Source organism: Strongylocentrotus purpuratus, unplaced genomic scaffold (assembly GCF_000002235.5).
Source record: "Strongylocentrotus purpuratus isolate Spur 01 unplaced genomic scaffold, Spur_5.0 spur5_scaffold_9, whole genome shotgun sequence".
Classification (NCBI taxonomy): domain Eukaryota; kingdom Metazoa; phylum Echinodermata; class Echinoidea; order Camarodonta; family Strongylocentrotidae; genus Strongylocentrotus; species Strongylocentrotus purpuratus.
In genome coordinates, this window is record NW_022145615.1 from 25,444,861 (window position 1) to 25,505,808 (window position 60,948).

Consider the following 60,948-nt stretch of genomic DNA (forward strand, 5'->3'; position numbering starts at 1 on the left):
AGATGCAATTACAGCACTGACAGTGACAATGCATCTCGCTTCGTAGCTGGAAACAGGTGTGGGGGATATCTACTGGGTCATTTTCTGGATATTTTTGACACAGCTACTGTTAACCTGCACAAGTTTCAATCTCCTGTCGGAATTTGCTTCAATTCGATATTTAAACATTGCATACCCTCTTACGTAAATTAATCATGTTTCAGATGTCATGATTGGAAACAGTTTTACTCTTTAGCTAAGAAAATGATGTATGCGTTCATTAAATTGTATCTGAAAATTTGGAGCAAAACACATAAATTAGTATATATGGACTTGATAGAAGCAAAGTTTGAATCTATCTTATATTAAGATGATCTCCTATAAGCTATTTTTCCGATGATATTCACGTCTATAACGCATGAAGAAAATCATTGAAACTGCTCAAAATTCTATGTGCATTATTCAATGTCAATGCCAGACCTTGTAATATTATGATAAGCTCTTACAAGCTATTCTTCCTAGGATATATAAATTTATAATATATGAAGAAAAGTCAGTTGAACAGGTCATGAGAATATCTGCAATTTGAAATTCAGACAATGTAATATATTGATGAGCTTCTCCTAGCTATTCTTCCAATAGAGATACAAATGTTTAACATATATATATATATATATATATATGTCTATATAATTCTTTTTCAGGACCCGCCCCCCCCCCCCATATCCTCCCCTCCCTCACAGGGTGCAACCATAAGCCTACTGTACATCTACATCACCATGCAAGCCAATACTTATAAGCAGCATATATATAATTGTTTGATTTTTCTCTGCATGTATACATAAATATATGAAGAAAAATTAGTCAAAGCGTGATCTATTCAAAAGTCTACGTGCAATATAAATGCCAAGCTGTGCAATATCATGACGAGTTCCTTGAGCTATACATGACCCATGTACAAACCCTGCACGTATGATCGAGCCTGAGTATATGGAGCAGATCACTCTTTATCCTTCATCTATCAGAGGGTAATATAGCATGGCGGAGACCACACTCCACTGCTTCCTAAAGACTAGGCCTGTCTTCACTATATCGAGATTGGCAAATATCCAGCTATTTGAACTATCCCGATCGCAAACTATCCAGCTAATTTGCATCTTCATCAGACCGAAGTAGCAATTAGACGGATATTTGGTCAGGGTTGTCATCCCAAGATATCTTGGGATAGTTTGCAAAATATCCCACTATTTGGCAAAATATCCAGCTATTTGTCCCGTGCGTCTTCACTAGACCGAAGATTCGCAATCTAACGCTGAGCAAAATATCTCGAGCTAATTTCTCAAGGTCGAGTTTCAAGTTTCGAGGTCGAATCTCGAGATCGTGAAGACGCGATTTGTTACTTCTGGATTATTTCCCAAATCAGGAATAGCGGGCTATTTGGCAATCTCGAGATGATGAAGACGTGCCTCCTATCACCTACATCAATCACATTCATTTCCACATACTTCCCTCCGCTTGCCCCCAAGTCTAATGTCTTCTTTATCTTCAAGGTTTTAGCATAATGTTCATCGATTATCACTGATCTTCAAACCTGCTGTCTGCCTGCCTTCCCTGAACGAATGCTTATGTTTTCCCCCAGCATAAGCTTTCTGCATGTTAAAGATAGTATTATCACCATCACTGAATCACATCCATTTCCACATTTTTCCCACTGCTTTCCCTAGACACTGAGGTCTCTTTATATTCAAGACAAGGGTAGTTCATTGATTTACAATGATCTTCACTAACCCCCCCTCCCTGCTCCCTCCCCTGCCCCCCTCCCCCTATCACCTTTCGACCTAACATAGGCTCTCTGCATGTCAGAGATAAAAAAAAATATAATAGCACAGTCACTGAATCCCATTCATCTCCAACCACACATCCCCTTCTCTCCCCCAACCTATCCATTTCCAATCACAGTACTACTTTAACTGATTCCATTCCTGCCCCCTTGCCCCCTGCATTTCCACGTATTCTGTGTCACTTCCTCCTAGCCCTTATTCATCTTCGTATGTCCAAGTCGCTTCACATATTTCTTTCAATATAGGCTGTTCTGGATGTTATAGTAACAAAAAGGATGGACTATAATTGTCTTACAATTATACACCTTTAAGATGTGTTCTACAAGTAACAATTTCTCAAAATTGAAAGGGCTGACAATAGACGACTATATTTCAAGTTTGTTTTTTAATTGTTTTCAATTCCAACACTCAGTTCAGTTAAAGCATTGTTTAACAATGTTAAATCTAAGATGCATGGCCCTAGTTTTTATCAGTGATTATGATATGGTGCAATATTGAAGCCCTAAAAAAATTGTGCTTCAAAATGATCAAGAAGTGCCTCAAAAAAGTAAAAATCTTTGAGTGACCGATTTTATCATGCTCATTTTCCCCAATAGACTGTAGTGTTATGAAAAAGAAAAAAAAATTGATTTCGATTTCTAATCATAAATTTCTTGATAATCAGACAGGCGATCAACTTGTAAAAGTCATGGGGTTCCTGACTGACCTAAGGTTTATAATTATAATTGTAGCATGAGCTAAATCCAGGATTTTGTTTCAGAATCTGAGACAAAGTTACCAAGTCACTTTAAGTGTGCTGTTTTCACATCTTTATTAGATAGCATTTCAAAGTTGTATTTGCTACAACCTCATGCTACATACGTTCTGGCATTCATGTCTGTTCAGAGCCAGAAGGACGATAAAATCTGTGTTAGAGTTTATGAGTTAACACCCTTCTGGCTCCAAACACACATATATCCTGTTGAATGCAAGAAGGTTGTTATCTGTGTCAAGTGATGAATGTCAATATCTTAACGAACACCAAACAATTGAAACGGGACAATTTTCAATTTGTGCGTTCCAAAGTATAGAGAGAGAGAGAGACAGAGACAGAGAGAGATATAGAGAAAGAGAGATAGATAGAGACAGAGACAGATATAAACAGATAGAGAGAGACAGAGAAAGAGACATAGACAGAGACAGAGAGACAGAGACAGACAGAGAGACAGAGAGATAGAGACACAGAGAGAAAAAGAGAGAGAGAGAAAGAGAGAGAGAGAGAGAGAGGGAGAGAGGGAGAGTGAGACAGAAAGGGAGAGAGAATGAGCACTTAGACTGTCAAGGTATCACCAATCTGGGTTAAATCCTTACATACATCTCAAACTTAAACCCAGCAAGGATACTTATACAAATGCTATCCCTCAAGGGAGCAATCTATAAAGCTTTTCATGCAATTGAAATTCTCCCACATCTCCATATGATATTAAACATTATTTTCATACAAATAACATGTCAAGAATAAGTCCCAATCGGTTTCTAAGTCTTGCATTATTTTAGAATATCTATACATCTTGAGTTCATAAACCTCAGTTTATATATCTCTTTCAATGTAGTTTTTGGCTAATCCTCTTATACAAGATTCTAAACCGATAAAAAAAATGGGTCAAATTTACTTCCAGAATTATACAATCCTGCTCATGTTGTCAATTTTCAATCCCATATACATATTGTAACAAGATGAACAAAATACACAATATAGCCGGAATTTAAAAAAATCTATTTCCTGGACACCCCTATACAAAATTATTTACAGATTGCTTGTTTAAATTGGTCAAGAATTAAGGACTTAATATGTTATTTTCTATTCCATACATATATTTGTCACAAGAATAACAAACTAAGTAATATATCATGGATTTACAGGAGAATACAGATAGGCCCCAAATCATAAAAGTTAATTTACCAATTACTCTTTAGCTAGGGAAATAAGAGCTAACAAATAATTTGGTTATCACAATTCATACACACAAATAAAAGGCTGACAAGCGAAAAAATTGCAAAAGCAAGCAAGAAAGACGAAATAAAGCCCATGAGCTTCCAGAGACTTGTCTTTTATATACAATAGCTGAAAGGATGGCGATAGCTAGTGCTACTTAATAACGGGAGGCCCACTTTCACAAGTCATTTCACTTGTCTGACAGCGTTTCCTCTTTTCCCAAAACATCAAACTCTCCATTATCTCTTATAACCACGAATTTGCATAATGCCTGCTGAGAGCCAGAAGGGCGTTAACTTATGAATTTCAACAGGGTGTTCAACGTCCTTCTCGCTATCAGCGGAAGATACTGACTGAAAGGATGAGTCAACGGTAAATGTGATGAAACAACCAAGGATGTGTGAAAAACAGGAGAGAGATGAGGACAAGAAGAAAGAGAGGGGGGGAAGGGAGAGAGAGCAAATGAGAGACTGAGCGTGAAATTGCTACAAAGAAAGCTAGAGAAAATAAGAGTCAAAGAAAGAGAGAGATAGACAGAGACTAGGACAGAGATAGAGACAAACAGAGACAAAGACAGAGAGGGAGGGAGAGACATAAAGAGACAGAGAGGGGAAAGCAAGGGAGAAAGACTGAGAAAGAGTGGGAGGGAGTAAGACAAAAGCCATATTAAGATTAAGAGAGAGAAACAGAAAATAAAGAGATAGGTAGTAGAGGATAGAGGAGAGAGTGGTAGAAGAGATGATAGGAGAGAAATGGAGAGGTAAAACAGAATGGAAGAGAAATGAGAAGAAACAAATAAAGAGAAAAGGAGATAGAGGGGAAGGGAGGGGGAAAGAGAGAAAGAGAAAGAGGGAGAGGAGAGAGAGAGAGAGAGGGAGAGAGAAAGAGAGGGAGAGAGAAAGAGAGAGAGGGAGAGAGAAAGAGAGGGGAAAAAAAGATAAAGAGTGACAAAATGCATACAGGAAACAAAGGATACCAAGAGATATAGAATACAGAACAGGTAGAAAGGATGAAATCCTTTTCTCTTCCCTTTTGTTTTCATCTCAAAAAGTACACTCGGTAACAAGAACGCGCTCAGTCATACATGTATGCATTTCTACTCTCTTTTTGCGTTTCCTGTCGTGAAACAAAACACCCCTGAATACATTGATGTGAGTTTCAAAGGACATCGTTTGCCTCTCCACTCCAAGTACCTATGATTGTCATACATAGCTAATGGGGGCTGCAATACATGCAAGGGCCAGTTCACATTGAAAATGTAAAGCATGTCTATATTGTCAAATGAAGTCAATTGAGCAGTTTGGGATATTAAGATACAAGGAATGGTTCACATTTGAATTATAAGACAGAAAGGAATGCTGTTTGTCTTTTAATTCCAAGTAGATATAACTGTCATACACACAGCTAATGGGTACTGGGTTACATACAAGGGGCAGTTCACATTTGAATTCTAAGATATAGAAAACGTGATTGCTATACTAAGCTAATGGAGGTGTGTTACATACATGTACAAGGGAGGGTTTTACATAGAAAAATTGAGACTATATATAGCTGTGATTGTAAAACATTCTGAATGCGGCTGTGATATACACGGGAGTGTTTCATATATGAAAAAATTTAAGACACAGAACTAATCGTCCTTCCATACAGAAAGCTAAGAGAACAGTGTTTGAATGTCAAATCTCTATTCTAATAGCTGATGATCATCACATAAAGATAATGGAGGCTATGTCATATACAAGAGAGAGTTTCACATTCAAAATTTAAGGCCTGTGAAGAAATAAAATCCACATGTGTATCATTTTATGCATGCAGCCTAAACATGATATACGCCTGCAAATATGTGGCTCATGAATTTCCGTTTCTAGATCTTTCTATTTTTGTTTGAATGTCTTTAAGCAAGTCTGAATGATGATGCATGTTCCTTCTCTACTGCAACAGCCAGTCTTGTACTATGTTAGTGCTTTACAGACTTGCTGTATTCATGTGGATGTTCCTATTACATAGGCTTCATTTTATCATGTGAAACGGTATCCTGCACGCGATGCACTATCAAGATATTCTTGTCTCTGCACTTTTATATCATGCAAAATGTAATAGAAGATAATGTTGACATTCATGTAACTTCACCTTGTTTGCGATCAAATATTGGGATCAAATTTGGGGATTGTTTTACTTTCTGCGAAAACCGAACACCCTATGCAAATAGAATTTTAGCTTGTGCAATCACACATTTAACAACAATCTGCTCAAAAACATGAAATACGCACTACTTCTGAAGTGTTCCTTTCTATATCTAATGTCTTTTTCATGCCGATAAATGCATTTCGAGCATGTTATGATCTAGTTCTGCGTGACATCCTAATTCTTATTCATGAAAACCATCACGGCACTCGATAAAATCAGTAGGTATTAAAGACCAGTATTGAAAATTGGTGCCGTATCCAAAGGCACTGGTGAACCGACTTTTTCCTCCACGATAATTATTGCTTAATTTAATGAGCCATACCACCCGTAACATAGCTACGGTAGGTATAGGTCCCCTCCAAATAGATGGCCGCAGAAAAAAAACAGAGAAAGATAGAAAGGGGAGGGAACAGTTTGTTTAAAGATGATACAGCGCCCCGACAAATTCTTTTCTCACGCCGTCGCTATCTTTTCTTGCATTTCATCTGCTTACTATTTCTCATGCAACCCTCATGACCTAGGTGCCCCCGAAGGCTTTATATACACGCACTATAACACTGCATACTGCCTCCTTACAGTTCACAGGAGGTTACGATCCACGCAAAGTCCTCTTGCGCAAACCTTTTCAAATCAAGCGTCATCAGGAACACAAATTACAGTCATTCTGCCGAGGCCCAATCACAACTGAGACCAAACCGAGTTAACATCGATTCAGAAACCCCCGGCCGGCTCCTGCGAAGTATTAACCATCCACAGGACCCAGATCCTCCACAACCCAGCCCTCGTGTATGTCCAGAGGGTCGGCTCAGACTGACCCGAAAGTTGATACACCGGATGAATATTCTACTGAGTTAACGGTCACTACTTATCCCAATTTTCCAGCAGTCAGTAGGCAATACCATGGGTATAGGCTGAGTTATGCTGTCCTGAATACATCTCCATAAAGGTTACATGTAAACTAGACGATTGATGACGGGTTTGGATCTGGGAGTCAACAGCATCAGTGTCGAGTGTATAGTATTCTGGGGGTGCGACCGTGCGATCCAAGTTTTCAAGATGGCCTATTGACCTAGATGGCTCGCGAGGGGGCATGGATGTATTTATATATGAGAAAGAGAGAGAGAGAGAGAGAGAGAGGGAGGGAGAGAGAGAGAGAGACAGAGAGAGAGAGAGACAGACAGACACGACAAGAGACAGAAACAGAGATAGAGACCAAGAGAGACAGAGAGAGAAAGAGAGAAAAAGAGAGAGAAAGAGAGAGAAAGAGAGAGGAAAGACAGAGACAGAGAGAGACAGAAAGACAGGAGTACAATGCATTGTCATTTTGTCGGTCCTCTTTCATTTTCTAGCTTTGTAACTTTGTACCAAAAAAGTATTATGATAATGGATGGCAAATCAAATGATCGTAAAGTTTACACTTAAATACTTTCACGCCACTTTGAATAGTTTGCGGGATACATTAAAATTCAGAATCTGACTTGAGGAAAGGAGTAGCTTAACATGCGATGAAGTGCCAATAATCTGATATTACTCCAAAAGGGTTTTATGCTCAGGAAATGGCAAGAAATGAGTAGGAAACCTTATCTGTTCAGAACCAGAAAAGCGTTAAATCTGTGGTAACGTTTATGAATTAATGCCCTTCTGAATAACTATCATAACATGTCATAACTACAGAGAATTGAATATAACTAGAAACCATCTTCATTGTATTTTTAAACAATGTTCAAAGTTTATCAGGGAGCGGGGAAGACCGCCCACCATCAAATTGCAGGATCAAGATAATAAGATGAGATCTCAAATTCTTATAAACCAGGTATCCCATATCATTGAAGAACATCAACCATTCGGAGCATTCAATTTCATTTCAAGGCTTGCTGGATTTATCTTCTCAAGCAATTTTCCCTCCCCATATCATCTCTGTCCTTTTTCAATTCCTGGCAGATAAAAGGGGATTTTTAGCCCTTATCATTTTTGCCATCTCCCAAAGATCAATTAATCTGCAGCGATCCCTCAACAAAACATCCTTCATCAACTCTCATCCCTCTAACTGCATTTCTTGAGTTCCAGAACAGTAAGAAGAATTCACAATAACTGTCATAACCAAAGAATCTCATTTTTTTTATCTTAGATATATTTCACGACAAAAGAATCTTTACTGGTTGTCTCCTTTAGGTCCAATACAGGCAATGGGATAACATTTCAAATCAGCCAAGATCGATCAATCATCTTTCAACTCTAATTATCATTTCTTAAAAGTCAATCCATTATGGTCAACAAAAATGCATTTTTTTAATGCGAACTTGAAGAAAACGGCAACCGCATCAATTCTTTGGTAAGAGACAGGATTAATTGCTCGTCCGCAAGACACCCTTGTCAGATCTGGTTGCCTTGCAGGAGAATCGATATCTTTAGTCCTTTTTTGCTTAAATTTTGTCACTAACTGCCAGTTCAGACCACAGGAAATTTATACGAAACTTGTATAAAGAATGTTGTATAAAGAACGTTGTATAAAGAACGTTGTATAAAGAACGTTGTATAAAGAAAAGTCATTTAAAGAAAAGTCATACAAAGAAACGTTGTATAAAGAAATGTCGTATAAAGAATCATCTTATAACAAAAAAGGCTGTACAGACTAGAAAACAATTTTTAAAGAAACGTCAAATAAAGAAGTCATTTTGATTAGGCGAGTTGACAACACAGCTGGCCAATCCTATATGCGTGCTTCTGACAAGCCCCGCCCAGTTACATGATTTTCGTAGGATACAAGCTGAAACAGGCACTTCGCTATACAACATTTTGATATACGAAGTCATTCAGACTAGGGAATATTACGTATAACATAGCTATACGATGGAATTTGGTAGTCTGAATGAAGGGTTAGTGAAGCATTTGATTTCAGTAGAATTTGGGACAGGGGTTTGATTTGTTTGATATCGTCATTCGATAATGTCTATTTTTTATGGGTTGGCCAGTCTCACGTTTCATAGGAGGTGTTTTTACGTTTGTCCTGTATTCCAAAGTGCTTCATGTTCACCTGTATCTCGTGTTTCAACCCGTCTCCTCCTTCGTCACGATCGGGTATTAATGTTTCATCCCTACTCATGTTTGCTAGAATTCAAATCGACAGTTACTACTTCATTCAGTTTTTAATTCTACTCAATATTTGATTTTCTCTTGAAATTCTTGTTTCTTGAGCCAATTACAACCCCATCTTGTCAACAGTACTGATATGATTTCCCCTCTTTAAACCACTACCCTGCTACATTTCAATATCATTTTATTTAAATTACTTAATAATATGTAACATTGGCTTATAAAATGGTGGTAAGAATAGAAGAAGACAAGATTTTATCTCATCTAATGAGATCAAAATAAATTCATACTAAAGTTGATTATGTTTTTAAGCACTTGGATAAGTATGACATCCACTGACAACTGCAGAATAACAAGGATTTGGTAGAAATAAGATCAATCATTCAGAGCATTATCACCTGCTCTCCTTAAAGATAAACTTGAGTACTGGTAAAAAAAAAAAAAAAAATGAATTCTCACTGAATCAAACGAAACTTACACTGAATGTTCACGATTACAAATAAATTTCATTTGCCAAACAATTTTGGTAGAAAATGTTTACTAGCTGAGTAATGAGCATAGAAAGATAAGGAAATTAAAGGAAACCTAAACCCAAAGAATAAGTGTAGGTATTCTGAAAAATGAGATGTATTCCTGCCCTTTGATGTACAATATTCCTTACGAAAATATACAAGATATATATAAATAAAGATATTCTTCGCATTATGTGATGCCTTTCAGCATAACATGGGCGCAGCCATTTTCTTGAAAATGTGACGTACCTGTTGAAGTTGTACATGTATCATGCACCAAGCTTTAGTTGGAAAGAATTTTTAAATCAATAACGAAACCTTTACTTTTCAATGAAAAAAAATAATAATTGAGATGATATAAATTATATAAGGTGAATAATAAATAACAGGGGCACAATTGTAACAAAATTAATTTATAAATACTACACTATAGCAGTTGACAAATCCATTTCATTTATGAGAAACCTTCACCCCAGGAGAGCACTGACTTACTTATGCAATTTGCCTTCTGGCAATTATAGTACAAAGGATAATAGCAGCTGAATGAAATGCTTCATCACCACACACGTCTGGGAAAGAAGCATCCATAAATTTGAATACATTTACTTGATAACCGACTTCGCATAGTACGTCACATTATCAAGAAAATGGCGATGCCCATGTCGTGCTGAGTAACTGTAATTCATTTTTGCTTTATACCTCTCTCATACACTTTGGTGGGGAATCTTGTAGATTTATGGGCAATAATATAATATATCTCTCAGAATAGGTAAATTTATTACTTGGGGTTCGGTTTCCTTTAAGGGAGGTAGCCCTGACACTATTTGTGTAGTCTAAAATATACATCTTTCTGTGTACAGTGCTTGTTACTTTACCAAGACTGGGCTAAATTTATTACGATTTTGATGACTCCAGAACCTTGCAGTATATACACACCAAAAGATGTTTTTGAAATTTACCAATTCTTTACATCTTGTCAAACTGAAAATATAAACATGGTACATGTATACAAAAATGCAATCAAACAAATTTAAGACACAATTTGGTGAAGTCAAAACTTTGGGGAGGACGTCCACCTCGGGCTATGTTTATACATAATCTCATCTCACACACACACACATGGTTAACATTCCATAAAACATCTGTCAAATCCTACCCCTTCTCAATCAATCACGTCCCTATCTCATCCCAAAGTATTATTCCTTCTCGACCACTGCATGTGACAAATGACAAACACCAGAATAAATTATCACAGAAAACAGGGTGTAATCTCATAGAGAGTGATATTACAGATGACAGCAGTGATGTTGCCTCTCCTTTAGATATGATTCTTAAAGGTGTGTTTCAACAACTTTCTGAAGTATTATATTTAAAGGTATTGTTTTAACATCTCCCTTAGATATATTTCTTTAAAACAAATGTTTTCATATCTTCCTTGGATATATCATTTTTACAGCAAAAATGTTGATTTCTTCCTTAGAAATAAAATTTTCAAGGATTTTAATATCTTCAAAAGATGTATTATTTTAACAGGTAATGTTTCAACATCTTCCTAGAATAGTTCTATAATTTTAAAAGTTTGTTTCAAAATCGTCCCTATATACATTTCTTAAGGTATCTTTTGACATAGTCCCTAGGTATTTAAGGCAAGTTTAAAGATCTTCTTTAGATATACGATCTTAAAAGGTATAATTGAAGATCTTCATCAGATAAGATTTCAAGAGGTATATCTAAAGATCTTAATCCGATACAATTTTAAAGGTATATCTTAAGATCTTAATCAGATACGATTCAAAAGGTATGTTCATTACATGAATCTCAAAAGTATGATTCAATATCTTCTTTCGATATATTTTAATTAAAAACTAATTTTAGCATCTTCCTTAGATATTTTACATTCAACATATCATTTAATACCTCTGTTAATTATGATTCATTTAAACCCCAAGATTTGACGCGTCACTTACATGTGATCTTAAAAAGGGAAAACTTTTGGCAGCTTTCTAGACAGTGAAGTTGTGTTGGGTTTTTTTCTTCAAAATAGGATTTGACAACTCCCTTTACATATGCCTTTTTTTGTCCTAGAAATCATTTAACATCTTTCACAGGTATGCTTTCGAGAGATGGAACATTTCCCTTAAATACAACTAAAAAAGGTATAATTCAACATCTTCAATGTAAAGGGCGTATAGAGGTATAATTTTTAAAAGGGTAAGTTATTTTGATATCTAATACACACAAAGGAAGTCAAATGAATAGTAAACAATACTGCAAATATATATCTTTCTAAAATTCTTTTAAATCTAATTGGCCATCATCGAATATGGATGCATTTTTAATGCAAATAAAAATTATGTGAGGACATACTGATATTTACTTTACATTTTGCCCTTAGATAAATAGCTGCTGGACAATGATACTAAATATATCATCTTTTCACAATTTCTTGAAATTTGATCAAATTTCAGAGGCTGTCATTCGTTTATTTCTAAGTCATACGAGTTCAAGACCACTTGTATCGATTCTCTCTCCTTTCAATGTGGCCATTGATTTTTCTCCAATCTTCTCCCGCGACCAGTCTGATACAAAATGGAAATTCAGTTTAGAGGTTAAGACTTCACATTTCAAGGGATGTTGAAGCACAAATAAAGGGGATAGAACGCACTCTCGCTTCTGCTCAAATCAATGATTCTCGAAGAGAGAAAGGGAGGGATGGAAAGAGAGAGAGGGAGAGAGGGAGTACACAAAGGGAGTGAAATACACAGTGAGACAGAAAAGAACAGGAAGCAGGATAGACAAAGAGACAGAGAGTGAGGGGGACAGGGAAAGAGGGGGTAAAGAGAGAAAGCAGTCATCAAAAAGGAGAGAAAGGGGGGGGGAATTATATGAGAATGAAGGAAACTAGAGTGACATCGAGGTTGAGAGACAGTTCGAGTGAAGACAGAAGATTGAAAATTAACCCATTGCTTACGGGTACCGGGTGAATCCTAGGCATTAAGCCTATGGGAAAGAGAAAATAGAGTATTCACTAGGTTAAGATGAAAAGGGGCTCTTAATGGGGATCTTCAAGTGCGCGAGTAACAAAAGGGCTTTGAAACATCGAGTGGCTTCCCTTGTAAAAAATGTTATACTTTTTGAGACTGAAAAAACAAATCAGTTTTCTCCTTTTTAGTATTGATTCATCAAGGTTTTACAATAATACGAATCACTTAAATACAGGAGCATTTACACTTGGTGATCCCACAATCTTGCTCCAGGCTTTATTAGTATGTCAAAAGTATAGGGTTAGGGTTGCAGTCAGGTTTAAGGTAAGGTTTAGGGTTGTGGTTAGGTTTAGGGATTCGGTTTAGAGCATGAAGGTTCTGCAGGGAAATTGTCGCAGGAGCATAAGTCGTACGACATGTGCACTCATCTCAACCTACATTACCTGACATTCTTTGAGTAAATTTTCCACAGGCTGCATATATTTTATCACAAGAATTCAAAGATATGTAGATATCTGGGTCAGATGCCCTAGTTGAGAGTTATCATATTGGGTGACTTAGATCTGACTTAGTTTGTTGGCTGCCCATAGTAAGTCTCCTACAGCCACTGACAATACATCGGTGTTATGGCCTTCTTACTGGCAGCATCACATCTAAGAACGTCAAGTATTAACTTTTCTATTGCAAAATATAATCAAACTACTCTGTTTTCCACATTTACCATTCTCATCATTCAAATTATAAATTATGGGGCAAACACTTTTTCTTGATTTACCAGGTTTTTTTTTTTTATCCTTTATCTTATCATTTATTTTATCTTTAAAATGTTTGGTATACCTTTAATCCCTCCCCCCCCCCCCCCAAAAAAAAAAAAAAAATCTATATATATAAATAAATAAATAAATAAAAAAATGAATGAATCTGAAGAATAGTATATATATGTCTGCAGATCAATGTTTAAATTATCAACAAAATATTGTGAAATTGTGATAGCCAGGAAAGAACAAATACCCTAGAGATAGCGATGAACATGAGTGCAAAGTTTGTGTCGGTCAATCATAGTATGTGGAATAATTTAATTTCCTTTACATGCCTCTTGGCAGTAGAAAAGCAGGTGTAGATAATTACAGGCTTCGGTATGAGGCGAATGAGGCGGATGGCGTCCAACTCACCGAGGTGCCATTCAACACACATCCGCCAGCCGATCCCAAACATTGACACAACCCTATAGCCAGGGAATAGCAGCAGAGACTGGGTTTTATCATCCCCCCTCATAGAGGTTGGAGAAAGAGAGGAAGAGAGGAAGAGAAGAGGAGAGAGAAAAGAGAAGAAGACAGAGAGAAAGAGGGAGGTGAAAGAAAAACAGAGAGAAAGTGATCGGGACGAGAGAGAGAGAGAGAGAGAGAGAGGGGGAAAAGAAGAGAGAAAAAGAAGAAAGAGAGGGAGAAAAAGAGAGGTGAGAGAAAGACAGAGAGAAAGCGATCTGGAAGAGAGAGAGGGGAACAGAGAAATAGACGGACAAATTGACAGGTTTGTAGACAGAGCTAGCTAGCCAGACATAAACATGGGCGACAAAGTGAAAGAAGAGAGAGAAGGAGTCAGAGGTAGAGTTTGTAAAATAGATAAAGGGAGGTGAAATGCGAGGGGGAGAAAGTGACGGACAGACACACACACATACAGATTGGTAAAAAGATATCAACAAAAACACAGACTGGCACACAGGGACAGATGGACAGACAGAAAATCAGACATAACAAAAGAGACAGACATAAAGACAGATTAGATAAATAGAAATAAAGATAAACTACCAGCTAAGCAGATAGAGATGTATGCAGAAAGACAGAGCCACATGCAGACTGATGAAAATAATTATTGGCATACCAGCAGACAAACAGAGGTGGCGCGATAATGGGGGATGGAAATGAATACCCTTCCTGTATTTGATGAATATTCTTTCTGCCCCCGTGGAAACTGTTAAGAACCGTGCACTTTCTCTCCTCCGTGTCTCTGTTTGGCGGTTTTCCCCGGTGACAGGGGAGAGTGAGCAATCACGAGCGCAGTCCCAAGTAAAAAGGGCATGAAATAAGACGGCAATTTCAGCTCACATTTATGTTGTGGCTACATCCCCGAGGGAACTGAAGCGAGCGACCATTAGTATTGAGACAGCTGCTCACTCTAGCTCGCAGTGGCTGTCAAAACACACATTACCTAATATTGCAGGTCCCTAAAACAACAGTCGGGGTGTAGAGAATTCCCAGCACTTCAGCCATTTTCCTTTCCAATCTACACAATTCTCAACAACTTTTTCATCGTAGCAAGCTAGACAACTGATTTCAGAGCGACCAATTCTCTTGTCATCACGGTGTTAAATATACTTAGGTTAAGCAAGGCCATATATTTCAGCTTTGGGCAAGCACTTACTAAAGAAACGGCACATAAATTTTCTGCTGCTAATTAGTTGTCTATGAAAGTAACTACTCTGCATCAATTTCCCACACTCGCCGAATACAAAACTTGAATCCCAAACTATACCAACCCTACTCTATGACCCCTGACCCGACTTAAAACCCCTTGTAACCCTAACCCTGACCTTAAATGTTTGACAAAATAAAGTGCAGACCAACTGTTGCAGGAGCAAATGTTAGATCCCCAAGTATCAAATCAACATTGACTGTTGATCTGCACACAATTAAAGTGGCATGATTTCTACAAGCACACATGCACTTGCACTGTAGCATGTCAATTCATGAAAGGTCCCTTAGATGCCTTATCATGACTTTTATCTCTCACATCATCAGCAGAGAGCCAGAAGGCCATTAACTCTATGTTCAGAGATGGGTTAACGCCCTTCTGGCTATCAGCAGACAGCTCACCATCTTCTCCCACTCAGACTAATAAAATTCATTGTATAGCTATCAAAACCACATACAATGTAGCTACAGTATATAACTAACTTTTTTTCTAGTGTGAATGTTTTATAAAACCATGTTTAACAAGGCATTGTATATACGTTTTAGCGTTGATTCAAATGAAAACTCGATAAAGAATCAATGCCCACTGCTTCCTAACGTCATATCATACCAACAATGTATAAATGGGTGGGGCTTATCGTAAGTGCTCACTGATGATTGGTCAGCTATCATCTAAGCCTACCCTGAACATGTCAACTGACCTCATACTTCAAAACTAGTTTCTTTATACAGGCAAACCTGTATTAGTGTCCACCTGTATATAAAGACCACCTGCGCATTAGAACAATTTTTCTTGTCTCCCATGAGCGGTATTTATAAAAAGATTTCACTGTACCATGTTTCTTCATCTGACAACCTTTTCACATGTGTGTATGCCCCTTCTGCTATAGGACTCTTTATGAAAGGGTTCTGTGGATGAGTTTTGTATAAATTTCCTCTCATCTCAACAGACTATCTGTCGTGAGGAAGTGAATGTTTAATGTAGCTAACATGATGGAAAGGTGTTACCTGTTGTTCACGGTCCATTGGCGGAAGCATAACATGCATCCATGTTTTATAGCTTATACACAACAATGCTCACGAAAGGGCAAGAGGCAACGTTGCCCCCCCCCCCCCACCTCTCCCCCTGGACGAATCAAATGTTTGACAGAGTATATCGATCCTTATAAACAAATGAAATTCAAATGTATACACCACAGCGCTCAAAGGTCTCACAAACTATATCAAAGCTCATGGGGTGAGGATTACAGAAATTTGCCCCCCCCCCATGGAAAAATTCAAATGTTTTAAAGAATATGTCAATGTTCATGTTCAAGAAGGCTGTGGGAATTCGTACATTGAAACAAATAAATGTTTTGCAAATTACATCAATGCTTGCGAGAGCTTAGGGAAATGTTTACCTCTTTTAAAAATTAAATGGCCATTTCAGAACTCCAAGGAGCTCTCAATTTTCCTCCTCAAGCATAACTTTATTTTAAACATGAAAAGACTTGGTCAATCTCAACTCTGACAAGAAAGAAATTTGTTATTTTTACAATTCGAAATGACTTCAAATGTAATGCAGTTTTCAAGCCACAGTTGACAATAAAGAAGGTTGTTCAAGGCTTGTCAAGTATGGCAACAATTCGTCCTTGTTTTCACGAAGTGACGGTAGTGAGGAAAATCGTAACGCAAAGTGAATGCAATTTTTGTTCACTACCGTCACTTCGTGAAAACAGCGACGAATTATAGCATAATATGAAAAGGTATTTAATCTATAAAGATTCCAGCACACAGAATGCATTATCAGGTAAATTAAAGTAGACCAGGCCAGTTGATTTTAAAGCAGTGATAGTTTTAAATAGAAGAAGAATTCATAAACTGAACATATTAATTAAACTGATTTTTCTTTTCAAAATTCTTGTCATGAGTTGAGTTGATAACCTTGCCCTCTGTGGTACTTAATAAAGCCAAAATAATGTGAGCTCATATCATGTAATACGTGCTAAAAACACCCTTCTGGCTCTCAAAAGATGATTTCATCGTCATGCATCCTTTAACAGCTAGGAGTCTGGGAATCTCAAGTGACAGATGGAGGCGGATAAAACTCAATCTTATCTTTCACTGGAATCTTCATTAGTCTGGAGGAGATGATATCTCTCTATCTCTCTTTCTCTCTTTCTCAATCTCACCATTTTGTTGCTGTTTCCCTCAACTCCCTCATTCCACACATTTCTGACCATATTCTTACTTTCTCCTTCCCCTTTCTCTCTCTATCTCTCTCTCCCTCTCTCTTTCATGTTCTCATCTACTGCTTCTTTTCTTGCTTCTCCATCTCCCTCATCCTCCTTGTCTCTTTCTGACTCCCCCCCCCCCCCCTCTCTCCCTCTCTCTGTTCTTCTGTTTCTGTACCCCCTATTTCTCTGACTCCATCTCTTTCCTCCCTCCTCCCTCATTCCGAGTCCCCCCCCCCCCCTCCTCCCATCTCCACCTCTTTCTCTTCCACTCATTCTGTCTCCCTCTCTCTCTCTCGCAATGTTCCTTTATCAGACAGTCCCTGAAACAAACAAGGGCTTCCCACGCAAAAAAAAATCTAACACATCATGTTCAGCAAAGCTTTTAACACGACATGAATATCATCAAAATACCACTTCTTTTTCTTTGACTCTATATGTTGAAACTGTAGTCTTTTTCCAAGATTTCAGAACTAAAGAAATGTGTAAAAACTTGTTTGTATGCCCTTATGCTGGGCACATGACAATTTACGTCATGCTTATCTGTCACATAAAAAAGAGGGGGAAACAGCTTTTACAATAATTTTGCCAACATTCATGAGTTTATAGGTTCACCAGCTGTAACCCCCGTGCTGCTACTAATAAATAAATACTTAATATCCCTATATTAAGAAAAGACCCTGTTCATTAATTTGTTTTAATCAATGTCAATTGTACATCTTTCAATCGTGATGGTTTTAGATGATAATAGATTAATTTACAAGCCAAGGTTATACACTACGAGACGAAAGTACAGAGTTTCTGTTACTATGCCAACACATTGACTCTTAGCTTCGTGTATATATGACTCAATATTTGATTCTTTCTTTCTCTCTCTCTCTCTCTTTCTCTCTCTCTCTCTCTCTTCTTCTTCTTCTTCTTCTTCTTCTTCTTCTTCTTCTTCTTCTTCTTCTTCTTCTTCTTCTTCTTCTTTCTTCTTCTTCTTCTTCTTCTTCTTCTTCTTCTTCTTCTTCTTCTTCTTCTTCTTCTTCTTCTTCTTCTTCTTCTTCTTCTTCTTCTTCTTCTTCTTCTTCTTCTTCTTCTTCTTCTTCTTCTTCTTCTTCTTCTTCTTCTTCTTCTTCTTCTTCTTCTTCTTCTTCTTCTTCTTCTTCTTCTTCTTCTTCTTCTTCTTCTTCTTTCTTCTTCTTCTTCTTCTTCTTCTTCTTCTTCTTCTTCTTCTTCTTCTTCTTCTCTCTCTCCTTCTCTTTCTCTATCCCTATCTTCATCTCCTTTTATCTCTTTCCTTTTACCTATCTCTCTCTTTCTCTCTCTCTCTCTCTCTAGTTCTCTCTCAGCTTCAACTAGAGAAAAAACAAGATAAAAACAAGCACAATCAAAGCTAATCAGCTTTCTTTTCAATCTTAATTTTCATCTTAACAAATGAATTGCACAAACAAATATCTTTGTCAAGCAGTTTTCAAAAGGCCTGCTTATAAAATCAAGGATGTCTGTCTGTCTGGTGTATAGGAGGTCGATCATGCAGTTGTGCTTGAGAAGTCAAGTGCCTGACTGAGTAAGATTCCCTTTCCATTGCTATTTTTTACTCCATTTGACATCTTTGATAATTCGAGTAGCGATTTGAAATACCTCCATGTTACCTCTTCTTCTACAGTAAAAATCCTTTATCATTATTATTCCACATCATTTATTTTTTTTTGCCATTGAATCCATTGCAAAAATAAAGTGAGTGATTCCTGTGTATAAGCTTATGGGGAAAGGTGAATTTAGTTGTTGATGGGGTAAAAAATGAAAAGACTTATTATGTGGTCTGTGTTCTTTTAACAGCATTCTTTATCTCCTTGGCAGCAGATTCCCCCATAGTCCTCGAGCTCAAAGCATGAAAGCTTCATACTTAACCTGTTAAGTACTAGAGCCTGATAAAGCTAGAGTTGGAGTCTATGGAAAATGCATTTCATACCAAATTCCAATCGTGTCAAACTGGTTAAACAAAACTGATGCTCTTTTTTTGCTGTTCTATCACATGACAGCCAAAGAGCTTCTGCATATCACATAAATGCTCTCAACAATCAGGGAAAAACCTTGCTCTAGATAGATTTAACATGCAGTGCTTCTTCATAACAAGTTTTTTTTTTAGCCTGAGTAAAATTGAACTCTCTCAATTCGAAGTAAACACTGCAATTAAAGATGAAAAATCATGCCTAAAAGAGCTAACTTTATGCTCAAATAGTACTACAGAATATATGATCTGTTTGGAGCCAAAGAGATATTAACTCACATCACATTAAATACACAGAGGTTTAATACCCTTCTGCCTCAAACAGTCAATATACAAGCCATGTTCCTTGCACTTCTCTATGGTATTAATTATTAAATCATCTGGTCAGCGCCAGAAGGGTATTAACTCTGGCATCAACTCTGCATTGTGAAATGATATGAGTTAACACCCTTCTGGCTCTCTGCATACGTTTTGAAAGCGTACTTTACACGGACGGAACTTTTACACAAAAAGAAACGGTGACTAACAGTGGTTCAAGTACATCTCGGTGGAGACAAACAACTTGCATTTCAATTAAATGCTTGCCTTGAAAAGAGGCATCCATCAATGATGCTCCATGAATGCACATTAGAAAGCTATCCAAGGAATAGAAAGGGAGGACTAGAGATGCGTTCAAGCGATTTTTTAAAGCTAGAATCACAAACATGAATCACAAATCAAAACGGCGTTAAAAAACATGGTTACTGCGGGAGAGCGTTCAAGCGATTTTTCATCAACGCTGATTCTCACTCATTTCAAGCCAAGTCACTGCTCATCACACTGTGCAGTTTGACCCAGGAAGTATAGTTCGCTTGAACGCAACCGTGTTTGAAACTAAACATCTTTGAAAAAACGTGTTTCTAGGGTGAGAACCTGTCGCTTGAACACACCCTGAATTTACTGTAGATGAGTAAGAAGCGGTTGCCGGTGAAGTCACTGTGAGGCATTGATATGATTCCTGTTCATTATGTAGGAAGGACACAACCATCTCTTTACGGACACTGCTATATCTCAAAAGGTATGTCTACATCAGCTCCAGATTGCCAAATAACCCGCTATTTCTGATTTGGGAAATAAGCCCAAAGTTACAAATCTTCATCAGCTTGAGACTCGACCTCAAAACTCAAAACTCAAGCTTGTGGTATCTTGCTCAGCGTTCACGCATAGTGCATGTCTTCGGGTTGGTGACGACGCACCGGACAAATAGCAGGATATTTTGCAAACTAACCCAAGATATCTTGGGGTGAATGTCTCGGCCAAATATCCTGCTAATTGCAACTTTGGGCTGATGAAGATGCAAATTAACTGGATAATTTGCGATTGGGATAGTTCAAATAGCGGGATGTTTGGCAATCTCGATCTGATGAGGACAGGCCTTTACAGACACTGCTTTATCTCAAAGGTTAGATGCCCTATGAAACCAAAGAGAGAGCTAAGTCTAGATGGGTAAGCAATGATTGTAAATGAAGGTACTATGAGGCACTCTGATGGTTCCTGCTCATTATGTGAACAGGACACGGCTATCGCTTCAAGCCGAGATAAGCTATCCGATGAATAAAAAGGGAATACTAAATCTATACGTGTAAGGAATATTTGATAGTGAAATTACTATGAGGCACTGAAATTATTCCTGTTGATTATGTGAGAAAGAAATGTTTTTTTTATAAAGATATGCTTTCCTAGAGATAGAAAGGGAGAGCTGAATCTTGATCGGTAAGAAATGATTGAAAGTGAAGGCACTATATGAAGCATCCAGATGATTATTGCAGAACACACATATTGGAATCTTATCTCTACAAGGCAAGCTATCCTATGGATAGAGATGGATAGCTAAATCTAGATGGATCGATAGTGAAGGCATTGTACGAGGTATTGAGATGCTTCCTGAACATTATTCAGGAACAAATTCATGATCTCTTAAAGGATAGTACTCTCTCTCTCTCTCTCTCTCTCTCTTTCTCTCTCTCAATGCTCTTTACTATCTCTAACAGATAGGCTATACATGCATCCTTAGAAGATAGAGAAAGAGAGAGGAAGAGAGAGAGGAAGAGACAGAGGAAGAGAGAAAGGAAGAGAGAAAGGAAGAGAGAAAGAAAAAAAAAGAGCGAAAGGGAGAGAGAAAGAGAGAAAAAGGAAGGGAGAAAGGGACAGCTCATTTTCTCGTAGACACAACTATTTCAAAAAAATAAGCTATCCTTGGAAAAGAAAGAAAAAACTGGGTCTAGATCTAGATAAGAAATGATTGCTATTGAAGGCTCTATGGGGCACAGATGATTTTAGTACTTCTAACGGCAATGCATTTCAGGGGAAAACGTTCTGACGACCATTATGAATTGTTTGTCACACAGTGCACAGAACGTTTGGACTAACAAACTGTAAACAATCTTATAAAAACTCACTAAAAACGTGCACTTAAAGGCAGTAATTCCCTATTTCAGACTTGTGCAAACTCCATGAAACTTGTACAGCCATATGTTCTCAAACTTCTTTGTAAGAAATGAAAATCTAGCGCTGTTTTCACTCAGGATGGGCTGACCATTTCACGTTCATGTACAGAGCGATAAACTATAGACTTTACTGTTTTATTCACAAATATAATGCATCTTTTTCACTCCAAACCAATTCCTAGCCCAATCAAGCAATAACAACATAATCAGGCGAATCTTAACTGCAGATTGACACAGAAATGCGCTCTCCCCATCTTCTAGAAGTCCATTTTGATAGCTATAACGCGAACGTGGCTTTACAACGGAAGATCTATACCCCATCTAAATTGTGATCACGAAGAGATCTCATGAGGCCAATTTGAAGACAGTGGCGAGTGGATTTCAATGAGGGTTTAGATTTATGTGTTCATTGATGCCCTGATATGACTACCGTTTGAGCAGGGCATCAGGCCTAATAAGATTCTACAGCCCTCCCCTGGATTATTCTTGAGCCCGTATTCTGTAGACAATATCGTGCCGCCTATAAGATCTGGGGTAGCCCTGCGTTAAGCTTATGGTGTATTGAGAATACAGTAATCAGAGGGTGAACCCAAGCTGAGCGTGGATTCTACATTAACTGAGCATCAAATGGTTTTATGATTTAATGAAGACTACACACAAAAAAGACCCAAGTGGTTATGTTTAATACACATTACATTTAAAAATAGGTTAATAATAAGTGAAATATCACATTAATGGAAAAATAAAGTAAGATTTCATTCATATTTTCATTACAATGAAATTGTTTTTTTTTATCTTGAATGTACCTTGTGATAGTTTTGACAAACACTGTGAAACACCATGAAAACAAAGGGATACAAATAATGGCAGCCTGCAAGTTACCATACACTATTTACTTGCTTCCCTTAAATTCAAAGAAATCTCAAAGATTGATTGATTCTAAGAAATATGACTTGAAACCATGAAAAGTTCAAATCTAATATAATCCATTCAAGAGATATGAATACCCTTGACGTGAGGGTATTAAGACATCCCATTCCTGTTTAGTCCTGAGAATGCATTTAGGATGTGAACATTTTCTAATGTGTTACCTTTTCTGCTGAATAAATAGCAAAAGTGCAGGGGCACGTTTTCTAAGAAAACTGTCATACATCTCACGTTCACAGACAACCCATTAAAATTAGAGGTTAAAATCCCTCGAATGTTATGTACAATGTATGCAAACTTTGACTTAGGGCTGTTACTCGAAACCGGCCCCATTAAGTAACCTACAGATGCTCATGGGTTATTGCCCTAGAAGTCGAAATATATTCCATCAAGGTTCCCTGCCCTCTATATACACTTCACCGAGGCTTGTATTCAGGATTTACAGAAGCTAGAAAGGTTTAGAGTTGAACATAAAGCAAGAAATCCTCCCCAAAGTCAACACCAGATCACATAACAAGGGAAACCAAAGCCAGCAACAGAGAGGAACTTCAAAGAAAATGGCAAAAAATCGGAGACCGGCCCCGGCTAGTGTTGCATCCCTACGACGTGATGGGAATATTCGCGCCCCTTTTTATCTCTTTTGTACCACGTGACGCGGCCGCAGGCAAGTCCGCTCAGAGCTGGAGAGGCCGAGCCCGTATATATCATGTCAACCTCCCCTCTTCATCACTTTAAAGGGGTAGCGTGACGACTGCTGTTGTTGTTTTTGGTCAAGCTCTATTTTCGTATTCGATCGTTTTGATATGGTAACTTCACTCTGTACTGGGCGGCTAAGTAGTTTTGCCTGCAGCAGCTGTAGGTCAATTCACAGCATGCTCAATATTCATTAAAAGAGTGTATTATAATTAAGTCACCAATACTACAATTAAAAAAATGATAGTGTCTTTAAAGATGCTTGTAAAATCTATAAATGTCGTCTTTTCCTTTGAAATTGTAAAATAATATAATAATGTATATATTATTTTGCATACAATGTAAATGAAAATGTTAAGGCAATGTTGTTATTCAGAAAAATAGCTTAAAATCGAAAATTTGCACCATCTTAACGATGACTTCTTCTTACATTTACTATAATTGAAAGATTTTTTTTGTATGATTACTAATCATGAAAATGATTCTTTAAAAGAAAATCTTCTTTATTTACAAATCCATTACTGAGCATTAAGAGGGTAAAATAAATACCATGAGAACCCTTTTACCAACTTATAATAGCTCTGTCCTGTCAATGGACATAATTAGTTTCTCATTTTAAAAGTCATATTTAAGTAGACTCCTCTTCAATGTTGACTATCAATATTGGCTGAAGGCCTAACGTTTGAATAAATATCATCTGTTAAGAGCCAGAAAGTGTTATCCATGTTGAATGACAGGAGTGAATGCCCTTTTGGCTCTGCAACAGACAGTTGTTATCATGATGTCACCTGTTTGGAGCCAGAAGGGAGTTAACTCAAATACATTTTTTATACACAGAGTGAATGCCCTTTTTTCTCTCAACGGACAGTTAGTATCATGTGATCACATTTTTAGAGCCAAATGGATTTTAGCTCAAATGCGTTTACATATATTAAAAGCCCTTCTGGTTCTGAACAGTTACTATAATGTCATCACCAGCTTAAAGCAAGAAAGGTGTTAACTCAAATACGTTTACACACTGAAAGCCCCTCTTGCCCTCAACAGTCGACATGACTCGGTCTTTGGGCCACGCATGCAGCAGACACCATTTTTGTGCTGTTTAGTCTGGATAGAATGCAAACACATGCTGATATTGACATTTAACCAAACCTGTTCGGACTGATATTATGACAAACTGTTCGTTGAGGGCTCCACGCAGAGAAGCCTAATTAACTCATTATAGATGCCACCTGTTCGATTATTAGTACACTGTTGGTTGGATGAAAAGGCTATCTGAAATGGACATTTCTTGCATCTTAATAGACTTAAAAACAAGATCTCCACAAAGCAACATAATGATTGCTTTTTGTAGAAGTATACTATGTGTGCATTTATACTGTTGGTGAGATGTTATGGCTATCTGTAATGAACATTTCTTGGATCTTAAGACTTAAAAACAAGATCTCTACAAAACAACATATCTATTGCTTCTGTAGAAGCATACTACATTATTTTTGCATTTATAAGTTGTTGGTTGGATGAAAAGGGTATCTGAAACAGACATTACCGGAACTTGGATCTCAAGACTTGAAACAAGATTTCCTCATAACAACGTATCCATTGCTTCTGTAGAAGCATACTTCTTTATTTGTGCATTCATACTGCTGGCGGGACAAAAAGACTGTCCGAAACTGATACTTCTTGGATCTTACAGCTTATAAACAACATTTCCAGAAAACAACACATCCATATTTTCTGTAGATGTAAGCTACATTATTGGCGAGACAAAAAGGCTACCTCAAAGAAACATCTCCTGGAATTTACGGCTTATCAAAAATAAATCCACAAACCAACAACACATCCATTACTTCTGAAGATGTAAACTATATTTTGGCAGGTTAACGATTATCAATTTCAGTAGTTGATTGGTTAAGAGAGTACATAATTTGAAAAATAATCTAGCTGCTGCAGTAACAAAAACAATGAAGGGAAAAGTAGGACATCTGAGAAGCAATAACTTATCAATTACCAGTCTAACTCAAAGAATTCCAGGGGGAATTTCCCTTTTTGAAAATCAATATTGAAAAAAATATGAGCCATCCATCACAAATGATCACAAATAAATTACGGTCCCAGTATGATCTATGGTGTTGAGCCTAGGCATAGATACATTTATACTATCTCTAACATTATGGAATTCTCTTCTTTGCCAAAATTAATGACAATCTATTTGAAGAAAGATTTCCATCCTCTGCTCTGCTATGGTTACGTTGAGAATGAAATGTTAGTTCTGTGATTAGTGTTTATTTAATCATAAATAGATTACTCCAATACCGGTAAGCAATTTCATCTCAACTTGATTTGCTTTTTGTGATCAAATCATTGTATGCTATCTAATATAATTGATGAACATGAAATTCCATTCAACAATGAATTACAAATTATGTCTTGTAATCACATTTTCCTGTACCCTATGGACTGGAAGAGCATACTATTCTTGGCTTTTACAAGATGATATAGTGCTTTTAAATTTTAGATGCAGAACCCTAGTGAAGGAAAATCATCTTTCTCAAAAAGATGATGATGATGATGATGATGGTGATGATGGTGATGGTGGTTATAATGATGAGGATGAATGTGATGATGAATGTTGTAAACCATCTAGAGACTCCTAATTGCGATCCTGGTTAATTAATTACATTTTTACAATTTTTTATTTCCAGTTTTCTTTACGGATGACTGATTTTTCTTATACAACTGAAGATATGGCGTATATATATTCAGTACTGAATGAAACCCATAAAACTACTACCAACAACAACAACGACGATGATGAAAATGGTGATAATGGTGACATCAAAAGTGATTGATCCTTACCTCACTGGACTGTTTAATCCCTCGGAGGGGTACCAGAGCGGTACCCAAGAGGGTATCCCAGATCAGTCCTTTAGTCCATAGCTCAACAACCAATCCAACATTCAGCTGATTTGTCTCGCTGAAATGAAAAGAAAAAAAATCATCTGTGAATTGATCTGGCGTTAAATGGATTACTAGAAGGCTATATATCACATTTTCATTATGTAACATATGGCTAGTGAATCTGAAATATAGAAATATTGCAATAACACTGTGTGTACACAACAGGTGGCGGGTCATTATCTATACTAACGTGCTAGAAATCTTCAAAGTTCATAAATTCTGTTCTACTGTATAGCTAGTGTACATAGTATTTACATAGTGTAACATTCACAAAGTGAAGACAACGTTTTGGTAGCAAAATTTTTTTTTGAAAATTCCAAGAAATATGTACCATGATGAGTTAACATTTTCTTTTACCACGAACCTTTGGAAATCTCAAGTTTTATTGGTGCCAGATTTTCTGGTTTAGACAGTATATGACTGGCAACCATTTCTCAGCTTTTCATATATCAATCCTTGAATAAATATGCTCTAGTAATAGAAATAACAATGAAGTTATCTGCAGATCAGCAGTGCCATGGGGATGGAATATAAGACTGACAAGCAATTCAAAGCTCTAGAAAACTAAAAAAAAGAAACGGTCACTCATGCAAAGATTTCACTTTCCTTCACAATTCAGAAAAGAGCTCTTGTGAGCAAACAAGATATTTCTAAACTCAATTTTAGGTACCGGTACTATTTTGTATACTATCGAAGATGTGAAATGTTCTTTCATATCCATCTTGAAACTCAAGAATCCGTATAAAATCCATGATAGGTCTCCATGGAAACCAAATCAATAATACTATAGGAATCTGACATTGAAATGGCATTTACTTGGAAAAATAAACCTACTTTGGCAAAAAGAGCTTCATATGATTCTGTGCCAATGCTTCTTTTAAAGGACCATTTCATGAACAAATTTTAAAAAATGCAATTTTCTCCTGAAAGCTTGGCAAATTATGCCTGCCATAGCAACAGCTGAGGTTAAGAGTATGCATTCTGTCTTGCATTATTACATCACAAGGCACTTTGAGAAGAAAAATCATTAGTTGTTTTTTTCATTCATATGTGAAATGTTCTAATTGCCAGTTGCCATCATTTTAGAAATATGAAGATACAAAAAAGGAGAAATAAACGCTAACCAATGGGAAGGAAATAGATGCTTTAAATATAACTCTAAGGACAGTGTATCAGATGAATAAACAGCAGTTTTCTATTCAATAAATAATCATAAAGCAATCGCACAGCAAGTCTGAATGACCCATCCCTTGCTTCTGAAAGGTCATCCTAGTCTCCTTCGATCTATGCAGCTGTTTGATTGATTTTTCATTTTCCAATGTTAACGTAGGACCGGCCATCCATGCTCAAAAATTCAATATTGGGTGAGAGGGATCTAAGAATATCTGCTCAGCAGAGAAGAGTATATAGATAGGCACTGCAGGTAGGCAGGCTACAGGAGCAACGGTAGGATTGACACTGCAACCTTTTCATGATTAACGGAAGTAAGAAACTGCTGATCAAACTGGAAAAAATGAGAATGAATGATTTTTCATTTTCTAATATTAACGTAGGACCGGCCTATCCATGTTCACAAATCAAATATTGATTGAGTGAGGGGGATCGATAAAATGTAGAGCAATACACTGTAGGCTAAGGCAGCAACAATATGGTTGTCACCTCAACCTTTTCATATTATTTTAAACCAGAAGTGAGAAACTGTCACTCAAACATCAGGAATATATACTGATAATATGATCCACATATTTACTACTGTGCTTGAGATACATGTCTGGATACATGTCTAGATACACACAAAATGCTTTTAAAACTAAAAACAAAATCATCATGAAGATTACTTTGTTCTGAAATTGATTTTATTTCATCTTCTTTCTTTTTTCACTTATTGAAACCATAGATTTTATTTTATTTTATTTTGTTTATTCTTGAAGAGTATGAAAGCTTCAGCCCCCTTCTGTTTTGAATATGTCCCTTTAATTATACTTTGAAACGTGCAGTTACCTCCATCACCCATTCACTCTGAGAACATATCATGTTTCCCACAATCCAGTGCGCATAGATTTAGGTCCCCAAGCCAAACATCCAATTAGAAATTGAAATGGAATCGATTTAAAGAGGACCCGTTGTTTTTAGTCACAGCTCCATTTTGAAGTCTGTATCATATGTCCATCTGCAATTCATTACTATCAAATGCATTCCTCTGGAGGTTTCAGTTACAATTGACTTTCAAGGGAGAATAAAACAGGCAAAAAAGACAAATATAGCACAAAGTTTTCTCTTATTTTAAAAGGGGATCGATATGTGTATATAGAAATACAATACAGTTTACTTCCTTGTTTAATGAGTACTTGTGAAAGTGCAAAAGCGGGAATTGGTATTTAAAAATATATTTTTGAAAGACATCACTCAATACAACCACAACTTTCTACTATATGTATATAGCTTGGTGGGTTTCATTTTTCCTTTTTTCCCCTTTTACCAGAGCTCTTTACCAGATCTATTTTAGAGCTTAAAAAAGAGATAAGCTGCCCATTTTATTTCATCTCATTTTCACATACTCTCCATTTTTCATATCCGATGTCTCAAATGTAATTTAAATTATGGAAGTAATGAAATACATATTACATTCCTATCTCTTGATTTTCTCTCTTATACTCACATTTTCTTGACACCTTTCTTTTTGTTCAAAATAAGTTCTCTCTTTACCGAGATGAAAATGACATTCTAAAACCAAGGTTATTTTCCCCTTTTTCACCAGATGCTTTTACATCTCGGTATCTCATTATCTTCCCTGCTGCTCACCTGTGCACCAGTATTACTACTCAATAATGACCATTCACAACTCATGCTGATGTATACAACCCATTATCTCCATCCCTTTTCTCATCCACATTGCTATTTATATTTCTTATTTTGTCCCATTAGACACATTCTGGGCAGAAACTAATATTTCTCTTTCATATTTTCGTATCTCTGACTTTAAGGATATCTGTAGGCGTAAAAGAAATGTAAGGCCATCAAAGGCTAGTGAAGAGGGAAAGCTCGTTATGTGTTTTTTACAATTCATCTGGAAAGGTAAAAGTAGATTAAGCATATCTATACTCAGACTTTTGAAATGCAGTTTATTAGATATCCTAGTTTGTGCATAAAACACAGCCAGTTATCAGATCTACTTTTTAAAACCTCCTACTCATCAGCATCATATATTCTTAAAACTAGCGATCACTTTTAATTGAGTGGCCAAGTCTAGCCTCTTTCTATCTTATTTCTTACTACACTTCATCTTACTTAAAATAAACAAAATAATCACACCATGAAGCATTTTTAATAAATCTTTCATAAACAAAAGGATTTTTCAGGTAATAGGAAATTACCTGTACATCCAATATCCATGAACTATGTACATGTACACATAAAACAACAGAAACAATGTCTTTGAAAACATCTAATAACACGTAAACGTGAAGTCTCCTCTTGAAAGAAGCACTTTTTTTAAATACAAAAGATGGTAATCGGGGGGAAATTGGAGACATGGTAACAATGAAAGTGCACTCAGACAGGCAGACGTGGGAAGGAATCACAAAGCGTGTTTACGGAAACCAGACCTTGAGAGTCCTAGATAACGGATGACACGTGTGGACGGGTCATTGTGCATGACTTGGAATAAGAGCAGAAAGTTGATGAATAATGGAGTAGTCTGGGTGGAGGAGGAAAATTGCTTGATAACAAGAAAAAATTAATATTGATTTTTGTTATGATCACACCGTTTGTTATGATCACATGGTGTTTGCTCAAGAAGATAGGTTGGCTGGATCGTTAGAGGGTTGATAAGCAATGTCAAGGATAGACAGCAAACAAAGAAGGGGAAAAGAGCAACGGAGAATGAGAATCGGTCCAAGAAAGAAGAGAAAAGAAGGAATAAGAAGAATGTGAGACAAATTTTCATATTGAAATATAAGGAACCAAAAAGAATATTACAGTCAAACCTGCTTTAGTGACCACCTGTCTACAAAGACCACATTTCTTGTTTCTCATGAAAAAGTTTTCTCATTGAAACATGTACTAAAGGAACCTGTCTACAAAAACCACTTTTTGTGTTTCCCGTGGGCGGTTGCTATAACTGTAAACATTAAATTAACATGGATAATGTGAAGAGTTGGAAATGTGAAATCACAGGATTTTAAGGAAATAAAGGAATAAAAAGCAAGCAAACAAATTGTTGATGATAACATAGAATGAGAAACCGTAAAAGAGAAGGGAAAAGAAATAACTATACAAGAAAGAATCTAGAAAATATATAATAATAATAATAATAATAGTGAACATTTATATACAGGTGCATAGGGCAATTCTCGCTACCCCAAATAGCGATTCTGCCGAGATCCGGGGAAAATCCTGAAAACGCGCATTGCATTATGGGATAGCTTTTCGACATTACAGCTTCCTGTGCAGGCGGCGCGATAGCGCAAACGTAAAACGCCGTCGCCACACAACGTGTATGCACCGAATATGTCGTCTGCTCGGTCTTGTTTTTTTTTTCGCAAATATTTCAACGTTTATTTGAACATTTCATTCGTTGTTTTTTGCGTCTTTTGACATCAGTGACGATGGTTTTCTTTTGTGAGGCTGCACAGTGCTGGGCTCATGATTCCAAGCGTAAGAACCCTGAAAAATGGGGGTGGATGAAGGCCGTGACTTGGGATGGGACTCTATACCGGAAGTTGTAGTGACGACCCGAGAGAGTGAAAATTACCTCGTCTCGCGAATTTCGAGATTTTCGTACCTATTTAGGGTAGCGAGAATTGATTGTAATAACATAAAAGTTCCTCTGCAATATAAGCTTCTCATTCATGAATTGAATGACCTAAACATGTTGCTGAATGGGATTATTAATTAATTGATTGATTGATCTCATTTACCAACACGTTGAAATTCCACAATGACATCATTCATGGTCACACAAATCATAAACCCAATGCATTAGTACAGAAGGATTGTTTATTTTGCTATTTAATTTAATATTGTGTTTACCTTGAAAGCCTGGGCCTCTACAAGCACAAGTTGCTTCTTAGAGGTCCTGGCCTATTATTTATTCTGTGTTTATGATTTGTAATGCTTTTGATGATTCCAAATAACCTCAATTGAATTGAATTTGAAAAATGAACACCTATTTTTTATTTTTCATTTTTCATTTTGCTTCTTCCACATCTACTATAGATAACACATGTTACGGATTTGTGGGGTTAGCTCTATCGAAAAAATAAGATAAGTGGCCTTCGAGAAGATGAAATGGCAACAAAAGACGATCAAATGCATGTATCACAAGTGCGAAAACATTTGAAGGTCGTCCATAATGTGGCCCTTAGGCAATACAGCGCTCTAACAGCTACAGACGTTCAAATTATTTCCACTATATTTACATTCATTTATCTATGTCGTTACATTGCAAATCAAATCAATGTTTACATAGCTAGTCTCCCATTAGGGCTCATACATAGCAAATGGTTTATCCTCGGCTGACTTTACATGTAGGCGCATTTCTGATCTTGTTTCCAAGGATATAACCCAGCATACATTCAAGCTCGCATGAAGCCCAATCTCGCAAGAAAACACTTACTCCGCGTTCAGGCTGCCATAATTCATCGTTTCGCTACACGAGAATCGTACAGTTATACAATGAGTAAGTACAATTTTGTTGTAGTGTGAACATTGTATGAAACATTGTTTGAGCATTGTTTTACATGAAAACTTGATAAAGAATCAGGGTCCTAAGTTTGTCTGAACGTTTTATCATACAAGAATCGTATAACTGGGCAGTGTTTAATATCACAAGTGTGAACTGATGATTGACAGCTGTCATGTCAATGGACCTCTTCACAAGTAGTTTCTTTTTTCTTTGTACGATGTCCCCATTCACTATACAATGATTATTCTTTAATCCAACGTTTCTTTCTGCAAGTTCCATATACATTTCTTAGAGTCTGCATGAACAAGCTTTCATATAGACATATAGAACATTCACATGGAAACACTAATAATACATCACAGGAGAACATGAGAAGGCTACTAATCAAACTCTGTGTATTCAACCTTTCCTCATTCACGCTAGGATAAATCTTGAGTCTCTGGAGACACTTTTACAAAATTATCCTTTAACTAAAGAAAAACTCAGGTCTGTCGTTGCATTTGAGCATCGCAAATCTTTGTCGCTCTGGAGGATTTGTATATCAGTTAGTAGCCTGAAGCAAAGCAAGGATTATTTGCTTTCTAGCTTGTTCAGACTTTAGAAAACTTATACAAAAATGTAAAGCGAGGCAATATTCACCATTTGATTCATAACTGAATGTTTGTTTAGTCTTAAATCTATGAAGAATGACTCTAATTATGCTCAAATAAAACAAAAAAGCTTCAAACAAACCATAAATTTGTATTGTGTTATTCAAGCTTAACTTTGATTAAAGGCCAAGTCCACTTCAAAGAAAACTTACTTTCAATAGAAGCAAAAAATTCAGACAAACCAATTAAAAAAAGTTTGAGTAAAAGTTTAACAGAAACAAAACAACTTTACTTCAATCTAGAATTCTTCCTGCCTGCCTAAATGCTCAAATAACAGAAGCAAATCAATGTATTTCACATTTTAATTTGTAATAACCCACATATATATATTTCACCTCCAGGGTGTTCTACATCATACATGAAACCCATTTCCTGAAATAATTATACTTCTACCAAAGAACATATGATTCCAGATCAATCTGCAATCCGGAATCTATATCAAAGAGAGGTACGTGCTAGAATTGATTTTCTAGAAATATGATCTCAAAGTGGCATCTTGGCATTAATTGATATTCATCTCAAGAAGTCTCTCTATAGATAAAAGCCATCTGTCATTAAAGAGCTATACATCCCGTGCCCCATCAATGAACTCTCTATATCTCTGCTTGAATGTACAGGGTGTTCAAAAAAACAATTTTCCCCAAAACACATTTGTTTACAATGATTAAAGTGTCTTGAAATTATATTCATCCCATGACACTGAATAAATCTCCCATGGATTACAGCGCATGTCTTCAAAGATTTATAGCCCATGCCCTATCACGGAACTATCCAGGCTTTCAAAAATATAATTTCCAAAAACAAACTCATTTATCAGCTAACAATAAACTTGTCTTGAAATTATTCAATATACATCCCAAGATATCTCTCTGTGGATAAAAGCAATCTATCATCGAAGAGTTATATCCCATGCACTATCACTTAACTCTATTTCTGCTCTCATGTACAGGGTATTCAACAACAAAAAATGATTCCACACAAATAGAACTAGATTACTCAACCCACCCACAATGAAAAACCTAGGAAACTAATATTCAAGAAATCTCTGTATGGCTAAACTCCATCTGTCATCAAAGAGTTATATCCCATGCCCTATCAATGAACTCATATACAGGGTGTTCCAAAACATTTATTCAAAACAGATAGAAACCTATTTCTTGGCAAATGATGAATCTTGATTATCAATTCAAATAAATCTGACTACCTTATCTGAAGTTACTACACCACTCCCAGTCATCTATGTTCTATAAAGCATCTAGATTGTCTAAAACTCATCATCTTTTCCAGTCAAATCAAAACATTTCTAAAGAAATGAAAGCAAAAGAGGATGTCTAATTATCTTTTTTAAAAACATATAATCTCAAAAAGTATTTCCAACCTCTGTTTTTTTCTTTCTGGCCACCATGTTCTTATTGTAATATTGAAGTCAATATAGATGACGAAGTCAATGTATGCTCAAACTGTTGACCGTGACTTCTACGAGGGACTGCATTTAATGACCACTCCAATGTCATTTATCATTTACCCCCCTTCTTTCTGCTCTGAAAAATTTACAATGAAACTCTTGGGAATCGTTTCCTGACAGGCATGAATGCAAAGTAAAATGCGATATGGATATTTATGGGTAATTTGATATGGGCAAGCTGGAGCTCTTTGAATGCAATTAACCCCTTTGGTGCCGCCAAGATTCCAAACGTGTGTAAGGTTTCAAATCTGTGGTAGTTTTATGTTTTACTTCGTATCGTCAAGTTTTGAACATCATTTGTCATTTTACTTCATATTTAGTCTAGTAGGGATACTTACTTCTAAATTACTTCTGATTTAAGATTTTAATTTTTTTTTTCTCGCTTTAAGCATTTGCTTTTCTATTGGCCCTTTCAAATTGCTACGTCTACAAGCATTTGCTGCTCAGTGAGATACCCCCTTAAAGTAAAATTGTACAAGAGAAGATTTTAGTCTCTTATTAATTGGGTAAGGAACATCCAACTGTGGAGAGTTATAATTTATATATATCATTTTGAAGCTGAGAATCTACTTTTAGAATCAGACACGAACTTTTAAATAAAAATCATATCTGGTGACTTTTCTTGTGTGGCTTCGTGGTTCCTAGTCATGATAATTTGGTCTAATCACCCAGGATATTCTCATTAGTAATAATACTGTTCAAGATCCTTAATGAGCTGGAGGATAGATGTACAATATTGTCTATAAAAAAATGATTTCTTCATCACCACGTTTCTATACTGCAATTACAGCATATGTCAGGAATTCAATGGTTTCAATTCATGTTATAAACGCCCTCTCCAGAAATTAATCTTCTGAAACCTCGTTTGATAGGCAACATTATTTTGATCATACCACATACATGTCAACACGAATTGATATCACATAATGAGCTTGTATGCCGTAGCCCCGCCTCTTAACGATATAGTATAAATGCTGTACACATCTGCTAAAGTAATTAAGTTTTGGGATAACGACAAAATGAATTCCATTATGAGCATAATATCGAAAATCGAAGAGCCTTTCCTTTTACACATAAACATTTATGAGACCAAGGGCTTTTCAAGATTTCCGTAGTTTTACGTGAACCAACCTAGATCATTAGATGTATGTAGGGGTAAGTACATTAAAGCCCCTCTAAAGTGTTGGAGCAAAAAAAAAATTGAAGACAAAATTTCACTTATATTGTATCATAATGTGAAAGAGGATGTCATTTAAGACACTTTTCTGCAAGGACTTTCAAAACAAATGTGTTTGAAGTCAAATAATGATGAAAGAATACAAAATTTAGGTTTTCTGCATTCAACAAAAAAATCCAAATTATGTATTCTTTTATCAATATTTGTCTTCAAACACATTTTTGGGGGAAAATCCTTGCAGAATAAAATTCTCTTTCACATAATGATACAATCTAATTAAAATTTTGCCATCAAACTTTTGGCGACTTTGGTGCTCTAAACACTTCAGAGGGGCTTTAAAGGTACTATGTCCCATTTGCAGGCCAAAAAAATGAAAAAGTTAAATTCCAACTGCATTTGAAAGATAATACTAATTTAGAACTTCCCTACAAAAGGTGGGGCTTGAAAATGTCTTCAAGTGGGAAAGTAACAACTATTAGTTGTCAAATTGACTTATAGAGTCAATATATTATATTGACTATAGAGCCCAAAAGTAATAGTCTTGATTTTCAGACAATTGTACCAAATGGTCATACATTTTATGCTGCGCAAAGATTCAATCAGTTTAATCTTGGCCATCACAAGAAGTGGGTTATTGATGTAGACAAATGCTCATGTACCCTTTACAACTCTTTTCATGTATGTTATTACCAAAGAAGAAAAAAGCCAGTCAGTCACTCAATAGTGTCTGACAGTGAAGTCTAGCAAGTAAACGGGTTTCCTTGCATAATTTGAATATGAGGACACTGCTAACGTTTAAATTTCACAGATAGGACATACATGACATTTTCATAATTCCTGCAAAGTTCTACAGCATTTGAGGTTGGCTGCAAAAGGGACATAGTACCTTTAAGCTGTAGATCTCATACTGTTAAAAAAAAAAGTTGTAATTCCTGCAAAGTTCTACAGCATTTGAGGTTGGCTGCAAAAGGGACATAGGACCTTTAAGCTGTAGATCTCATACTGTTAAAAAAAAAAAAAAGTTGTACCCCCCCCCCCCCCCCCCCCCCCCCCCCCCCCCCCCCCCCCCCCCCCCCCCGTGTATTAACCACACCCCAAACTTGAACCTGCCCTTGATTTAAAAAGAAGTACTTTACTACTCTCTCACCAATGGTAATTCACAATATGTTCTTACTTGAATGCAGCTGAATTCAGATGGAATTCGAATGATTCATAAATAAGTCTAAAAGGAATGACAATTATGCTTTCGTAGTTCACTCTAAATACTTTTAAAAACAGTTCTGTAAACATAACCGGGACATTCAACCCTTAGATAATTGTCAATACTGGGGGTTTCTGAATTATATACAGCTGTCGAAGCCTAGCACCGTGTTTTTCCCGCACCCCTATTAGTGGCATTATCCAACGGGCAAAAATGTGCAGCTTATACAACGTTATGTAAAGTACTGTACATAAAACACTCTGATCTGTACATCTTAATCACTGGAGAGAGATGCAACTGACTTTCAAGAATATTTAATAGAATACTAGCATGATTAATTATACCTTTATACTAATCAGTAGACTATTATTAACCATCAAAACCTGGAAGGATATTACGTGGAAAACAAGAGATCTTATATGTTTTCAAACTATATAAACAGCCTCTTCCCAGAATACATCACCAACTTATATAACGCCTGTGTGATGATACACGAACCGGAAATTGCTCTATGTATGCCTTCACCGAAAGATGGCACAATTGAAAATACATTACAGCATTTTTTGAACATATTTGTGGCTTACACCCAGTAAATAAGATTGATTGATCGATCGATCTGTAATTGAAAAAAGCATTTACAGCATTGTTAGCGATGTTGGTAAAATTCCTTGCCTTTAATGAATGATTTTGTTACTCTGATAATGTACATGTACCTTGAACTCAATTTACACAACAGTCAGTATTGCATTTACATATGAACATGTCAGTTTTCTTTGAATATTCATGTTTTGTTTCATAAATATTCATCTTTTTCTCTGCCTCTGACTTGAGGAATAATCATGGAGCAGAAAAAAGGAAGATTTAAGATACTAAATTGCCCCATTTTAGACTTTAACAAATTTCTTATGATTTTGTCATTACATGTAGGTAGGGGAATAAATGAGGAAATATAATAATTTAACTGCCCCCACCCAAACACATAATGAATTCTATCAACCAAATCAAGTTTTCCAGAATTTTCAACATTTTTGAATAAGATGCATACAGCCTTCCAATGTTTAGAAGGAAAAGAAAATTACCAATGGTTTAAGTGATTCACTCATTCACACTTTATTGGGCCAATGCAAACCATACATGTTTTCTAAAATGGGAAAGTTCCCTCTACTTGAGCACTTATCTCCTTTTCCCTCCAAATCTTGTTTAATGCCATTGCCTCTCAACCTCATTATCAGATTTGCTGTAATCCGATATCGGTATAATGCTCCACGACTCAACACACAGCCCATCTTCAAGTGCAATGCCAGCATTTCAAAGCATACCCTTTATACTCCTAAAATTCACACATTTTTTTTCTTCCTCTCTTAATCCTGTTTCGTGTGTTAAATCAATCAAGGTGGGAGAAATATGAATAGATTTCCGATACGGCTTTTGTGAATATTATTCTTGGAGAAGCAGTGGTTCTAAATCAGAAATTGCCTGCTGAGAAATGAAAGAGCAATAACTGAATCATCTTTTCCTAGTATAGATTGACCTGCGAGCTTTAAAAAAAAAAGGTATTGATCTTTATTTCTTTGGATATGAATATGAGTATTCAGCACAACAGGAAATAATAGTTTTTTTTTAAAGTAAAGAATTCTCTTTGACTAGAAGGGTATTGAATAAATTTATTGTGAATTTCCCAAGGCAATCATGCTCTCAAATTTCTTGATGTTTACGTTACAATCTAAAAAATAATAAGGTTTGGGTAAAAATTGCAAGACATAACGTTTTTTTACGTCTAAAACCAACTTTTTAGTTATTATATACCAAATATCCCATGATTTTCGCTCAGTTTGTATAGTAAAAGTTAATATCATGACTGGGCAAAACATGATCATAATCAGACACAAAATTGCCTCACATTATTTCCCTCTTGTTGAGCATTTTTTTCTTTACCCAACATCATGCTTATCACAGAAGATGAATTGCAGAAGATGACTTTCAAAACCATCTTGCCGAGAACGCTTCACCAACTTTAAAGATGAAGTTGAGTTCTGGTCATGCGATTGCATTGTGAAAGAAACGGTGTGGAATCGATCAGAAAAGGTTGATCATCTAGCATATAAGAATTTGTTTGTATTGCAAGGTTCTGGAATCATCAAAATGATAAGAAATTTGGCCAAGTCTTGGTAAAGTTACAAACACTGTACACAGAAATATGTATATGGGACTACACGAACACGTGGCATAAAAAGCCCCCCCCCCCCCCCCGATTTTTACGATGTTACATGCATATTGAGAATATGAAGGCATTTGAAGAGCCATGCTTTTCAGGGAACATGTCTTATCTGATGTTCATCCACACTTGCATAATAAGAATGAGTAACGCTCACAAATTTTTTTTCACCTCTTCCCAGAACTCAACCTTCTCTTTAAGATCATCCCTACGAAAAATGTTTAGAAATCGGCGAGATCAAAGTCAGGCTCCGTCTTCTGATTGCATGGGACCTTCATGAATGGATGAGTCTGACTAAAATTTAATTTCCCTTCTTTTTGGCCCTGAATGTTTGTTTTCTAATAAACACTCCATCACATGAGCGATGGGAAGCATCATGAAAATTAAGACTCATATGATTAAAAAGCGTTCCTCCTAGCATTGGCAGCCCCGAAGCAGGGGGAGTTTCATTCAAACCCACCCACCCTGGATAAACATGATTATCCTATTTTGCTTTGCTTGAAAATAATGAAATGTTTTCATTGATCTTTACCTATACAAACTGTGCGAGGGATTGATAATTTCACTCAGACTGTTACCTGGATATGTATGACGCACAATATATTTGGGGATCTTCTAATAAAATTGACAAAAGACACGAATATACACAAACTTCAGGCTCTACCACATGCATGTAAAGCTGTACACTGTACACCAAGTACTTGAAAACCATTAGAAACCTATCTATGCTCAGATTTGTAAACTCTTGAACTATTGTCTAATCTGAATGCCCATATATGGAACGACAAACATTGGATTTAATTTACAGGGTATAACTTTATTCAAGCCTTCAACTCAGAAAGTGAAAGATAGAATATTTAATGCAAAATAATACCCATTTTGTTGTGTAAAATGTTCAATTTATTGTGTATTTGTTTAATATTAGTTTGATATACATTTTTCTGTCATTTAGATCTCATTGTCTCCTCTTTTGCTATGTTAAGTGGGGAGTGAAAAAGGGCATTCCATCAAATTCAATCAAATTTTAATTTTAAAAATCTTTACAATAATAATAATTCAAGAAGTACCTCCTAGATCTAAAAAGAAGAATTAAAATGTCTATTTTGGAAGAGCACGGAGGAAAATTATTGTATCCAATAGACAAAACAGATTATCATTAATATCAAACATTTTTAGAAAAAAACTTTTTCCACAAGAAAAACATCTTGCGGGCCTAGTGGCGACATATCTTCTGGGCTAAACTTGATAGGTTAAGATTCCTTGAGAATAGAAGTCAAGTAGTATTGCCAAGTGAAATCATGGTCACTTGTTAAAGGCCACTTTAGATCTGTAGAATGGGGCATCTTGACCTTCCATCTTAAGGACTGTCTTAAACAGGAGTACATGGTGTTGTTCACACATGTTTCTCCAAAATGATAAAAAAAAAAGGGATTTATGGTGCATTCACACATTGCTTATACAATTTAAAGAGTATTTTCATTTCTTTTTCATCCTAGTTGTGAAAAGGAAACGTTATATCTTTAAAATGGGTCATCTTGACCTTCAGTCTTAAACAAGATAGATAGATGTGTTCACACTCAACCAATATATCTCAAAAATGATAAAAACGGTTTATGGTGCATTCACACATGTCTAAATCAGTTTAAAAGCATACTTTAATGTAGTTTTTTTTACTTATCATTACTGACACAGCAATAACTATGTTGTAATATGTTACATTGACCTTGTTATCACTTCGTTCTGAAAATTATTTACAGGTGTATGTATATGTAGTAGAGTTCACATACAATGTATCTATCTCAACATAATCCTTATATAAAGGTTGACCCATTTTTTATGATGACAAGTATGAAATATATGGGCCTTCATCCCATTGATTTGGATGCAAGATTGCCATGTTGTATTAATCAGATAATGAGGAAACAGATAGGTCACAGCCAGATCCTAGAAATGAAATGAAATGGTGGGTTCGAACATGTCAGAATTAGCTTTCAAAGTTCATTTTTAAATTTTGACAAGATCAGAGAAATTTGCCATGGTAGATTCTGTGTATTATTTGTGATCACCTTTTCAAAGTTCATAAAATTTCATATTTCACTAGATTATTCTCAAACCTTTTTCAGATTTCACTCAAACTGATTTTCTGTTAAAAAAACAAACACTTATGTCTGACTAAGACCTTTCTATTTCCTCAGTATCTGATGAATACAACATGGAAATCTTGCATCTAAATGGGATAAAGGCCCTATGTATTACTTCAATATAATCAATTAGAACCACACATTAATCATTTCATACATAAGGTTCATTCTATCACTCTATCAATACATTTATTTCATCACTTCCTTAATCATTCCATCATTAATGCATTCCTTGATGATAATAAGTTACTTACAACCTGGAAATCTTGCATTCAAATAGAATGAAGGCCCTAAGTTTTACTTAAAACATTATCAATTAGAACCACACATTAATCATTTCATACATGTAAGGTTCATTTTATCACTGTATCAATGATTCATTCTATCACTCCATCTATCACTCAATCAATGCACTACTTGATGATAATGAATTACTTACAACATAAAGTCTTGCATCCAAATGAAATGAAGGCCCCAAGTTTTACTTAAACATTATCAATTAGAACCACACATTAATCATTTCATACATGAGGTTCATTCTATGAATACATTTATTTCATTCTATCACTCATTCCATCATTCATTCATTCCTTAAATGACATGAATAACTTACAACATGAAGTCTTGCTCCCACAGTGGCTGGTTGCCCTTCACTGCTACAGTCGTAGACTTCACATTCTGGAGCTTGAGCGTCACGTAGGAATTGAATTTCTCTGCAAAAGAAGAATTGAAAATAGAGAAAGAAAATTAGTCTTCAAGGCATTGCTTAACAATGTTTCCAGTTTTACAAATCTGAGATGCATGAAACGACATGTCATCAGTGTCTCTGATATGGTGTAATATTGAAGCCCTAAAAAAATTGCACTTCAAAATGATCATGAAGTGTTTAAAAAAGGTAAAAATCTCTAAATGACCGGTTTTACCATAGTCATTTTCCCCAATAGACTGTAGTATTATAAACACCGTTGGGAATACGGTTTTGGAATTTTGATTCCAATCATAAATATCTTGATAACCAAACATGCGATCGGCTTGTAAAAGTCATGGTGTTCCTGACTGACCTAAAGGTTTATAAAAATGATTGGAGCATGAGCTAAATCCATGATTTTGTTTAGAATCTGAGACAAAGATACCTAATCCCTTTATTACCGTTTACATCTTTGTCAGCCACTGAATAGATGCAAAATGATGACAATGCTTTTGCAGTATTTGCTCCAGATTTTCATAATCATGATCACGTAGACTTTCAAGAAATCAACCTAAAGCTATTAGAATGTCCCTGTCCGACACCTGTTTGAGATGTGCAAGTATTACAGTGAAATGTTACATAATGATAACCCATAAATAATTTCTATAGTTGATAAACTTGATTACTGAAATTGCCCTTGAGCCGACATCTTGATTATCTTTGCATGTGTGTTCAAATAGTCAGATCATTGATATAAGCCCTGCAGTGCTGTATTTCTGATTTGGGTGCATGCGTGGTCAAAGTCTAACTTTTGATTAAGAATTCCATCTGTTCCTACGCATAACACATGACTCAGATATACAGTCAACAACTAAATTATTCATACCCCTTGTATATTTTTGTTTTTTATTGTTGTTTTTGTAACTCAGGAATGAAAGGAAGGCTGGTTGAATAAGGGCAATTGTTGAATATTTTAGATGTAAGCATTAATATTTTACATTCTCAAGTAACATAAATCAAGACAAATCAATTTTTCACATACTTAAAGAAACAAAAAATTTGATAAGGGTATAAATAATTTATTTGTTAACTGTACATTCAATTTTTCTTTCCACCATAATTCCTACCGTGTTGAAATCCAAAAATACATCCCACATCATTATTCTAGGTAAAATGTGAAGAGGTCTACGGAGGAAATGCAGGGATGATTGGAGACAATCCCTGCAACGCCTAGTCAACCGAAATAGGACAAAAATCCCCTCAAGACTGTGGAAATATTGTTTTAAAATGCATGCAATTTCTCTTTCCACCATAATTCTAACCATCTTGCAAACCCAAAACACATCCCACATCATTTAATTATTCTAGTAAAAATGTGAAGTCTACGAAGGAAATGCAGGGATGATCGAAGACAATCCCTGCGACGTCTAGTCAACCAAAATAGGACAAAAATCCCCTCAAGACTGTGGAAATATTGTTTTAAAATGCATGCAATTTCTATTTCTACCATAATTCTGGCCATCTTGCACACCAAAAACACATCCCGCATCATTATTCTAGCAAAAATGTAAAGAAGTCTACGGAGGAAATGCAGGGATGCTCGGAGACAATCCCTGCGATGTCTAGTCAACCAAAATAGGACAAAAATCCCCTCAAGACTGAGGAAATATACTTTTAAAATACATGCAATTTCTATTTCTACCATAATTCTGGCCATCTTGCACACCAAAAACACATTCCACATCATTATTCTAGCAAAAATGTGAAGAAATCTACGAAGGATATGCAGGGATGATGGGAGACAATCCCTGCAAAGTCTAGTCAACCAAAATAGGACAAAAATCCCCTCAAGACGGGAGGATATTGGATGGAAGTAAGGTCAAGGAAAGCAAAGATCTTGGTCGGATGACTGCCTTGTTATCTCCTTGAATGCAGACGATGCTCCAAACCAGGGTTGGAGTAAGGTATGGCTTCATTATGTCGCATCATCTTAGGAAAATAATCGCTCATATCTGAGATGCCCACATACCTACTCAACTGTACTTTTAAAGTCACCTGTTCGCACCCCAGGGAAAGTTCAAGCAAAGCTTCACGTTGAAATGACAAACATGCATGCAGAGTCATCATATAACAAAGGGACATACATTTAAGAAAAAGTATGTTTTAAAAACATCAAATGAATTTTTTAAAATAAAAAACTAGTTTTGAAAAGGACAGTTGATAACGGCTAGCCAACCATCAGAGCATGCTAACGATAAGCCCTGCCCAGTTAGGCCTAAAAGTTTTTTGTTCGATACGACATTCATATTCGAAGAAGACCCTTATTAGTTATTGAGTTTTTATATGAAATGATTCTCATACCTCTGTTCCACTAATTGATGTTTTATCATACAACACTCACACCAGAAAAAAACAATAGGTTTATCAAATAGCTACATGTATATAAAAAACTGTACAGCTATACGTTATTTTTAGCAAGTCTGAAAGAAGTGATGAGAGGCCCATACTTGCTGGACTGTACTTATCACTTAAAGGGCATAAGAATTATGACTACCGGTTTGACTACTGTTATAAGTATATCAATGCTGTATCCATGTTATCGTAGTCATTTTGAAACACATTATCATGTCTGTGTCAGTATGCGCTGTATGGGTGAAATCTTGCTGTGGTTCTGTCTCTGTAAGTATGTAACTCTACGTTATAGGAAAGGCAATTGTGCAATGAACTGTAATTCCTAAAAGTGCATATGAGTGCAACCGTGATGCCGACAAAGTTGACGTCTGGAAAGTATCAATTTACGAATAAATGAGCAATTGCATGAGCATGGCATATTAGCGACATTACCAACATGCATGTACATCTGCAAATTATGAACTTGATTTATAAGTCACATGTAAATTACATCTGGCAAAAGACCAAAATATAGAAAATTTGACGATCATTTAGTTTGTAAAATCCAGGGGTAAATCAAATTTGCTTGAATCCTTACTTGATTAAAACCAATATTTTGTATTAAATATGTTGGCAAAATTTTGAATTAAAAAAAAATGGTGAAAAATCTCAAGCACACAGATTATCTTGAAAATAAGTTTGTAAATAGAGAAACATTGGCATCTATTGCCTCATTTATAGCATTAAGAAAAAAATCTGTTTATTTTTCACTAATTAAATTATGGTGTCAAACTCCAATCTAACAAAGATATGAAGATATTCAGACCCTTGTTTTTTAAACAATATTGCTCTACTATTTACAAAATAGGCCTAAATATTTCAAAATATATTTCTTTCTGTGTGAAATGTTTGGACTTACTTGTAATGCAAATTGATATAATTCAAATACCAGATCAATATTTACATTATTGAGCCAATTGATGTTTCCAGTAGTATGACTTTGTGCCACTTTTCTTCCACAACATATAAGTATGCAAAACTAGATATAGATGTAAAGTGCATAGATGTTCATAATAATCTTGGCCTTGTTGTTAATGTTACCATTAGAACTTTTTGAAATATCATTGACAAAATAAGAGTGTTGTAAACATCACTTACATGCACGGCTGAATAACTTGTCAACATATTAGCCGTAAACAATGAATTCCTTGATATCTTGGACGCATTTGAAGCACTTAATTGTCAAAATGTATTGCTCTATGGAATAAAATGACTTTTGTTTTAGGTGAGGCAGATTCAAGGCAAGTTATGATACAAATTTACCTAGTAGGATTAAGGGCAATCGATATTGGAAATTTACTCAATGAATATTGAATTTCTTGGAGAGTAATATGTACCGAGGGAAGGTAGTTCACATAAGTAATTCATTGCTTGTTGATTAGAATAATCACAATCTCTTTTACCAGTACTTAATCCACTTTCTGAAAGTACATACCGGTAGTACATATGGAGACATAAGGCCCGCATATTTTGCAATACATGCTTTACAAAAATTGAATATCATCATCATCATCATCATCATCAAAAGATCATTTTTAGATAATGATTGTAGTTTAGGTAATCACCCTATTACCATGATGATGCCACTCTAAAAGCAGTATCATATCCATTATCCTCCAGTTAAACGAGTTTTGTGTATGCTTAAGAGCAAGCCCACATAATGCATTTAAATTACCATATTAGTCGGAAGTATCTCTACGTGCCTCGATTTTAATGGCTTTGTACTCAACGTATCGTCTACTGAGAGACGTAAGGGCGTTAACCCAATGCAAATGACCTTTTTGCCTGGAGAGATTCAGAGGAGTTTTGTCCTACACAAATATGTGAAGTTAATGCCATTCTAGCTCCCCGAAGAAGATATACAATCTTTTCCAAATGACATATAAATTGCATTAGAGCTCAATGAATTATCTCTTTCAGTGATCCAAACACTCATTTTTTCCTTCATCATTTGTATGATTTGTTTTTTCTTAGTAATGAAATGATTGACCTTAACAAAAATGAGTTGGGGACATGATTTCAAATGAGGAGATAGATGCAAGTACAAATGAACATTACCACTCATGAAATTTCCAGGACAACTGTAATTGCAATGGATTCCACATTAAATGAGACAAATTAGGAGCAACCAAAAAACAGGGAAATGATTATTTGAGCTAAGTCTCTCGTGAGTGAGATTCTGAGTATCCCTGATTTGGACATTAAAAGGGAGAAGGTAGAGTGCTGGTAAGGGGTTATAATTTGATTAGAGCATTTTTTTAGTTTTTGATTCATATGTCAGATATTCCCATTTGAAATCTAATGACCTGCTTTAATGGCCTTAATCAATCTGTATTTCACACTGGTAAGTACAAGAAATAGAGTTTTCCTCGAATCTGCTTTGGCTCATGTTGGATTTAAATTCACACTTGATTTGAAGAGATTGACATCTGGGTGTGTATAAGGGGGGGGGGTGGAGCAAGAGGTATGGGGGGGGGGGTCTTCCCATAGTGTAGATGCATGCATGGAGCAACATGTTGCAGCAATATTTCTTTGCAGCTAGGCCCAGCAATTATTCTGGATCACTACTGGAAGATTCTAACTAGCATTAATTTGCTCCATTCAAAAATCTTCTAGAAACAACAAACCTATATACTTGGGCTCCCATCATGTATGCTACAAGTCAAAATATCATTATATATTTTTCTAAAGAAGTGAAGACAATTAACATCAGGTACAGTATGTACCCCCCCCCCCCCACATCCCTTAAAAGAATCCTGGATTGACCCCTGAATGTTAGCATGCACATCATGCGCACATTCTCCCCACAGGCGGCAGCTACAATCTGAAAATTATGGAGTAATCAAAAGTATTCACTTTAATTAGTCAAAGAGACAGAATTCACTTCAATGGCAGCTAGCGGCCCGATGAGACCTCCAGTATATGCTGCCTAATAATTGCGAGCAAACTTTCATTAGTGTAATTGCTTATAATGAATGACCTGGAGCTCACTTTAACAATCTACAAAATTGCATGAATAGTCGATAGTTAATATTGTATTTGAAGAATAAAAAGATTGCAAAATTGCATAATGCTAAAGTTTGAAAAGCTATTTGGATAGTGACATTACACTGTGGTCCCAGTTGTACAGAAACTAAGAACGTGATTGCACAGACTTTGTACTGTACTAAATTCAACTCAAGGGCGATTTCTATACCAAAGTGTAATATGTTCAAATTGTGTAACTCATCATTGGAATGTTTTGCATATATTTCAATAGGTCAAATTGCTTTTAATAGACAAATTTTTCTATACAAGTCTTCTTTGCGATAATTTCAAAGGTTCTTTCTATTTTTAATAGTGTAGCACAATATTTGTTTTATCTCCCATTAACTACATGTATGAGAACTGTGATTTTGTAATGTTACAATCTCATGAATAAAGATATCTTAATTAAGAATAGCAAGAGCTGATAGTTTTTTATATATTTATATATATTAGTTATTCAATTTACAATACTTTAAATAGATTGATATATACCTCATAAATATGATCTACTACAGTATGAGATACATGCCTTTAATAATTGAGTATTGGGTGATTTTAATCACAGGAAGGTCTTTTCAATGCAAGATTTGAGAGCAGAGTTGGAAATAAATTGAACAATCAGCGCCACATTCTAATATATTATTGATTCAAATGTGAAAAAGCATGACGTTGTGAGTCAAGGAATCATGGAATTTTTTGAACAACAGGAAATTGACCATTTTGTGCTCGACTGAGTGAAATCAATGCAACTTACCTCAAGCCAGCTGTTTTAAATCTGCTAAGACCCATGAAAATTGTTCCGACTTCTACATAATTGTATACAATTTTATGACGCACATGTATATCTCAAACAATCTGTCCATACAATTCCTTCCACAAAAATAAGGAACTATGATTTTGATTTTTATCTATAATATGATAAACGCTTGAAAATTGTTATAACTTCTACATAATTTTTTTCTACATAGTTGTATAAAAATTTTGTGACGCACATGTATATCTCTATCAATCTGACCAATTCCTTCAACAACAAAACAAAAAGGAAACTAGGATTTTTATTTTTATTTTTATATATGTTATGACTGCCACTGCTTTTTTTTTTAAATCAACCTTACTAAGGCAATTTCAATAGCCTCGTGCGTCATCTATTGAAGTGGGCAAATTTGACAATGAGGTATTACATGATACTAACATGATTTCTATTATTAAAAATGCCCCTGAGTTGATTTTTCGAAAAATAGTTGCGATTGTATTCTATGTTATATTTTACAGATATCTTCAATATGAGTAAACCATCGCAGCAGAAACAGGAAGGAATTAACTCTATTTCTTTTATGAACGATATATATTTAATTAGAAGTATAATAAGCGTATACTTACAAGTTTGACAGGAATAGACAGGAATTTATCATTTTCTTTCAAGGGAGACAGATTGGTACTAAATATTCTTAGCACAGAGTCATTCATTTTGTTGTGGTCAGACAGGAATTGAATCTATTTCTTTCGAGGGAGATATTCTTCTTAATTAGAAACATCATGAGCATACAGTCATGACTTTTGCAAAAACATTTAATGGAGATATGTTATTCATTGTGGATTCATAAGAGCAAAGTCACAAATGTTGCAGAAATAGACAGGAACTCTTTTTTTTTTTAACAGGAGATACAGTATACTGAAAACAGTCGTGAGTTTGGAAGAAAAAAATACAGGGATTATCATTTTTCTTTACAGGATATGTATTAAAAGCATTACAGGCATATATTTTTTAGAGGGCAGACACTAAAAGGAGATTAATCTATTTCTTTAATAGGAGATATTCTTCATAATTGGAAAAAATGACAGTTCATGGTAATGAATTTTGCACAAACAAAAGCAAAACACAAAATACAGACATTGTATTCTTCATATTCAGGGACATTACAATGACGCAGTCATGACGCAGTTTTCCTTTGAAGGAGATACATGTATATTAGGAAATTGTCAGCTCAAAGTCATCAGTTTGGCAGAAAAAGAGAGTATTTTATCATTTCTTTTATGGGATAAATACTGATAATGTTCCAAGTACAGAGTCATTCGTTTGCAAGAAAAAGACAGGGATTGGATCTATTTTTATCAAGAAATATATTCTTCTTCTTATGTGGAGAAATTGTGAGCACACATTTATGAGTTTGGCAAAAAAAAAATGAAACATTTAGTCTGTTTCTTTTATCTCGTGGGAGATCTTCTTCATTAGGGATTCATAAGCACAAAGTCACAAGTCTAGCTGAAACAGATAAGAATTTCTATTATGGAAGATATTCAAATTAACAAATTTGACATTCTCAGCACACAGTCACGAGTTTGGCAGACACAGACAGGAATCAAATCTATTTCTTCCTAGGGAAACATTCATCTTCACTAGTCATCTTCACTAGAAATGTTATGAGCACACTATCATGTTATAAATTCATATCTATTCTTTTACTGGTAACATATTGAACATGCTGATCACACAGTCATGAGCTTGGCAGAAACACAGACAGGAATTGAATTTATTTCTTTCAAGGAAGATAGTCATCTTGACTAGAAAAGGTATGAGCACATGCACTGTCATGTTACAAAGTCATATCTCTTCCCTCTCTCATGAAGATGTACGTGTACTTCATTAGGGATTCATAAGTGCACAATCACGAGGTTGGCAGAAAAAAGACAGGAATAGATAATTTTCTATTGGCAGGAGATATATTGTTAATATTCTGAGCACACGGTCATGAGTTTTGCAGAAGCAGAAAGCCATTGAATCTATCTTTCTTTCAAGGGTGGTAAATTCTTAGTAATGCATACACAATCATGAGTGTTGCACACAAAAAACGTCTAGACATTTATTCTACTCTCTTGTAGGAGATATTCTTTATTGGGGAGTCATAAGCACACAGTTGTAAGTTTGGAAGAAAAAGGCAAGAATTTATTTTAAAAAATCAACAGGAGATATCAAACATTCATGTACTGCCGTCTTTAGTTTTTCATACAAAAACAAGGATTTAATTATTTATTTCAAGGTAAATGTCCATCTTAAATGGGAAAATTATCAGCACAGCATCAAAAACCATGCAGGCACCATATTATTCATCAAAAGGCAAGGTAACTAAAAATCTTAGTCCAGACCCCCAAAATATTTCATTTCATTGGGCTGATGCATACAAACTCTGTCCCTATCTTATGAAGATATGCGATTGATCCAAATCAATCGCAAGTTCTCCAATCAATCGCAAGTTCTCCAATCAATCGCAAGTTCTCCAATCAATCGCAAGTTCTCAAATCAATCGCAAGTTCTCCAATCAATCGCAAGTTACAGTCTCTTATCTCTTACCGGGATCGAGCTCTGCATAAGGGATATTACAAGGGAAGTGATGAGTTAGACAGAAACAGGCAGGAATTGATAAATTCCTTTCAAAAGAGATACGTCAGAAACATTACAACTGCATCGTTATGAGTTGGCAGAAACCTAGAGGAATTAATTGAATCTATTTTCATCATTTAAGGTGGATATTCTTCTCACTCGATAACATTGCAAGCAAATAGTCGTAACGCTGGCAATGACTGCCAACAGATCAATCAAGATCAATACATTCAAAACTTCTCTTTAATTTCATTTTCATTGACGCATTTATGGCCCAATGTTTGCTGTGTGAATTGATTTTGAAATTGATGTCGAAATTGCCTCGTATTTTATTAATGTTTGTCTCAGTTCCCCCAGCATCCAGTGTGCAATAAGCACAGCTTTATTAAGCTCTCGTTCCAGACAAGAAATGATTTTTGCCTTAGAGACCTCAACCCCGAGATCATTATTGCCCAGGAATGTATAAACCAAACAATGAAAAAGAAAAACATTAAAAAGTAAAGAACAAAGAGGTGAATTAAGAGAGGGAGTATAAAATCAATTTTAGTGGTGCCACAGCTCCTTTCAAATATTTGATTATCTCAGGCAAAGCCTGCAGGACAACATGAGTTAACTTTGCATTTCTCCATTGGCATGACTTGAATGTCACGGCGCTAGCTTGCACAAACAGGCCTGCATCTCCCTTCATCTTTCCCCCTCTTTAAAAAAAAATGAAGTTTAATTTTGATTTACACTTTATGTCTTCTTTCACACATAAACCTACTTGGCAACGCCACATGGCAAATCAATTTTATTGGGTATTAATTAACCCCTCTAAAAGCTGCAAGGTTTGTGCCAAAAATATCTCATATAAATTGCTTTACCTGGATGTTGGGAATTTAGAAGAAAAAAACTCTTTTGAAAGATGGAGGACCAAAAATATATGGTAAGAGTTTAAGGGCGTTACTTATCTGTTTAACAGTTACAATCGATAGTATCTTCCCTCAATTTATATCTCCTTCATAATTATTAATATTTTGTAATGAATAGTAACTTAAATATATGTTACAAGTTTTTTTCTAATAGAATTAAATGTAGTAAGAATGGAGATGTAATAGATTTTAAAATTAATTTAACTTCTTTTATGCTATGGGCCCCAGTAATCATGAAATTAAAAAATATTTGCAAATCCAATTAAAAGTACAGTACATATCAAACGCTGCAATATAAAGAAATAGTACCTGCCCTAATTATCTGCCCTAAATATATTCGCTCTGCCTGACTGCCTCTCTATTTCTGCCCCCCCCCCTTCCTCCCTCCTTCTCTCCCTCTCTCTCTCTCTCCCTCTCTCTCCCTCTCTCTCCCTCTCTCTCTCCCTCTCTCCCTCTCCCTCCCTCCATCTATCTCTTCCTCTGTACCTTCCATCCTTCACTTCACTGCATCTCTCCCTCCTCTATGCCCTCCGGTGGCTTATTGCATCCTGATAATGTCCAATTCACTCTATCCCGGTCGCGCAAGAACCGGCCAAAGCGCACGCTGTGTATTCACCTGCTTTAATTGAAGGAAAACCTCTCGGAAATTCGGTCAGCTCGGCGCATTCTACAAGGTTACGCCCTCGCTGGCAAAACATGAATGTTGCACGGCCCCGCTCTTTTCCATCTCAATTTGTGTCACACTTGCAATATTTAAATTGCTGTGTGACGCCCGACAGCAAGAGTCTTTCCGTTTTCCAATATTAAAGGCGACACAAGTGCTAATTTTGGTGGGAGAGAAGTCAAAGGGCAGACATGCACTTTTAGCAAGACTTCAACCAGTAATGATAACACCGCCTCCTCATAATTTCATTTGAGAACCGGTTAGGTCAAGAGAACATAGCGATGTTAAGAGTAATCTTGTAATAATGAGTCGTTGGTCTTTTATTGCAGTTACCGTCACAGTCAAATCAGAGAAAAATCCAACTTTCGTTTATGTCTATCATTGCAGCATCAAAACTTTAACACTTAAAACTCATCATGACTGGAATTCGTTGAAAATGTTCAACACTTCTATTGCACTAAAAAAATAATGAAAATTATAACTATGAATAAGTTTCTTTCCAGTTACAATTAAGGAACTGATGAAAATGCCTTACAGCATATATATTGGACATAGTTATGATTCTGCACTAATGAATTTAATGAGGAACATTCCAGCCAGTTGTCATTTTACTGATTCACACAGCCTATCAAACCAAAATGACATTTGTATCTTACTCAGTAACCGATTGACAAGTGGATGGACAGAACTGAGAAGCAACATGAATACATGCATGCCTCCCTTACGGACACAGGCGCCCTGCCAAGTCTGGTTCCCAAGATCTTTGCATTGATACCCCTATTCAAATGATTAAACCGCTGAACTTTGGCCTACTCTGCTTGAATGTTTTATTAATGACTAAAAACAAGGAAGTAGGTAGAGTTTTAGGATTACATGTTTTTTTGTTTTTTTTATTCACACAGTTTTTCAAGGCAAAATATTTTGAATAAAGAATTGTTTAGATATGATGCAGTATACCGCCACAAAAAAGCCTAACATGTAAATGAACTGCAACTGCGTGAAACAAAGGTCCTGCACATATTCACCGAGCGCTTTGTCAAATGATTAAAAAATGTGAAACATATTACAACTTGCTGCTTGTAAGTGTCGGCTTGCTCTCTCTCACATGGTGCACCCGCAAACCTACTGTATATATTACAACTTGCGTCATCATTAAAATAAAAATCATGGTTTTGCTGCGTCACATTTGAACGCTTACGTCATATCTGTATGTCAAAACAACAATTCAAATACACTTCCTGATTTTTGTCACATGTACCATTTCTTAATCCAGCCTATACATACCTGATGAATGTGGTATGTGGCAAATTTGGTTTAGTTGATGGATATATTCGTCTTAAGGCCATATTATATATTTTCAGATCAATTAATCATCAATAGCTACAACCAGCTCTCCAATATTTTGCCATCAATGGGCTTAAAACAATCCAATTTTCTGATAAACTATTCCACAATAATTATTGTCATTTTTCAAATTCTTTTAAAGATTCTTCGCCTGCATTTACTTAAATCACAATCAAGGACATATTCAGGTTTATTTAGAGGAAAATTCATTAACATTGCATGAATTCTACAGTAATCTATACAAAAAAAATAACTTTACTTGAGAATTTCAAAATATTTGCTATGCTACATTGGGGATCTGAACACCTGGTATGTTTGTGATCATCATTCAAACGGCTGTCATCGGGGAGAGACTAGAGAGCGCAATAGGATATGGTATTTGCGGAAAACACAATTTTGGAGAGAATCTCGATGTCACACATTTTTCCCCCAATGTAATTATTGATAGGGGATCCTGTGTTTACACATCATCCGTCATCTAGTATTGGATTGAACTCTCTTTGATATCTGTACAGGATGCTTGGCGGTGACGTCATGCATGCCTACATAAACACAGCTCATTGCCAGCCAAACAAAATGCCATGATGGCTGGCCGGGCACTCGCCTTTAATTCCCCCCGTTCGTTCATCTTATACATGTATCCTCTGTCTTTTCCTATTTGTTTTTCATTTATTTACAATTTCCCTTGCTAATGTCATCACATGCATCAAAATGGCTCTTGTTTCCAAACCGTTTTGTTTCTCCCCTTGTCTTTTTTTGTTCTTCTTTTTTTCTTTTGTCAAAGCAAACTATCATTCTTCTTTCAGTGAATTAGGCTTTTCTAACAAATTACTCTGTGTCATTAATGAGACAAATCTTTCATTTGTCCCTACTTTATCAAATTTCGTTGATTTTAATGAAACTTAACATGATTGTTCAATAAATGGATAAGTGATTTAATAATACAGAGTGAACCAGTATTACATGTGCATTGAGCATCTCATCTGTTTGGAGGCAGAAGACGCAAGTTTAATACTTACAGGTAAAGACCAGTATTGGAAATGCCCCAATTTCAAAAAATGAAATGGAAGCTCTCATTACCAATCATGTGAAAGAATATGTTTTGACTAATACATGATGATAAAAAATTTGCCGGGAAACCGCCTACTAATTCATATATTTGGTAAATTTGTTTCTCTCATGGTCTGTGAGAGATATAGGGTAGTCCCATATACATCTTTCTGTGTATAGTGCTTGTAACTTTACAACGAATGGGCCAAATTTCTTATCATTTTGATGATTCCAGAACCTTGCAGATGCTAGATGCTAGATGATCAACCTTTTCTGATCGATTCCACAACGTTTCTTTCACAATGCAATCGCATGACCATAACTGGTCTTTACCTTTAAACACAGAGTTAACACCCTACTTGCTCTATACAGACAATAATATTGTCTGTTAATAAGCTGTAAAGTGCATTTACTTCTATCCTTTAACTTTGAGTTAACAGATCTCAACAGATGATTAGACTATTGAAAACGATACAACTATTAAATAACTAACACTTTAAACATTAAAGAAATACCCTTATGGCTCTACGCTGACAATATACACTGTATGCCATATCAGCTCATAAAACTTAGCACAATACATCACCTACTTTGCCCGTTCAATCAACTATATTTGATTTGAATTTACTTCAGCATTTCCTTAAAGTCTCATATATTATTATCATCATTCAGCAGTCACTGTCTGTTTAATGGGGCATTTTAGTGACTCCCTAGATAGCAGTCAATATCAGACTGACCAACAAAAACTAACCCCAACTCACTACCGTATATAGAGCTAAAGTAAGCAAATAACCTCCTTTTTTTCATTTGGTTTGTTAGCACTTTGTTGAGTACTTAGCAAGTATTAAAGGGGAAGTCCACCCTGAAATTAAGTTAGTTTTAATAGGAGTAGAAAAATGAGAGAAACAAGTCAGTGAAAGTTTGAGCAAATTCCGATTAAAAATAAGGAAGTTAGGATTTTTGAAGTTGTGATCAATCAAACACAAATTGGCAACTCTATGACGTATCATGCGAGCTCAACTTCCATTTGCTCAGTACTAAAAAAATCTAAAATTTTCATTTTCCCTCAAGAAAAATTTCAACCATACATGCACCCTAAATATAATAATTGCAAATATGTTTCTATACTCCCCCTGCAAGGAACAAATATATATTCCGTCATCAATAACGAAGAAAACATGATTTTATGGAATATTATGCACAAAGCAAATGAAGGAGAGCTCGTATAATAAGTCACAGAGTTGCCAATTTGTATTTGATTGATCACAACTTCAATAATTCATAACTTTCTTATTTTCATTCAGAATTTGCTCAAACTTTCACTCACCTGATTTTCTTATTATTCTGCCTCTATCGAAACAAACTTATTTTGGGGGTGGACTTTCCCTTTAAGGTTCGTGCAAGCTATAGGCTGAAATCACACAGAAATTAGACACTTCACACACAGCAAAAATGGAAGCATTTAATTAATAGTCATTTTATAATGTTTTATGTTTCAAACATATCATCTTCAAGACAATAAAGCCATCTGTTGAGAACCAGAAGAGATTTAACTCTGTGTGAATGTAATTAGTTAATGCCTTTGTGGCTCTAAACAGACATATTATAGGATATACAGCTAGACCCCAACTCACTACAGTATATAGAGCTAAAGTGATCAAATAACCTCCTTTTTTCATTTGGTTTGTTAGCACTTTGTTGAGTACTTAGCAACCGTTTTGTTTATTGTCTGCATGTACAAACATTTCTTTGGGCCTCATCAGGTACTGATAACTAGAATACATATTCCAGGGTCTTTTCTATAAATGCAAAAGCTTGCCTAATTTGTATTCATGCAGTATACGCATCCCTTACGTCTCTTTTATGAGCCTGATGAGGAAAAGAAGACATAAATTCAACTGCTTCAAGGATAGAATCCATATATACAATCCACAGGGTAGCAATTGTCAATGGAATGGCTTTACATTTCGCCAGACAAGTACACGGGACTCTATTTTTTTAAAGAGTTTACATCAACTTCTTCGATCATCAATCAAAGCATCATTTCTGGAAACTGAATCTCCAAGCACGGCATTATTAAACACTTCAAACAACACTTTCGCTAATAATTATCACGTTATCTTCTGTACTTGAAGGATTTATCATGCTCAATTTCTCTTTTCCTTTTACAAATATATTTAATTATTAATCCTGGCTTTTTATGATGAAGAAGTATTGGAATGTCATGTATGATGTTCATCATGACTAATAAGTCCTTTGGGAATCCAAATGTTATTATCCTTTGCTTCTGGGAAAACTGAAAAAGGCAATTTGATGGCAAATTTGACAAATAATGAGTAAGAGCAGAGCAGACGCCAGTCTCTCTCTCTCTCTCTCTCTCTCTCTCTCTTCCTTTCTCGTCTTGTTCTTCGGAAGATAAGGTGCCAATTTGGAGATGATATCAAGGGCGGATCGTGAGCCGCTATCTTGAGAACATATTTATTCTTCTCCTCTTGTATGCTGTAATCCTTGTAATGGACAAAGTGTAAACAATTTAGGATAAGTAGAGGCCGCTGAGCTACAGCCTAATTCCCACCAACCGACCGATCGTAAATAAACCATCGCTAAAAGTTCAATATCTCATTACAAATGCAAACTGTGTACCTACCTGTCTTTTACTTAAAGCCCAAATACATCTTTTGGTAATAATCAAAATATATTTTACAGAGCATATGTCAAAGTTGAATTGGGATTATAACAATCACAATTCTAAAGTGCTGTATTAAACATCACATTCCCCTGACAAAGGTTTGGAAGAGAGTGAAGAGAAAATAATCTAGATCCCTGTTCATGATCTTCATTATAAATCAACTATTTAGCTTCTAAATATCTTGTTTTGTTTATTATTTCTTTCTTTCTTCATTTATTTTTCAGTATTTCTTTTTATGGTAAAGATTCAAAGGAAATTGCTGTCTATAATTGTCTATACCTTTAAAAAGGGGATTTTATTATACCTTCTTTCACTTCATTCATTGTGTCAGTTTCCATTTCTCAATAAGTATAGATGTTGGGGTCACAATTATTATTATCATTATTATTACTACCATCATTACCATTTTTACTTCTTGTAATTATTATCATTATTTCCATTACTATTACTATCATTATTATTATCATTATCATTATTTTTATTATTATCTTTATTATTATTGTTATCCTTATCATTATCCTTATTGTCATCATCATTATCATTATCATTATCACTATCATTTTCAATATCATTATCATTATCAGCATTATTGCTAAATAACTAATGGTTCATTGAAATTCAGGCAGATCATAAAAACATAACAACTCCTGGATGTCCGGCTGGATACTTGATAATATCCATGGTCAATATCCATGATCAATATTGACTCGTTGGCTGGAAAGGTCAGTTTCCTTGGAGTATTTAGGTCAATTAATAGAATAAGCAAACCGGATTGATCCGGGAAGACTTTTCAAGTTTTCATGCTGAAATAGAAAGATTTCATATCCTTTAGGTTTTGATCACAGAATCACTGCTAATTTCCTTATTTGTGAGATTGTTATTAGATAGTCATTTAATAGAATACGCTAAAAAGAAAGATCTGGGAAGGCTTTTCAAGTTTTCATGCTGGAATAAAATATGATTTCATATCCTTTAAGTTTTAATCACAGAATCACTGCTATTTCCTTTTTGTGAGATTGTTATTAGATTGTCATTTAATAGAATACGCTAAAAAGAAAGATCTGGGAAGGCTTTTCAAGTTTTCATGCTGGAATAAAATATGATTTCATATCCTTTAAGTTTTAATCACAAAATCACTGCTATTTCCTTATTTGTGAGATTGTTATTGATACCAGTAGCCTATATGAAATCATATAATCAGCTTTTTAAATCGATGCTTCCAAGTTGTTTTCTTCTCTAAAAGATCAAATAAGGTCAAACTTGTAGATATATTTAATATATATGAATATATACAAAAAGAGAAAGAGGAGAGAGTGAGAAAGAAAGATGAGAGAGATAGAGAGAGATAGATAGATAGATAGATAGATAGAGAGAGAGGGGGAGAGAAAGGGGGGAGAGGGGAGAGAGAGAGGGGGAGAGAGAGGGGGAGAGGAGGGCGGCCAGTTATACAACATTTTGACCACCACTGTAGAGATTAATACTTGTTCTAGTATTCAAATTTGTAAATGGTATCACACAAGATTAACTAAATAACTGTAACCAAAGGTCTTCTTTTTACTAAACAATGTACTATTATCATTATTATTATCACACTGTCTGTTCCTTCTTTTGTCTTTCATTTTTCTTGCATTGCCACCAAGTTTACTAAAAATTAAAGATTATTTAAAAAAAAAACTTTGTGAATATTGCTATGTTAATTGTTGCATTCAAAGAAACACATTACTCATTGACATTGAAACATTACAATTCACAGACCCCTTGTAAATTTCAAGAAGAAACACAAGACTATTTTTGTCCAAAAAATTAGATGAATAATTAATATCTAGCTGGAATTCAAACCACCTCCGGCACCTAATGGATCTGTATTATACATGTACAACAAATTTCAGCCCATGTGTAGTGTCAATGCTAACTTTACTAAAGGAGCCTACAAGTGCATGCCTTTAAGTCTGAAAAAAAATCGGGGGGGGGGGGAGGGGTTTCCATCAGAAATATTGCGCCACGCAGTGAATCATCATGACTTTCATATTAACAATCGCATGTTTGACAATACCTTGGTTCTAGCTTCATTAATGATACAACAGCACATTCATTAATGATTAGCAAAGCATACATGCGCTTTTATTTTCTCATCCGGTCATTAACTGATGAAGGAAAAATCAATGCCTTTTAATAAACATTTGAGCAACCCTGTGGAGCATTACAGAAATCGTCACATGGATGTATAATATTACTTATCTTAATTAGGAGCTTTTACAATGGTGACTATTATCTACATGAGATTGGTCTACATTCATTTTCACAGGTGATAGTACCAGTAGTCATCAATAGAGGTTCTGATGTCATAAATTGCATAAGCAGGTCTCTGTTTACCAAAACCCCAGCGAGAAACAATCTGTTTGCGTCTTAATTATGCTTAATAGTATCCCTGATGAAAATCTGAGGAGCATATTAGCTGTAACAGTTGCTATGTCATAAATCATGAAGAAGGGTTCTTAGGCTAAAAAGGAACATCTTTGGTTGCATACCTATTTTTACAATGTCAAAAACGTATTGATAAAATTGACTATTTTGTTGCCAACTTTCAAGATTATCAATTTCCAGTTAACAACTAAAATATTCATACCCTTACCAAGTTTTGTCATTTTTTAAAGTACCAGTATGTGAAAAATTGATTTGTCCCGATTTATGTTCTTGAGAATGTAAGATGTTAAAGCTTTACATCTAAAAGTATTCAACAAAGACCATAATTCAACCAGTCCACCTATCATTCTTGAATTACGAAAAAAAACAAAAAACATCCAATTTACAAGGCGTATGAATGCTTCTGTTGTTAACTGTATATATTAAGAATATATTTTGCGTGCTGAAAATCAGAAGGACATCAACTCTGATTAAGTGAATAGACAACCTTTTAGCTCTTACAGACAATACTAAATGCAGAATGACTTACCTGGTGGTCCATCCAGGTATGCGGCTTTGACTGTCGAAAGAAAAGAAAAAGAAAAATGATAAAAGTATTAAGGTTTGTGCAAGTTATAGGCTGAAATCACACATAAATACACTTCACACACAGCAAAAAATTTGATAATCATTGATCAATAATCATTTTATTGATATATTACAAGCACTACTATCTTCAAGACAATGAAATCATCAATTGAGAGCCAGACGGGATTTAACTCTGTGTAAATGTTATGAGTTACTGCCCTTCTGGCTCCAAAAAGACATATTATAGAAAATACAGGGTTAATGTACAGTCAGACCTGCTTTAGAGACTACACCTTGATAGAAAAACTACCTGCCTATAAAGACCACATCTTTGGTTTCCTCTAGGCAAAGTTTTTCATTGAAACCTGTGTTGAAGGAACTAGTACATAACAACCACCTGTTCATAAAGATCAATTTTCTCGTCTCCATTGAGGGATCATTGTAGACAGGTTTCACTGTGTGTTGAATGGCATGATAGTACAAAATAATACAAGGAATGGATGCAGGTATAATGCCTTTCATCTCAATGATGTTCAGGTGATAATTACTCAGTTTCCTATACCAACCAAACTTTCTTAAATTCAATCCTAAACCAAACGCTATGTTGGAGCACCAGGGGCGTCACAACGCCATAAGAAGCCGCCATTATTATTTTACCTATAACCTATGACCCTAAATTTAAGTTAAACCCCATATTTTCTTTACAAAGTGAAACTTGGAGCAAAAATGTTCTGTCAATCCATTCCAAACCTGTCTATATTGTATTTTTGTTCCGTTTGCAATACCCTAAATAGAGTTAAAGACAATAACACAGCAACATTTTCTCTTCTATAGAACCAAACAAACATATTAAGCAACATCAGATGCGCTGCTTTAAAACAATTGTTGCTTATATCACAGCTTA

General features: G+C 35.6%; 1 long non-coding RNA gene across 1 annotated transcript; it reads right to left on the reverse strand.

Moving 5' to 3' along the window:
• Positions 1 to 26,121: 26,121 nt before the first annotated feature.
• On the reverse strand, positions 26,122 to 60,045 carry LOC115920759. The gene is made up of 3 exons (XR_004062524.1): positions 60,007 to 60,045; positions 41,464 to 41,563; positions 26,122 to 26,331 (listed from the first exon to the last, which is right to left on the reverse strand). It is a non-coding gene; the product is annotated as an uncharacterized LOC115920759 (long non-coding RNA).
• Between the last annotated feature and the right edge of the window lie 903 nt (positions 60,046 to 60,948).